The 66707-nt window shown below is 48.9% G+C and overlaps 1 protein-coding gene across 6 annotated transcripts; it reads left to right on the plus strand.

The window, feature by feature from the left end:
• Positions 1 to 242: 242 nt before the first annotated feature.
• PFKFB3 (6-phosphofructo-2-kinase/fructose-2,6-biphosphatase 3) lies at positions 243 to 40421 on the plus strand. 6 transcript variants are annotated; one of them, XM_010407823.4, is made up of 17 exons: positions 243 to 433; positions 25591 to 25716; positions 26010 to 26106; positions 26343 to 26409; positions 26544 to 26618; positions 26926 to 26982; positions 28693 to 28817; positions 29556 to 29763; positions 30035 to 30181; positions 30320 to 30424; positions 31412 to 31541; positions 31720 to 31782; positions 31940 to 32004; positions 33495 to 33665; positions 34665 to 34687; positions 36512 to 36562; positions 37522 to 40421. In XM_010407823.4, exons 1-17 carry the CDS (start codon positions 418 to 420, stop codon positions 37526 to 37528), a joined length of 1533 nt encoding a protein of 510 aa, XP_010406125.1. In that variant the 5' UTR covers positions 243 to 417; the 3' UTR covers positions 37529 to 40421. The 6 variants fall into 6 exon arrangements, with proteins under 6 accessions (XP_010406125.1, XP_010406124.1, XP_019146450.1 ...); XM_010407822.4 differs by lacking the exon at positions 243 to 433 and adding an exon at positions 20669 to 21122; XM_019290905.3 differs by lacking the exon at positions 243 to 433 and adding an exon at positions 21000 to 21122 and having other exon boundaries at positions 36515 to 36562.
• The last annotated feature ends 26286 nt before the right edge of the window (positions 40422 to 66707 follow it).

Genomic DNA, 66707 nt, shown 5'->3' on the forward strand with positions numbered 1-66707 from the left:
CAAATTCCATTTTCACACTCACATCCATTACACTCAGTTCTGTACTGGTCCTACAAAAAAAAACCCCACCACAAATAAACTCAAGAACCCTGTCCCGGTACCTTCCACCCCTTTCTAAGGCCACCAGCTCCTTGTCCTGTTCCTGTCACCTCCCTCCCAGCTCTGCTGTCTCCGGGAAGTGAAGGGTTAAAAGCTCTGAAACTGCAAGAACTTCCTCCCTTCTGCAGTGCCACCCTCGGAATGACGCTGGTTTCTGCCGGGCTTTGCCCAAGTATGTCCGTTTCCTTCTGAAAGAAGAAGGAGGAGGAAGGAAAGAAACAGAGATACAGAAGAAATACATATTTTATATTTATATATCTAAGAGGAAGCGTCCGCGGAACCCAGGAGTCCGAGCGCAGCCCTGCCTCCTCCCGCTCCATGCCGTTCCGCAAAGGTAGGGCTGGATGGGTGGGCAGCATCCCGGGATGCTCCCCCGCAGCGCCGGGACCGACCTGGGGATCCAGGGATGGGTCCGTGGCCCGGGCTGTGCCTGCTGCAGGGATGGGAGATGGGAGCACCGAGCTGTGCCCGGCTCTGCCGCACCGCCGGCTCAGGGGGAGGATGGGGGACACCCCTGAGGTTGTGTGTGGGGTGCGTGTGCGTGTTTCTGTGCAGCCTGGTAAGGGCAACTGTCCCCTCTCCGCCCTCCCTGGGGGGTTCTTCGTCTGTTCCCGGGCGAGGGGAATGAGCTGCTCTGGGCGGTGCAAGGGCTGAGGACGGAAGGCAGCAGGATGTTTCTGGGGAGGGGGTGCTGCTGGGGGCTGGCTGGGGCGATGCAGTCTGAGAACTGGCGACCTGCGAGCATTTGTGTCCTTGGGAGGTGCTCGGCTGAGGGGCTGGGAGCAGAGACTGGGGAGGTAAAGCAGCTTTTGAGGAGGGTACCTCACCTGCGCAAGCCCCTTCCGTGCCGTGGTGCCCTCGGATCTGCGCCCCAAACCATCTCTTTTCCACAGAGCTCCATCCCAGCAGCTGGCAGAAATCCCCACTTGCCACCCCCTGGCTTGGCGGTGTGGGCAAGAAGCACCCAATATGGGACCTAAAGCTCTGATGGGTGCTCCTGTGCTGCTGTGGATGAGTTTTCCATCCTCTCCGAGCCGCTGTGAAGCAGAGACTCTTAAATGTCACCTCCTCCTCTTTCCAGAGGGAAGTGCGGGCACGGTGGGACACAGAGTGGGATGCTTGTGGTGGTCCCTTTTCCCAGCTCTACTGAGTGGGGAAATGGAAGGTAAAAAGTCTTCTCCGTGAGTCAAAAAAGCCAGGGGAGGCAGGGTTAAGTCGGGACGTGCAAGGACACGGGGAGAAGGTGCTGCTCAGCATCGCACACAGGTGCTTTGGCCAGCGGGCAGTCCTGTGCTGGGGCAGGGACCGAGATGTCACCCGCTGGGACTGGCATGGCATCGAAGGGCAGCAGGGAGGGAATGAAATTGGCGCGGAGAGGACTGGAGTTGTTTTTGTCCCCTCTCCCTGCTCTGGGGAGGGTGTTTCGGGGGTGAGGCATCGCCCGCAGTGATGCTCACAGAACCCGTGTCTCCGGCGCCGAGGTTTCTGTTGCCTTTTAAGGCTCAGCGGAGCGTGATGTGGTTCACACCCTCGCATCTTGACAGCGCAGCAGACTGCAGGGCTCGATTTAATTTTAGGTGATAAACGGATTAATCTGGAGAAGAGGGAGAGGTGCTGGGGGTGGGCGGTGGGAGGAAAGCAGAGTATGACGCTTTGAAAGCGCTGAGCCCTTAGTGGGAAGCAGGGAGAGACCGGGGGAATTTCCCCTGTTGGAGGGCAGCTCCCGTGGCCCAGCTGCAGCCCCAGCAGGGGTAGAAATGACGGGCAGGTCTGCAGCACTTGGGGACACATGGTGGATTTGCAGCAGTTGATGCTTTTCCATGCGGCCCTGCCCAGCACACCTAAACTGGGGAGGACCCTTTTGCTGGGACACCGTGCTGTGCTTGTCATCGCTGCCAGACACGTGGGCCACAGCTGACCTGCAAATCCTCGCCAATTCGGTCCTGCAGCCATTGTGCCACCGTCGCAGCTCGTCTGTCTACAAATTTCCTCTAGAGGTCAACCTTGAAGTGCCAGAGCAGCTTTCAGCTGCTCCGTGCATCAGCCTGCAGCTCCAGAGTCCGAGATGGCAGAGGCCAGTGGGGATGGGTTTTGTCCACAGCTTGTGTATTTTAGGAGAAATTTTGTCACCACAACAGTTGTCAAGGACTGCAAAAGTGGTGCCTGGGGAAGTGGTGGAGTGACCATCCCCGGAGGAATTTAAAAGACATGTAAATGTGGCACTTGGGTACATGGTTTAGTGGTGGCTTAGCAGTGCTGTGACCCGGCCGCAAACTTTAACCCCAGCTCAGAGCATCCCGTTGGGCTGGTGGGACCCCACATCACCAGCCCTGCCTGGAGCACTGCTCAGTGGCTGCTGCTGGGCTGCCTGGGCTTCCCAGGAGCACATCCATAAGCCACCAGGCAGGAGGGTTGTGGAGAGCATGGCCTTGTGGCTGCCCTTCAAAAGCTGCCCACAGCAAGCTGTGTACATCCTTAGTTTACAGGAGAGTTAGGCATGAAGATATTTTCCTTCTAGTTCAACTTGGTGCATAAAAAGCCTTGCTTAAGGTGGTGGCTTCAGCTGGGTTGGAATCTGGCTGTGTTCCTGACCCTCCCAGAAGAATATGGAGGCTCCAGGCAGCTCAGCAAGGAGGCTGAGCCTTTACTTTGGAAGCCTTTTGGGAACAGCATCTCACCTCAGGGCTTCCTCACAGCCACCCTGATGCAGGGTGCAAAGAGGAGGCTCTGCCCAAGGGCTGCTGCTCTGCAAACCCCTGGTAGCTTGAGGCACAGGGAGGCTTTGAGATGAGCATTTTGGAGGCTCTCAGCTGTCTTTGCACACCCCTGCATGTGGAAATGGAGCACCCTGTGGAGCAAATGCAAACTCCACCCTGTCTTTGCCGGTTTCTCACTACTTGCAGCTTTGGCATCACTTTCCCGTGTCTCCCTGAGAGGTCTATGTGAAATCCTGGTTGTCTTGGCTCTGTTCTGCCTCCTTTCTCCTTGGGCATCACAGCCAGTGGCATTGCCCCAGGATCTGCACTTCATGTTTGTATAACAGCTGCCATTTAGCAAGGCATTTGGCAGTTTCAGATATTAAAGAAAGGTCTTTCTAGCAGGGATGCTCAAGGACAGCCAGGAGTTATGAGCTTAGGACAGGAATTAATTTCTTCCAGCATTGCTGCATCAGCTGGGAGCACTGGAGAGAGCCCTGCTCCCCAAGCAGTGCCATTACCCTGGCAAGGGCCTGTCTGTGGCTGCAGCTCTGCTGGCAGGAGGTGTTGGGAGCTTTCACCTAAAGTACCCTTCCTGAAAAATATGATTTAATTACTGCAGCTGACGCAAGGAAGCCTGGGAGTGTGCAGGTGATAAGCTGGCAGGACATTGCCAGCGAGCAGGACATTTGTCATCTGTCAAAGGACAAATGAAATCCTGGGGCTGCTGGCTGGGAAGGAGCTGGAGATAAGACTGAAAGCCAGCGAGCAGAGATGGAACACATGATGATAGAAGCACAGAACAATTCAGGTTGGAAAGGATGTAAAAGATCACCTAGTTCCAAACCCTCTGACAGGGCAAGGACACCTTGTACTCGAGGAGGTTACTCAAAATCCACTCTAACCTCACCTTGAACACTTCCAGGGAGGGGGCATCCACCACCTCTCTGGGCAACCTGTGCCAGGGTCTCACCACCCTCACCATAAAAAATTTCTTCCTTATTTCTGATATAAATCAACCCTCCTTCACCTCAAAAGCATCACCCCATGTCCTGTTGCAACAGACCCTGCTAAAAAAACTGTTCCCATATTTCTTATAGGTTCCCTTTAGGCACTGGAAGGGGCTCTCCCAGCCTGTCTCCATGACAGAGGTTGTCCAGGTCTTGGAGCATCTCCGTGGCCTCCGCTGGACTTGCTCCAGCAGCTTCACATCCTTCTTATATTGGAGACCCTGAGCTGGACACGGGGCTCCAGGTGGGGTCTCACGAGAGCGGAGTGGGGCAGAATCCCTCCCTCTCCTGCTGTTCTCACTGCTTTGTACGTTCTGTAAGCAGAAGTTATGACATTTCCTGGTCTCATTTCTGCTTGCTGAGGTCAAGGAGGCTCTTGTTAGCAGGAGCAGAGGTGCCTTTTGCCCGTGAGCATGAAGGGAAAGGGCAAGACTATGCCACATCCCGGCACTGCAATTTCTGCTGCCTGTCCCCTGCTCCACCGAGCACTTCCTTGCTGTCCCAGCTCCTGCAGTGACTCAGATTACAACACCCCCTGATGGGAAACTGCTTTTGCAGAATGGTTACAGCTAAAGGTGGAGAACTGCCTTTCTGCAGCTCTTTTCAGGTTTTGGAAGGGATAATCTTGTCACTTCTGGAGGCTTTCTGGCTTGCTGGCAATTCCATGCAAACCCACATGCTGCTGCCTTTGCCGGTCACGTCACTCGTCGCTCCTCGATGTCGTGTCTTCCTGGCAGCCCTGGAAAAGTTTTTATCCAGCATTTCCTGTCAGAGGTACTGGACAGGATTTTTAAGCACTGATGGGCTGTACACATGATGCAGAGAAGCCATGTGAGGAGTCAGGAGCTGCTTGAGGGGGATCCTGCCTGCTGCAGCTCCCTGTGGGGACTGTCCTGGTGACGGCAACACCGTGGGTGTCTGCTCAAAGGGCAGGGAGGAAATGTGTGGCAGAACTGGCCCTGGCTCTCCTGACTCACTGGCTCATGCCTGAGTCAAACCATTGCCTTGTTTTCACTGAACACCTTTCCTGGAAGGCTGGAAATCCCCTCCTGTCCTGCTTTGCCCCCTGGCCTATGTTGCTCACTGTGGTATTTTCCTTCTGGCTCTCAGTTTCATTTCATCCCCTTTCACCTCACCAGCCTCTTGAGCCAAAGGACCCAAAAGAACAGGTGTCTGTGCCCCCATCACACCCCTCCCAACACCTCCCTGCACTTCCAAGAAAGCCCTCCGTGAGCACGACCTTTCCGCTGCCCCTTGGCCCTTGCACTTTCTTTAGCATTTATGGCCACTCACAGGGAGTTTTTAATGGATTTCAGGGTCACCATGCCCGGTCTTGTTTCCATTGGTGCTCACAGGGCCATGAACAACCGAGCAGCAGAGCCCACCACGTCTCCTGGTGCTGGTGCAGGGGGGCAGATGCCAGGCTGTGGTGGGCAGGTGGGACAACCTTGGCTGCCACCAGCTGCAGGTTGGAACCACCACTCCACTAGAAACATTTGTAGGAGGTTCCTAAGGGCTGTGCAGCTCTGTGAGGTCCAGTGGGATTTTTGGGACCTACTCTGTGTTCTTATCACTCCCCAGAAACCAGCTGGTGGGGAGAGATATGGGTTATCAGCACCTCTCAGACTTCCCGAGTCTGGGAATTAAACCATGTGAAGCTATTGAAGGTATATCCTCATGTCCTAACCTGGGAGCAGGCAGACACACCTATAACCTGCCCTGCCAGGGTCAGCGTCCCACCAAGCAACTCAGGATGCTGGAAAACCCCTCCTTTTGGTGTCCTGCCTCCCTCCTGCAGGGATGGGGAAGGACTCTCCATTGCTGTATTTCCAGCCACCAGCTGAAACCCAGGCTCAGTGGCAGTGTCACACAGGAAAGCAGCTCAGATTGGGCTTGGGCTTCACCCCAGTGCTCAAATCCCACCTCCAACACCCCCCAGACCCCTTTTCCACCTAGCATCCGACCATCCTTGTGCCAGCGGGGGTCTGTGCTGGCAGAACTGCTTTCCCTAACACACCCTCTGTGATGGAGAAATTGATCTCAGCACAAAACGGCTCCAAAGGCTTTAAATCAGATGACCACAGGTGTTTTTCATGGAGGACGTGGGAGGATTTCAAAACCAGCAGCCGGCAAGGTGTGATCCCTGTTTTCCTGGTGTGTGCGTGCAGGCACACACAACTCTGCAGGGCACCTGATCTATTCCCCATCATAACTACATTTTAAGGCTGGGGAAAAAAAAAAAGGGATGGGACACAGGCCCCAGCTGGGACTCAAGATCAAACCCACACAGATTTAGATTTCCTTTGTGTTTTCCCCTGGAGAATTCCTTGTCCTGGCAAGAGGTATTAGGATTCCACTAATACTGGGACAGCATATCTTGTATAAACCTTAAATAATTCCTTGCTGTAAAGAACAGCTATTACCTTCTCCACGCCATCCTTTTCCAGGCCAAAAGCTATTCCACAGTCTTCTCCTTCCTGGAGAACAAAATCACTCTCATTTTGTGCTCTCCCATATACCCCATTCTGAAGACATCTCCTTGGTATTGCCCACCATGTCCCATCCCAGATTAAACTTCTTCCCAAAAGAACAGGGCCTGGAGTGAGATGTGCCCTGCCTTGGTGCTGAGGAACCAGAACCATCCAGTCCAGAAAACCCAACCTCCTGCATTTTGTATGCCACCCTCTTGCTAAAACATCACAGAATTGGGCTTTCTTTTTTATATATTAATAATAATAATGATAATAATTTTCCCAGGGACCTAATGCTGTTCATTCAGAACTGACTGCTGGGACCTCTTTGTTCCCCCTCTCCCCAGTGTCTTACTCCTCATTGGATGATTTCCAGCTTTATCAATTGAGGCAGGGGAAACTGAGGCACAGGAGGGTGCAGAGATGGGCTGGAGGCTGCGCTGACAGTGCCTTTAGCTGCTCTTATCCATGGATCCAGCTCTCTCTGCACCAATCCTGGCTGTGCCGGAGCACCCTGAGGTGTGTTCCCTGTGTAGGTACATTTGGGGAGGGTGTTACCGGTCCAGACCTCATTGTAGTGCAGTGCAGAGCTTCCAAACCAGCCCCTGTGGGCAGGAGCAGGGTGTAAAAACCGCACCTGGAGAGATGTTGATTTGGGTTGGAAATCAAGGAAAGTTTTCTCCTGGAAAAGATTATGTGAGGACAGAGGGGAAAGCTGAGACCGACCAATGTCGCCTTGTGAAATGGTTTGGGGAGAAACGATGCTGCTGGGGAAGGGGTGATGGGGACGGTGATGGTAAATCCACGGGGGAAAAGGAGGTATTGCCGTGTCCTTGTGCAGCCCCGGCCCCGCTTTGGGCTCTCTTTGGGCAGGCACACGGCAGGGCTGCTGTTACACGGCTGAATCCCTTCAGCCAGCCTGATTTACCCCCTCCCTGCCGCCTCTGGAGCTCGTTTATCCGACCTGAGGCGGGGAGAACCTTTCCCAGGGCAGCGGGCTGAACTTGTTTACCCGTTCATTTATTATTTCATTGGCCTGCTGGCATGCGGACAGCGGGGACACCGGAGCACGTGCCAGCCCCGGGAAGCCACACGGGCTGTGCACGCCCCGGCCACATGGACACGGGGAGGAAACGCTGCGGGCTCCGCTGGCCCGACCGCCGGCAGCTGCGCCTCCTCCTCCGGACACACGCGAAAGGAGCGTGCGAGAGCCGGCTGCTGCTGGGCTTTCCAGCTATTTCCAGGATGGCCGGAGAGCAGCTGAGGCTGGTAAACAACAAGGATGACCCGCCAGTATCGGGGGTGTTTTGCTCCCAGTGGTACCGCGAGAAAAATGGGGTGTTTTGCCTCCTGCTCCCAAATCCACGAGCCCCAAGGAGGGATGTGGCTTCCCAGTTTCGGTCTCTCCCGAGCTGAGATGTTCTGGCTGGTTCTGCTGAGGGATAAACAGGAGGATGGGTTGCACTGGGTCCTGATGGGAGGGATGGAATAACTGGTGGAGCTGCTGATTTCTCTGCCTGGGGGACCAAATTTTTCCACCCCTAAAAATGCAGGTGGGCACTGCAAAATATAGGCTCCTCAGTCACCAATGTAAATTTATTTGGCGGAAACTCGTGCCTTCATCCCAGGCATGACCCAGGGAAGTGCCCCACGTTAATGCCAATAGGAGACTCGAACATGGCTGGAGCAGAAATTTGAGGATTTGACTTGTTTTTTTCTCCTTCTTGCCTTCATCCCTGGTATGACCCAGGGAAGCACCCCACCTAAATGCCAATAGGAGACTCTTAACATGGCTGGAGCAGAAATTTGAGGATTTGACTTGTTTTTTTCTCCTTCTCAGTGATTTTCTTAGAAATCCTCCTTATTAGCCAGGGATTTCTCACAGGAACAGTAGGACATAGCTGAGGCTATGACTTGGGCTTTGGCAGCCTGATAAATCCCCTCCACAAAAGGAATGTGGGATGGCTTTATGCCAACACCAGGTGCTCCAGGGATGGATCCATGCTTACAAAATAACATTCCCATTCAGAACAAAATAAAGAAAAATAAATTTCTGGAATAAACAGTATCAATAATAATAATAATAATAATAATAATAATAATAATAATAATAATAGGTTTTTTGCTGGAGGGCTGGATCTCATTCACGGCTGAGGACAAGGCTTTGGGGTGGGAAGAGGGACTCAGCAGTACCTTCACCACCAAAATCTCCATGTTGCTGAACCAGGCTGAGCAGGAGGAGTTGAGACAGAAGAGGCACCTCCCAGCAGTGACTTTTGTGTTTATTTTTTTCTCCAAGGTGGCTTTGCCAAAGGCAGGGAATGGATTTCCACCTCCTGCCAGCTGTGAAGATCGTGTGCATGGAGGAACACAGTCAGCAAAGCCTGTTTCCCTTAAACCTTAAATCACTTCTGGTTTTTTTTCTTGTCTTCATAATTTTTGGGTGCAGCTGAGCTGCTGAGAAACTGATCACGTCCAACACATTTACACCGTAAATAAAAGAACAATGCAATAAACCATTAAATCATGTATGGCTGTTGCAACAGCAGCAATTAGGTGGAAGGCATGAGGGTGGGAAGTGTTCTTTTATGGATGTGACTTTACTAGCCCGAATTCTGGACGACCTGAGGTTACCTTTTCCAGCCTGGCTTGGGATGTGCTGTCACACCGCGCTGGCAGCCATGGGGTTGGGTGGCCTGGTGGTAACGGCCTGGCTGCAGACAAGATGGGACAAGGCAGTGTGGGATGAGGCTGGCGTGTGCCAGGGCTGAGCTTTAGTCACCCCTGTCATCGATGACTGGCTCTGTCTGAATGCAAGAGGACCAGATTTCTGAGTGGCGTCTGAAGGCACTGGCGGCTGCCAGGCACGGGGTGGTTGCGTGTGCTCCTGCACGTGTCCAAGGGAGCTGTGCTTGCTCAGTCTCTGGGTGGGCTTGAGCCTGCATGAGATGGGTTTTTAGGGATATTCAGTTGGTCAGGTCTGGAATGAACACCAGTGATTAGGGCAGGACAGGGAGAGGACACGGCACATCCATGATCAAAGCATGTCCTGCAGATACTACAGCTCCTGTGACCCTCTGGCTACCCCACCTTCATCCCAAACCCATCCTGGTGGGATCCCCCTTAGCCACAGCTGCAGAAAGGCCTGGCTTTTACGTAGCTGGCAGGTTTGGGAACTGCTCTGGGCTCTGCTCCATGGGTACAAACCGTATCTCCCACTGGCTCAGTGACCATCCATGGAACCCCTGAGACATCACAAGCATCTTCACCCAGCAGTGGGTGAAAGGTGCCTGTCAATCAGGTGCCTGGGGCTGTCCCAGCCTGGGTAATAAACACACAACATGAAGCCAAGGAAGGTCATGCCTTCCTTGCCAAGCCCGACTCTCCCTCTTTATAGGGAAGTTGGCAGGAAAGCCTGGCCAGGAGTCAGGTGGCCCTCAGATCTCTTGTTGACTGTCTAGCAGTTGTTTTCATTCAGGCTGGGCTCTGGGTAAACAGCTGGGAAATGTGAAACCCTGGCTGTGGCCGTGCTGTCACTGCAGGCATCAGCCCGGGGACGTGCAGGGAACAGGAACCCACCAGTGCTGTGCAGGGAGCACAGGGAGATGGACATGTAAGGTGAGCCCCTGTCCTGGGGTCATTTGTTTGGTTTACAAGGATTGACAAGTGTCCTGTTTGTGGCACAGAGTTTGTGCTGGCACAGGGTGCCCAGAGAAGCTGTGGCTGCCCCATCTCTGGAAGTGTCCACGTCCAGGTTTGATGGGGTTTGGAGCAACCTGGGCTAGTGTAAGCTGTCCTTGCCTATGGCAGGGAGGTTGGAACTGGATAAGCTATATGGCCCCTTCCAACCCAAACCATTCTGTGATTCCCTAATGAGTGGTGTTGCTGGAAATGCTGAAGCAGACACAATAAAAGTGGTTTTCCCCCATCTCCATCGTTAGTCAGTGAGGACGAGTCACAATCAATGGCCAAGATGTGCTTCCACCTATGCCATCCCCTCCTGGCTCTGTCTCTCAGCTCAAGTAACAGCAGTTGTTTGGGAGAAAACTGAGGCCCTCCCAAGTGCTTTGAAGCACAGCATCTTTCCTTGTGACCCCTGCCAGGCACCCAGACACTGCTTCGCTACTCCCTGTTAAACTCCAGGGCAGAAATCAAAACATTCAGCTCAATTTTCTTTTTTTTTCCTCAAGGAGCTGTTAGCAGCTTGTCATTGCGGGTTGGAAAATATAAATGTATTTGAGAAAATATGTTGGCAGCAAGCTCCCCATATTGTTTCAGCTTGCCCCAAAATTCCAGAGAAATTTTCCATTAATATTTTTCATGTCTGATTGGAAAATATCGGGGACAGAAGAAACAAATTCTGTAGATATTTTTAAACAATTTTAGTTTTTGTTTTTCCTTTCCCAGCCAGGTCTTCATGGCATAGAAAAAAATAAATGAAACGCACAAATGAAAATCATCTGCTAGGACTTAAATGCATTAAAATCATTGTAAGTGGAAGAATTTTAAGAAAACCATGATAAAGAAATTTGGTTATTTAACTTCTGCATTCCAGCAATCTGTGTGATCTGATTCCGGTGATTTGGGTCCAAAACTCGGTTAGGAGTGGTGTTAGGAAACTGGAGGTTCCCTGAGAGAGGTTTTGACTGTAGGGAGCTCCAGCAGAAGATATGAAAACAAAACTGAACCTTACCATTCTAAATTTCAGCTTGTTGACCACACACTTTCCCTCTTACTTGTGTTTCACAGACCTCCTAAAAGCAGTGCCTGCAGGTCTCAGGTTTAAAAGCACATGGCAACACTGTTGAAAAGTGGGGCACTTAGGCCTCACCTCTGGATGCCTTGTGGTTTCCACCAGCTGAATGGAGAGGGGAGCCCTTGGGGAGGCTGATCCAGGGAGCAGCTCAACCCCAGGAGTGGTGCTGGTCCCAAAAGTGGTTCTTCTTGGCCAGAGCTGAGGTGTGTGGGCCACTGTTGGGTAACCATTGTCTGGATCATCCCAGCCCTGTGAGGAAGCAGGGATGAGCAGGTTGTCCACAGGGCAGACGTGCTCACAAAGGTGAGGTGTGGGTGGGAAGATCCTCGGCACGTACACGATTTTGAAATGCAGCTCCTCACCAGAGCTCTTCTCTCCCTCCCTGCATGGGACTCTGGATTGGACAAGGAATTGTGTTTTGGGTCGCCTCGTGCTGGAGAGCACTGAGATGTGCATGGAATGGTTTTGGGCATAGCTCTGAGGTTCTCTCCGTGCTCAGAGGACACAAACTCCTCCAGGACACATCTCAGTTTGCAGTCAGCACCCACAGCATGGCAGCTGAACCATTCTGAGTGCAAGTGGGTACTCATTTCTCTCCACAGGTGGTAGAAGTGGTCAGAGGTGACCAATTCCTTGTAGACACCTCGAAATTACATAAATTCTTCCCAAACTCTACCCACAGCTTTTCTGTGGATGGAGGAAGAACAGCAGGAGCTGAGCTTTGACGCCTCCTCCCTGCTCAGCATCCCTCAGGGGAACCTTTCCATCTGAGCCTCCCAGGCAGTGCAGATCCTTCTGGGATGCTGCTTCAAAAGTCCCTGTACCAGGAGCCAAACAGATTATCAGCGGGGGTTGAGACCTGAGAAAAAAAAATACTCTTTTTCCTAGACTGTGATTAATCTGCTGCCCGCTGCTGCCTACAAGCACGTCCTCCTTGATCATCACAAATACAAACCACCACATTTTCTTCCCCAGAGCTTCATGTTTTAGGTTTTTTGCATTACTTTGAAGAGATTCCCCAGCATCTCTGCGGTATCTGGCTTCAGCACATCATTGCCTACAACTTTTTTAGACGCTTCTGTGTCACCATGACAATGCTGAGGTTGTCACTGGCCCGGGCTTGTTACATAATGAAGGTGAGTCAGCCCCAGAAAGGCCACAGCCTTTGCCATTGTTTGACTTAATAACCTGCAATGATGAGATAACGATCCAGGTTCTTAATGAAAGGTGGGTGGTAATGAGAAGTTAGGAAACAGTTCAGTAGCAAAGTCCATGGGATAATGACAGGCTGCGATTTCCGGAGGGGAATGGAGGCTGATCATCCTCCACCGTAAATGGTCTGAACAGACTCATCGTCCGTCGGGGGGTTTCACATCCAGCACTGGGCGCCTGCAGGCAGGAGACCTGGAGAGACCCACGTGCATCACCGGGCTGGGAATTAAGTTCTTCATGAGCACAGTCAACTTCAGTCGTTGGGAGGTTCAACCTCCATAAAAACAAATCCTATAACAATCTGTGCATGCAGGAGGGCTGGAATTCTGTGTTCTTCCCATCAGATCTCCAAAATGCTGCATCACTTTCCAGCGTTGTGCCTGTTTGGGCTGGGACAGGTTGATTTTCTTCAGAGTAGCTGCTCTGCGGCTGTGTTTTAGACTTGTGACCAAAACAGTGTTGATAATATAGAGATGTTTGTGGTTTTGCTGAGCAGGGCTTACACAGAGGCAATGTTTTTCTGCTCCTCACCCCACCAGTAAGGAGGCTGGGGGGGCACAAGGATTTGGGAGGGGACAGAGCAAGGGCAGCTGACCCCAAACTGACTAAAAATATTCCATAACACATTTTGTCATGCTTAGGAAAGGGGGGACATTCGGGGTGGTGGTGTTTGCCTTCCCAAAGCCACCGCTACATGCGATGGAGCCCTGTTTTCCTGGGGATCACTGGACACCTGTGGGAAGTGGGGAATTAATTCCTTGTTTATCTTTGCTTGTGCACGTGGCTTTTGCTTTACCCATTGAACGGTTTGTGTCTCACCCCCTGAGTTTTCTCACTTTTTCCTGCCAGTTCTCTCCCCCATCCCGCTGTGGGGGGAGTGAGCGAGTGGGGCTGAGCTCCCAGCTGGGGTTAAACCACAACAATCCCAAATTAGGTCTTGTTCAGGTGCGAGAAAAAGGCTGTGATTCTGCTGATTTTCCCCGAGAAGGCACTGTGGTAACACATGCCAAGTTCTGCTGGCAGCAGCAGGACAGGGAATATCTGATCTGGCAGCTGGGACAGAATAGCCCTGTAAACACACTTTTCTCTCAGACCAGCAGGATTTTTGTGCTGCATCAGTGCCTTGTTGCAGGTGGTTGTGGCCTCTTGATTAGGGATGAGGTAACCTAAAGTCAAGTTCAACATCCTGTGGATTTACTCTAAATCAATCCCAGGACTTTCAGTGGGAAATTTCACACCTTAAAATAACAGGGCAAACAGGGAGGTGTTCCTTTCACACAACTAAAAGTACCTGGGAGTAGAAGGCTCAACCCAATGTCAGACTCATGTGAATATTGTCTTTTCAGAAGCTCTAAAAATGCCAAAACCTGAATTGTGTCTCTCTGACTGATCTGCACCCTCTGACCCTTGCTGTTGGGACCAAGCCTGAACTTTTGCAGCCAGGTTTTATTTCAAGGAGAACCAGTAATAAATTCCTGAGACTGGAATATGCCAACTTCTTGCTGTTTAGTTACCCTCTGACCCCGTGTTTCATAGAATCACAGAATGGCCTGGTTTGGGAGTGACATTTAAGATCATCCAGTTCCAACCCCTGCCATGGGCAGGGACACCTTCCACAGAAATAGGTTGCTTCAAGCCCCATCCAACCTTGAACACTTCCAGGGATGGCACAACTTCTTTGAGCAACCTGTGCCAGGGCCTCACCACGCTCACAGTAAAGAATTTCTTTATAATATCTATCCTAAATCTACCCTCTCTGTAACCTATGGAGTCAATTATCTTTATGATTTAGCCCATTTATGGGGTGAGTTTTGTTTTGCACTAGTCTTACAAGGTCGGGAACTTTCACAGGACATTACTCAATCCTCCTGGACCTGTTTCTGAGCAGAGCTGCCAGCTTTGAGAAATATCCCTGCTCCAAAGGATATTTGCAGCTTCAGAACAGTATTTCCAAATTATATTTTTTGAGAAATACAGAATATAATTATTTTTTAAAACTACAAATAAACCTCCTTTCCTGGGATTTTAAATATGAACCTCAGTCTGGGAGGCTCCTTTGGGGTCATCAGTCCTGGCCGATGGACACCCATCTTACATCTCCCTATCTTTGGTCTTAGGATTTACTGGGTCTTCCCAGGGGACCATCCAAGACCTGAGCACAGTTGGAGGCATCCACTCTCTGAGGACAGTGGAGGGAACCTTGAAATAGTTTGCGTTTAATTTGGTGAATTGAGATTGAATCCAGGCTCTCATCCTTTCTTCTTCCCCATATTCATCAAAGCCAGGCATTGCATTTCCAACTCTCCCATTTCCTTTGCTGTAATGCTTTAACTCAGCCAATTATAACCAAACACCTCTAGTTAGGGCACAAGTCGGACCACTCGAACAAGGTTTGAACCCTTGTCCTCCTGCCTGAAGGGTTATAAATTAAAATAAATTTAAAAAACCCCAACAATTTGCAGAGGGTTGACTTCAGGAAGAATTTACTCTTCTTGAAAGAATTCCTGCTTGGCTCCTAGTGTGATGGTGACAACACACGGCGAGCTCAGAGCAGAGGGCTGGGCAAAAGCAGGGAGCTCCCTAAGCTGCAATCAGCTGATTAAGGCTGAATTCTGCATTTCTGCAACCTCTTCCTGACTTTTCCTGTCCCTTGGCTGCCAGGAAAGGTCAGCCCTGGGTGCGATGTTTGACTGGGGCTGATACTGTGGGGTGAGCAATGCCCTGGGCCTCTGTGGGGATTTCCCCCTCCGGGGCTCAGCCCTGGTTTCTCAATGTCAGAAGCTGAACCCCGTTGAATTTCCCCCCTTTCTCTGCTTGTGGCTGTCTTTAAGCCAGGCTGCACCCACAGGCAGGCGTGTGGCAGCCCGGGTCTTGCTCCAGTGGTGTCGCAGTGCCCAGCTGCTGTCAGCAATGAGCTGAATTTCTTACACCCGGCCAAGGAAGGAGTCTCATGAGCACGTCAGGTGCAATCAGAGGGTGCAATAAGCTGAAAAACTGCACGGCTTGTCCTCAGCCAGGAGAACGTGTGTCTGCTCTGGTGGGTGGAAGGAAGGAGAGCTCTGGGGCATGCGATTTTCCCTGCCCTGCCTGCATCCTGCACCCCGGGCAGGGCCCAGCACTCCCAGCTGCAGAGGGACCAGGAGCTCTCCCCTGATTTCAGGGTAGGGGTCTGTAAATCCCAATGCTGAGAAACATCCCGTAATCCCTGCGGGGAACCCTGTCTGCAAATTATACCGTGAAGAAATGATTTTGCCTGATTTCAGTTCCTTTTTGCCCGATGTGGCTGAAGGAGGAAAAGGAGTGTTAGACTGCAAGAACAAGGGGGTGAGAGGCAAGGAATGAGGAAGGAAACACAACTTGTTTAGAGGAGAGGAAAGAAAAAGCTGCTTTCCACGGCAGAAGCACCCCGATCCATTACAGGGACAGATGCAGGAGCTCTTCGTGTTCCCCCCCGGGCATCAGGACCTGGGCGGGATGAGGGAGAGGGAGCGGTGATATCCTGGTGATACAGGTACAGTTCACACTTTGCTCCTTGTTTATTTATTCCTGTAACTGAAATACCTGCGAGGGGCGAGGGAGGCGATTGAAACCTGCAGGCACAAAGGACCGTGAACTCCAGCTGCCTCTCCAAATCCAAACATTTTTATCAGCCTGATAAAAATCAGACATTTATCACCCTCCCCACTATGAGCCTGACCCTTAGCAGCTTTTTTTCAAGTCCTTCCAAAGAAAGCGCCATCAGCAGTGAAAACTACTCAGCATCCAGCTGGCAAGAGGAGGGGCAACCACTTGGTTTCCTTCCTGACCTTTCTGAAAGCATCTAATTCCCCGAAAATATTGCAGACAATTTTCTTGGTTTCTTCAGTATCCCACTATTTAAAAAAATTTTTTTTGCAAGTGCAAAATTTAGCATTTTGCTTTGGGGTTTTTATTTGTTTGTTTTGGTTTCTTTTGTTTGGTTTTTGTTTGTTTGTTTGTTTTGTGTTTTTTGAAAACCACATAAATATGCCTTGGTCAGCCCAGAGGAATAAATTTCTCTGCTGCAAGAAAATGTCGTTAATGCACTAACAAGAATCTGGACAGCTGCTGCCTGACTTTTGCAGCTCCCGGGGTAGGGAGCACTTTGGAATGGCATTAAACTGGATGAGAGTAGATTTAGATGGGATATTAGGAAGAAATTCTTCCCTGTGGGGGTGGTGAGGCCCTGGCACAGGTTGCCCAGAGAAGCTGTGGCTGCCCCATCCCTGGAAGTGTCCAAGGCCAGGCTGGATGAGGTTTGGAGCAACCTGGGACAGTGGAAGGTGTCCCTGCCCATGGCAGGGGGTGGAGCTGGATGACCTTGAAAATCCCTTTAAACCCAAACCATTCTGTGGTTGTGAACTTTGTGCCCACATTCCAGGCCGAGAAACCAAGGCCATACTGGAAACTGCTGTAGATGAAGCTGCCCTGACATGAACAGAGCACACGAGTGGCTGCATCTATACAGTGATGCACACACAGCTCCCAGCCACCCCCTCCAAATTCTAACCCTGCAAAGAATTCCTGGATGTGTGACCAGGATCCCACCAGGCATCTCTCCCCCTCTGCACCCCATGCCACATCCAAAGGAGACGATGCGTGTGGCACTGGACGTAGGCAAGAACGTGACAGGTCCTTCCCTTCCAAGTTTCCTTTAGAGGAAATCAAATAAATACAGAAAATAAAGACATGAAAAGAGGAGGATGAATCATGGCTTAGTCAGAGTTGGGGCTCGCCAGAGCAGTCACTGCTGGTGCTGGCATTTTGATGCCAGGGGGAAGATGTCAGGGAAGGCTGGCTGGTAACCAGTAGGTTCTTCCAAAGGGGATGGAGAATTAAGTCTGGAGTTGTTCTTTTGGGATGTGTCCAGAGCCTAATGCCACTGTTCAGGATGGGTTGCTAGGTGCGTTTGACGTTGGAGCAGCAGTGGAACAAAGGAGGGAATTGAGAGGGTTTAGTTTTGGTGTTTTGGAGAAGTTTGAAGGCTGTAAACACCATAATAGGTGGGTGTCCCATTCCCACAGAAATGGGATTTTCCCCTTTTTCTCCCAGACTTTCCCTCTTTGCACTGCCCTTCCCTCTCCCACCTCTCTGGACCTGCTGCATTCATCCCTTGGATGCTCAAGGTCAATTTTTTCCCTATCTACCACCAGGACTTTCAGATTTTGAGCCCTGGCATTACATTTATACATTTATACATTTATACATTTATACATTTATACATTTATACATTTATACCCTGTCCCTTCTCATTTTTTAAATATCTGCCACTTTCTGGTTGGGGTATGTATGGCAGCACCTCCAGCCTACACTGACTGGTTGATTCCTCGCTCCACACTCTGCCACACAGAGAATGAGGCTGTGGGACAGCATCACTGGCTGTCCCATGTCACACTGTGCCTGTGGTGGCTCCCAAGGAGCTGGCACCTCTTCCTGACAACATTCAGGCCGCACCAGTGACTTAATTTCCTGAAAAATCGCTGAGCTAAGCACCCCCTTGGGCTCCTTTCACAGCAGCTGTGAGCAACAGCTTATTTACCAGTCCAGGTGCTATTTTTAGAGAGCTGGGATTTGGCATAGCACGATTTAAGAGGGCGAAAAATAATCCTCTGAGTGCACCTAGCGCTGTCCTGCTCCCCACCCTCCACCCGGCATGAAAGTGCCTTATAAATAGTAATGGTGCTTCTTCCAGCTGACCTCCCTCGGAGCAGCTGGGTGCTCGTGCCTTTGAAATCCAGGTCACTTATTTAGGAGTTGAAGCTTTCCGCTCCAGTTATTTAGGAGTTTCTAAGCCAAGAGTTACTAGGTGGATCTAATTTGAAGCGACTGTGATTTTAATTCAGGCAGGGTTTCGCTTTCAGGCTCCTTTTCATGTCGTGGGGGTGGTGATTTGTGAAGTGGAAAAGAGCCATGGAGAGGGGAGAGAGCTGCTGGAGGAAGGGGGATGATGCCCAAATTCCTTGTCCTGTAATATCATATGAATTTTTGTCCTCCTTCTGACTCATGCTCTAGCTGGGAGCCGACTTTCTGTTGCCCTACATGTGAAAAGGATTTGGGGATTTTGTGCAGAGGGGTCCAGGGAGTGCTGTTGTGCCTGACTCCCATCCCATCCTTGCCAAATGGAGAACTCACAGCTCTCTCTCATCTCCCTTCCCACATCCCAAATCTCTGGTTCTTTTCCAGCTCACTCATAGTAGCTTTTTTAAAATTTATTTTTAGGTTTTTTTTTTTTTTTTTGCCTGTGAATATTTTTTCCCTGTGTAGGAGAGGGAAAGATTGTGCACTTTTTACTCCATCTTGGTTCCATGTAAGGAATTAGCCAGAAATATCTTCTTTCTAGATGCGTTATAAAAATACAAGCCTTTGCTTCCAGAGGAGTAAAATACCCTCTGTAACAAAAAAAGGTTATTGAACATTTTAGGTATCCAAAATGCTCCTTATCAGGCTTTGAATTCTGAAGCAAAATTTGCTTTATGAAACACCATCAAAGCAGATAGTCCCACCTCTACAGCTCTTCCCACCTATGACATATTCCCACATTTCCCTGCTGTGGCACATTCCCACCCAGCATCCTTCCCAAGAGATGAGAGCTTGAGCACCTGTGTATGAGGGATTTGGGCGTCATCACAGGAATTTTCAGGGTGGTCCCAACCCCTCTGTGCTGCAAACAGGGGCTGTTCGGGGCTGTCACCATTGCTGGGATGCTGTTTGCAGCCTAATTTGTGGTGAAAACGTAACTTGTAGGAACCTGGCGAGTGCACTAAGAAGTTTAATAAACTAATAAAATGATGAAAATAAAAATAATTATTACGAATAACAGTTGTTATTATAATAAAATTATTAATATTAATATTAATATTAATATTAATGTTAATGTTAATGTTAATGTTAATATAATTAATAATAGCAACAACATATTTATTGTACGTGAATATAATGTGATAACTAGGAAAATATTGAACTAAGAGTAAAATAGTAAAATAATAAAATAATAGTAGGAAACGATTAAATAATAAATAATTAAGAGATGAATAAATTAATATTAAATTTTAAAACTATTGATTAAAAATTAGCATTATGCGCCCGTTTGAGAGCAAAGGCTCCCCGCGGAGCATCCCCAGCGCCGCGGCCGCTCCAGCCGCCCCCGATCCGCTGTTCGCGGAGGGACGCGGGGGGGCCCCGCCGCCTCCCGGCCCCGCCCGGGCGCGGAGCGGGGCGGAGCAGCCGCGGTGGCCGCGGGCGGAGGCGGAGCCGCCACATCCTGGGCATCCCCTCCGGGGGAGGCGGCCCGGCACCGCATGTGCGACGTGAGCGACGTGCAGGAGCGCAGGGCCGGCATCCCCTGGTCCCCCGGGACCCCCCGGCATCCCCCGGCCCCCGCGGGACCCCCGGCCCGAACCCGCTGAGCGCGGAGTGGGGGGCGCAAGGGGCGCGCCGGAGGAGCCCCCCCACATCCCACCGCTGTGTACTTTGGGTTCCTTTTTTTTCTTTTTTTATTTTTCTTTGTTTTTATAATTTTAATTTTAATTTTTTGTCTCTCTTTTTTTTCAATTTTATTTTTCACTTTATTCCACTTTATTTCCAATTTTTTAGTTCATTTCCTTTTTTCCCTCCTTATTTTCCCCTCTATTCCTTATTTATTTTCTTAATTAATTTTTGATTCATTTTATTGTTTTTCTCTTCATATCTTTCACTCCTTTTCAATTATTTTAACAGTTTAAAAAAGTTATTTATTATTGGATTTTAATTTCCCCCTTTTTTTTTTCCTTATATTCACTTTACATCATTTTACATCATTATCCCTCGTTGATTAAAAAGACGTAAGACATTAAATAGCACATTTATTTAACTATTTTAGTTTGGGGGTCCCCTGCGCACCCCAAATTCCCCGCTTTGGGGGGGGGGGGGGGTCGGTGCCGCGTCCCCCCCTCGGAACAAAGCGGGTCCTTTGTCCGCGCTGCAGTGCGGGGGGCGGGCGGCAGGGGGCAGCAGGGACCGCTATCCCCCTCCCACCCCTTCATCCTCCTCCTCCTGCCCATCCTCCTCCTCCTCCTCCTCCTTCTCCTCCTCCTTCTCCTCCTCCTTCTCCTCCTCCGCGGCGCCGCAGCGCCCGCCCGGCCCCGGCCCCGGCCCCGGCCCCGGCCCCGGCCCCGGCCCCGGCCCCGGCCCCGCCCCGGAGGCGGTCCCGGCCTGTCGGGATAGAAGTAGGAGGCCCGGCGGCTGCCGGCACATCGTGAGCGGAGCCGGCCCGAGCAGCAGTGCGGACTGCAGCACCGCTCCTTCCCCGGCCGCCTCGCGTGGAGATTCTGCTGCCTTTCTTCTCTTATTATTGTTTGTTTTTGTTTTATTTTTCTTTCCCAATTAAAAAGGGAAGATCATTTTTTAAAAATTTTAAATATATATATATATATATTTTTTTTTTTTTTTTTTTTTCCCCCCATCGCGGTTCGCGGCGGGGCTCGCCCTCGCTCCCTCCCAGCGCGCAGCGGCTGCGCTGGGGCCGCTCCTGCCGGCTTTGTGCCCTGCAGCCCCGGCCCTCCTCTTCCTCCTCCTCCTCCCCCTCCTGCCGTAAAACCTTCACGAGGCTCGGAGCAGCATCTGAAAGCGCCGCAGCCGCTCGTCCAAACCACTGACTGCAAAAAAAACCCCTTTTTATTTATTTTTTATTATATATTTCCGCCACCTCCTTCCCCCCCTCCCATTTTTTTTTTTTTTCCTCCTCCTCCCTCCCGCAAAGGCATCAAGGTGGACGCGGAGCGCAAAAAGACCTTTGTTTTAAAAATGCCCATGGAGCTGACGCAAAGCCGCATCCAGAAGATTTGGCTTCCCAATGACAACCGCCCGGCTCTGCCCCGCCGCTGTGAGTACGGGCACCGCAGCATCCCGGAGGGATGGGATTTGGCTGGAGGGATGGGATGGGTGGGAAGCACTCCCCTTTCTCCGCGCACCCCGGCGGGGCTCTTTGCAGCGCCCTCTCAGCATCCCTGCAGCATCCCTCCTCCCTTCTCTCCGTGCCCCAGCATCCTCCCCGTGCCCGCATCCCACTCGCTGCCATCCCGTGACTCACTCCCAGCCCTTGGCAGCGGGAGGAAGGTGCAGCCGTCACATGGCCCCGCCGAGCGCAGGATGCGGGGAGGTGCTGGGACACGCGTGGCCCAGTTTCCACTCTCCGCTCCCAGCCTTGGGATTAAAAGGAGAGGGAGCAGGTTGTTCACCTCGCACCCGGGCGCCAGCTCAGCTGGGATTTTCACGGTGTCAAGCAGCTCGCTTGGGGATTTGTTAATGACCGAATCATGAATGGTTCGGGTTGGAAGGGACCGTAAAGATAATCTCGTTCCACACCCCTCCTGCCATGTGACAGGACACCTTACACGAGACCAGCTTGCTTCAAACCCCGTACAATTAGTGTGCTAAATTTTTCTTTTTTTTTTTTTTTTTTTTTTTGACGTGGAGGGAGGATTAGGGCAATGGATTTAGGAAAAAAAAAAAAGCCAAACCCAACCGAACGCCAGCCGTTTGCACTTTACCACTTAACCCTGTGGGGACGAGATAGGAGGCAGGTGGAGGGGGAGGCAGAAATTAATGCTGTAACTTCTGCAGTGGTTTCCCCTTGTCTCTGAAGCTCAGAAAGATCCTTGAGTGGTTGAAACCGTGGTTTTACATATATATATAAATCGAATGCTTGGGTCATCCCGGTGTTACTATAAACCAAATCTTGATTCATGATCCAATCCGAAGGCTCAGGAGGCAGGTCCTTTAACTCGCCCACCAGCTACACTGACAGCCTGCCAGTTGTGCAACTCTTAGCTCTAAATGAGCGTCGCAGGAATGTGCGGAGCCGGGATGGAGGGGGTGGCACTCGCAGCTTGGCGAGGGATGGAAGTGGCTTGGGTGAATCAGTCTTTCCGACGCTTGTCTTCATCAGGCGTTTAAAGTCGCTTCTGATGTTTATTTACCTTCGCTGGAAAGTTTCCCCTCCTAAACAATAATAATAATTTTTTTTAAAAAATAGATATCCTATGAATTTGCCAGATGCTATTGCCCGTGGCTGTGGGTCAGGCACCCTGGAGCAGATGTTGGGATATGCAGCCTGTGCCTGGCAAGGGCAGCTCTGTAGCGGGAGCTGCCGAGGAAATGGATTTCAGCAACAGGCTGCACATCTGGGTTGCCAAAGGGCTTTGCTTAGAGTGGGACAAAACGTCTCCGGGCTTAATGCTTTGCACGTGTGTCTGTGTGGTTTGATTTTTCTCAAGGACTGGCACCTCTGAAAGAAATCCCTTGTGCACGCAGTGGTTTTTTGCCACTTCATTCACCTGGTTTTTCAGAGACACCTCCCTCTTGGCCGAGGAGAAAACTAATATATTTCATATATTAAGGCAGCGAGGGGCTTATTAATAACATAATGTGGCTTCTAATTATTTTTTCTTGGGGCGGAAACGAGCCATGCTGGGCAGCGTTTGCTGTGCAACGTGGAAAGCGGGTATTTAGACCTTTTTTTAGCTTATTCTTTTTTAACTCAAGGTATTTTAAACGCGAGGTGCTATTAATTCCTCAGCAGCAACAAAGAGCAAGGGCTGCAAAGCTGGGTGGGAACGGAGGAATAACGGAGACCACGTCCAGCGCGATGCCTGGAGGGAGCGGGAGCATCCTCTGGAAGGACGCTCCCTGGGTGTGAAATAATTAGTGCGATTGTCTGATTGCTCGTCCAGGGGAGGCTGGGGCGGCTGCAGTGATTCCTTCAGCTGGCCTTTTGACGGCGATCCATTAAATTGCTGTCACGCTGCACGTCTCTCACGTAGGGGCTGGGAAAGTCAAGCCGTCGAAGGCGCTGGCTGGGCAGAGCCGGGCGAGGGGAGGGGGATGCTCCAGGAGGGAAGGGGCTGCCGCTGCCGTTCTCCTTCTTTTCCATCCTTTTTCCCGTCCCTCCGGCTCGGTGGGTGTGGAAACACCCGCCGGGGATGGGCGCGTTAATGCCCGGCGCGCAGGGTTTGGGGCGGTAGCGGTTCCACGTGTGCGTGCGGTGCAGAGTGCAGGGGCAGGCATCCCTGAAGGTGTTGGAATTGCAGCGGGAAGAAGCTGGGAAAAGGGCAATCGGACTAACGGAACATGCGGTTTGGGTTCGTAGGGGGCTCTTGGGGAATACTTATGAGGAGACTGTAAAAATGCCTGAAGTGGGGAGGTGGCTGTTTTATCCGACTTTTTACAGAAGCAAATTTCCTTCCTTTGTGCTGGTTTTTTTTTTTTTTGGTTGTTCTTTTTTTTTTTTTTTTTTCCTTCTTCTTCTCTTCCTTTTACTGGCTGGTGAAGCTGACTTTCTGGCAAATAGCAAAAGCGATGAGCTCCTTCTAAATATCCTCTGATTGAGCCTGAAAGTCATCCCTGTCCTTGCCTTACCTGGCTAGATGTCGATAAGGCATAATGAATATGTATTGAAATCCCTGATAGCTTCCCAGCAGTGCTGAAAAGGAAATGATGAATGAGGCCTTTGTGAAACTCTGGGAGCAAAACACTGGGTTCTGTTTCATCCCTGATGCAAAGTTCCTGGAGACTTCTGGTTTGGGCTCAGATTCCTGATGAAAAGTTGCTCACTGATGCCATGGTGTTTTGGGAAGTGCTTCCCAGGTGCTTTTCCACTGTCCAAGGGGAACCTGGATCTTTTCTCTGGCAGCAAAAACTGGGGGAAGATTCCTGAATTAGGGATGCTTAACTCTTGCAGCACCCTTTGGAGGTGACATGTGCATGCTCACACAGTGCCAGCTCTGGGACTGACACAGCTGTCTGGAGCCACAGGGACATGAACAGTACCCAGCATTGTCCCTTTACTCGTGAAGTGCTATTTAATGGCCCCAAATCCTCTTGGCTCTGCTCTTTGAGATCCTTTGTCCACTGGCAGGTAGAGAGAGGTTCCTTATTCAGATATTGTTCCTTCCTTCTTCCCCCTTTATCTAATAAGTGTGTGGCTTTTGTGTAAAAACAGGCTTGCACCCATAGCTTGGATGAGGATGTGAGACTTGGGGGGTGGGGGGAAGTATTTTTCTGGGTATGTTGCACAGCTCCCTTCTACCTCAGCACAGAAAATTGGCGCTTGTGCCAAAACTATTGGGAGCTGCCCTGGGATTTTTAAATGCAGCACTGGGGAGGGTGAGTTGCACAAAGGGCATGAGCGTGAGGGCAGCTCCAGCTTGAGGAATGTGAAATCTATGAAAGGGGGGGAAAAAAAAGAGAAAATATATTTTAGGTAGTTTTTAATCTCTTGCCTGCTGAGTTTGCTTTGGTCAGATACTTGTGAAGATGATGGGTGGCTCTTCTCTGACATCTGGGTACCAAGTACCATAACTCTTCCTTGAAGCCTTAATTTGGTTTCTTCAGCTGTTGGATTTATTTCTCTTCTTTGAAGGGGAAGGTAATCCCACGTACTTGGGCATGTTCTGTGGATACCTCTCAGTTTGTTTGCTTTTTCCAGATCCACACTGAGAAAAATCTACCCCAGCCCTGTCACCATCCTCGGTAGCCCCTGGCATCCCCTGGTCCCACCTTCAGGCAGCTGTGACAGGCAGGCAGAGCTCTCCACCCAGGCCATAATTAAGCTGGGTTTTATGGCTCTGCCACCAGCCACTCACTCCCTGCATTCCTTTCCTATGAGGTCTCTGGGCTCCTGGGTAGATGGAGGGGTGGGTGAGAAATCCCCTGCAGGGTCCCATCTGTCCTGCAAATGCTGCCTCTGGATTTTCTTTCCAGCTGTTTGACATGGACCCTCTTTACCACAACAAAAAAAAACCAACCCAACAACCCAGCTTGGGTTTATGAGGAAAAAAGGGATAAATCACTTGGATATCTGCTTTTGAATGTTGGTAGTTCTGTTGCTCTCTTGCCTTGTTTGTCATCAGAAAATCCGGTTAGTTGGTTGTGTGTCAGCTGAAAATCTAGTCAAAGGTTTTTGGAAGATGCTCTCTGTGGATGAAGATCTTGGAGCAGACCTGGTATTTCAGCAGCACTGCTGCAGGACTGGGTCCAAAGTCCTTGGCTATCCTTTCATAGAATTGGCCAAGCCATGGGAATGCAAAGCTGTGCTTGCCTGGATTTTTAAATAATTTTTTAAAATTATTTTTTATTTTGGTTGCAAACCAAGGCACAGAGGCTGTCCAGGGGAGCCTGGGCCAGCTGCTGGCCCCTTGCCTACTTTCAGGATGTTCTTGCCATGGCTTTCAGGTGTCCTCCAGATGCTGAAGGACTTGGAAGGAGTCTGGATAAAAACAGGTGCCTTGTAGGGTTGATGCTGGATGATGAGCTGGAGAATTAAGAGCTGCTCCTGTTCTTTTTCCTTGCAGCTTGTGGGCCTCAGCTTGCCAATTCCCCCACTGTGATAGTCATGGTTGGCCTGCCAGCCCGTGGCAAGACCTACATCTCCAAGAAGCTGACTCGCTACCTCAACTGGATCGGTGTCCCCACAAAAGGTAAGGCTTTCACTGGATTCCAGGGAAAAGCAGGAGGTGTGGTCCTCAGGAATTCCTCTGGGAGGTCAGTGCTTTGGGAGATGGGGGATGGTGGGGGATACAGGCCAAATATCTGTATTTTCACATCCTGAGCAGCCCAGGTTCTCCTTCACTTTGAAGACCAAGGGATGCCATGAGCCTTTTGCTCTAAGGATGTAATTTCTTGGCCCCTAGCTTTCTTTAACTGCAGAAGCTGAACAGCTGAGTCAAGCTCCTCATTTTGATTTTTTTTTTTTTCCTCCTTTCCCACCCAGTTTTCAACGTTGGGGAGTATCGCCGTGAGGCTGTGAAGCATTACAGCTCCTATGACTTCTTCCGTCCTGACAATGAGGAAGCCATGAAAGTCAGGAGGTGAGTGTGGGCACCACCTCCCTGATCCCACAGGGGTGCTGAAGCCTGTGGCTGGGATCACAGTTACCCACTTTGGGGGTGATGAACAGAGAAGCTGGGCTCTGGTTTGAATTTCCCCTTCCTACCCAAGGAGGGTTTTGAGAGCTCAAAGCTGAACCTCTATGGGATTGGTAACTTCAGGGTGACCAATGCACCCAGAGGGCATCAGGGCCACGTGTCTGTCCCCTCTTTTGCAGGCAATGTGCCATGGCTGCCCTGAGGGATGTGAAGCTGTACCTGACGGAGGAGGCAGGACAGATTGCGGTGAGCTCTGAGATGTGCTCTGGGGTTTGGCAGCTGTGCTGGCCCCAAAGGTCTTCTGCAGTCCCTTCTCTGAGGAGGGGCTCACTGGGAAACCAGGCCTTTGTGGTGCTAATTGAGATATTTTGCTTTTAAAGGTTTTTGATGCCACTAATACCACACGGGAGAGGAGAGGGATGATCCTAAACTTTGCCAAAGAGAACGGATTCAAGGTTGGTGCATGGGGCTGATGCCTGCATTGTGAAGTCCAGTGTAGTGTAGAGTTGGTGTATGTTCTTTCACTCTTGTGTTATCCTCGTGCTGCTCCTGTGTGAGGGAGATTTCACTGCTGGGTTTGATTAAAAATATGAAACTCTTCCCTCATTTTCTGTACTTAGCCCTGGAGAAGGAATTGGTGGGAGTGGGGCTGAGGGAGAGCTCCCTTGGTCAAGCAGGGAGGAGGTTGTGTTGTGCAAGGAGCTGGTTGAATGTTACAAACCTTGTTGGTGGCTTCCAGCTGAGCTTTGCTTTGCTTCCCAGGTGTTCTTCATTGAATCTGTCTGCAATGATCCCAATGTAGTTGCCACCAACGTTATGGTAAGTGTGGAACTTGTGGAAGTGTCCTGCTTTTGCTTTCCCTCCATAGAGAGATATGAATGGCATCACCTTCACAAGCCCTGGTCCTCCTTGTGGACTTCAACCACCCTGGTATCTGCTGGAGGGACAGCACAGCGTGGCACAGGCAGTCCAGGAGGTTCCTGGAATGTGTTGATGATGACTGCCTTCTCCAAGTGATAGCTCCTCTCCTTGTTTGCTCTCCTGTGTTGCACCTTGTTGTCACCAACAAGGAGGGGCTGGTGAGGACTGTGAAGCTCCAGGGCAGCCTGGCCTTCAGTGGCTGTGAAGTGAGATGTCAGGAGAGCAGATTTTGGCATGGAGTACTATGGGATAAAAAGCCCAGGAGGGAAGAGGGGCCTGAGAAAACTGGTTAGTGTTCATGGATCATCTTCTCCAAGTTCAGCTGTGATGCATTCCGAACAAAGGAGCAGGCATCAAAAATGCCAGGAGGGCTGCGTGGATGAGCAAACTCAAACACAAAAAGGAAACCTACAGAGAGAGGATGGAAGCGAGGACAGGCAGCCCAGGAGGAATACAGAGATCACCTGAGCAGCCAGGGAGTGGGTTAGGAAAGAAAAAGCCCTGACAGAACTGGGGAACTACAGGCTCAGCCTCACCTCAGTTTGGGAAGATCATGGAGGAGATCATCCTGGAAACTCAGCTAAGGCACATGGAAAATAAGGAGGTGATTGGTGACAGCCAACATGGCTTCACTGGAGGCAAATCCTCTAGCCAGGGCCTGGGGCTGAAGAGTGTCTTTTGCTCCTGTTGAAAGCTGTTGTCCCATGTTGTTCCAGTGACCAACTTTCTGGGAGGTTGCACACAGCCTTTTCCACAACCAAATGTTCAGTTTGCTTTTTTTTTTCCCCCCCTAAGCTGGATTTTTTGGAGGATTTTAATCCCTTTATTTGGAAACTAATGCTTGAAGGGCGAGAAAATGAGCTCCTAGCTGAGCGTGGGATTTTGCTCCACGGGGAACTGCAGATGAATGGTGCTCTTAGTGCTGGGATCAGTGTGGAAAATACAGCCCAGGCCTGGGATGCTGCCACAGGCGTTGATCCATTGTGTTATCCTGTTGGTTTCAGGATTGCTTGTGAAGTTACCAATGTGTAATGCTGCTGTTCAAACCCAAATCTTCAGGAAAAAGCAGCTTGTTAGATTAGTTCAGGCAGGACTTAGTCCATGAGGCTTGCAGATATTCACATTGCCCATTTCTAGTGTTTTTCAACCCAGTAGCTTGCAGGAAATAATGCATGGAAAGGGGTTGAATGTTGCCATCCTACCAGCCTGCTGCTGAGCTGAGATAAGCATCTTATCTAAGTTCATGCACTTTCCATTCTCAGCTTGACTTTGAACCTGATGGGGTTTTTTTAGCCATAAGGAAGGTCAGTTTTCCTGCTCTGCTGGGTGGTGAGGTGCTACCCCAACTCCTGGGAGAATGGGAGTGGACTGATGAGCATCTGTACTAATCATGCAAATGGTTTATACCAAGTTCTCCCACTTCATGCTTGGTTTTGGGCCTAGTCTGCTTCTCTTCTGCCCTATGATGAGTGATGACTGTAAAGAAGTCATCACTTAGTTTCAGCTAATCACCGGTTCTTGGGAGGACTTTGAAATTCCAGATTAGCACTGTCTGGCTTGGAAAGCCTCCTAACCTCTCCTTGTGGCATGGTGTCTTTCCTGTTGCAGGAAGTCAAATTGTCCAGCCCAGATTACCGGGACTGTAATTCCACCGATGCCATGGAGGATTTCATGAAGAGGATCAATTGTTACCAAGCCAGCTACCAGCCCCTTGACCCTGATGACTATGACAGGTGAGAGACCTTGACTTCTGAGCTGCCTTGAACACCTGCCTTCTCCCAGGAGAGGAGCAGTGAGGGGTGGTGCTGTATTTCACTTTGTCTTCAAACACCTGGCTGCTCTAGAATGATCTATGGCCAGGCCTCACCTTGAATTCAGGCTTTTTTCTTGCAAATCTTGGTTACCCCTTGTCCTGTGCCAGGGAAATGGGCACTGATGCCTTCCCAGGCTCTTCTGGGCTTGGATGAGTTGTTTTAAACCTTGATCTGTGGGCCTAAATACAAAGGCTTTGGGAAAGCACTTGAATTTGCGTGGTTGAGGTGCTTTTGCCATTGTCCCAGTTAAAGGAAGGGACTGCTTGGCTCAAAGCTCAGGATTGAGCAAGCCCTGTGGTTTCTGCCTGGTTGTTGTGTGCCTTGGAAGAGCTTTGCTGTCCTCCCTGACTCTGCAGGCACCTCCCAGCCTTTCCACTGCTCACAAACACGTTTGTGTGCCCTGCACAGATTATCCCAGTCCTCCTGATCCCTGTCCTGGGGAGGAGTATGTTCCCTGTCAGTCCTGTCTAATCCTCTTTACTGCTGCAAGAGGAGGGGTGCCGGTTACACTGGTGCTATTCAGCTCTCCATGAATCCCCGTTACCTGTTGGCTCCCTGCTGAAAATAGCCTGCAGGAAATCCTTTGAGCTGGGTGATCATGTGGACAGAGAACTCACAGGGCTGCCTTTTGAGAATGATGTCTCTGTCTGTCCCTAGGGAACTTTCTCTCATCAAAGTCATCGACGTTGGCCGGCGGTTCCTGGTCAACAGGGTTCAGGATCACATCCAGAGCAGGATTGTTTATTACCTGATGAACATCCACGTCCAGCCCCGCACCATTTACCTCTGTCGGCACGGGGAGAGCGAGTTCAACCTCAAGGGCAGGATTGGAGGGGACTCTGGCCTCTCCAACAGGGGCAAGAAGGTGAGGGAGAACCACAATGCTCCCCTGTGGCTTCCAGGAGTGATTTGGCTGTAGTAGATGCTGTACCTTGGGTTAAGTGCATGTTTGATGACAGCTGGGCTGCTGAGGATCCATCTGCAGCTCTTGGGGATCAATGAGTATGTGGCTGCCCTTCCCCTTAGAAGACTGGTCTGCCTGCCTATGGAAGACAGCACTTACTGGGAAGCAGGGAAGAAGGCCCATTAGGAAGCTATGGACCAGGAATCAACCTCTCTTTTTTTATGTCCCGCAGTTTGCAGTTGCACTGAACAAATTTGTGGAAGAGCAGAACCTGAAGGACCTCAAAGTTTGGACCAGCCAGCTAAAGAGGACAATCCAAACAGCAGAAGCTCTTCAGCTGCCCTACGAGCAGTGGAAGGCACTCAATGAAATTGATGCTGTGAGTATCTGTGCAGCCACAACAGCTGGATGGAGCTGGTTGTTGCTTGGCAAGAAAGCATTGCTTTGCATGGTGTCTGTACTGATGCTTTTTGACTTGAGCATGTCCAGTAACCTCATGGATGTCCTGTCCTGGCAGGGTGTGTGTGAAGAAATGACCTATGAAGAAATCAGGGAGCAACATCCAGAGGAATTTGCTCTGCGTGATCAGGATAAATATTACTACCGTTATCCTTCTGGGGAGGTAGGTCTGCAGGGAGGCCCTCAGAGATGTCACTTTTGTTTTAAATGTGTCCTTTCTGTCTTCATTCTGTCCTCTACTCTTGAGCAGGGGAGCAGTGAGGGCTCCAAGAAACTAGATTTAAAAGGGATCAGGGCTCATATTTACCTCTACCTTGAGCTCTTGTGAAGCCTTGGTATATGAAGATCTCACTAAGAAATATGTCACTTAACAAAGAGTCCCACTGACTTTTTAGCAAATTAGGAGGAAAAGGTCCCTGGAGGTTTATAGTCCAACCTCCATCATTATATCCACTCGAGGTGTTGTGCTGCCCCAATTTTCTTTCATTTCCAAAAAAAGTAATTTTCACCTTGTTCTCAGCATCATTCCCTAAGGGTTGATGGTAATATCTCTGTTCCTGGTAGTCTGCTTTCAGGGTGTGACACAATGAGTTGGGAATTGGCATCAGTTCTGGATGATACTTTGGGCTGTGAATTGAGCTAATTATCCCCCAAATGAAAGTCATGCCCATAAATATTTCAAAAAAAATTTTGGGGGACATCCTCATGACTGCGTTTCTAACAGAAGAATGTGTAGGGATATCAGCCACCAACTCTGGGTGTCTGGGGCTCCTTCTGGCTGCCTTTCATGGTTTTTTATGAGGCCCTTCAAAACCCTGGGGTTTCTTAGCTTGCTCCAGGCTTCTCAGAACTTAGAAATCCTGTATAAAATCAAATTTCAAGATGATAGGTGCTGTCTTCAAAGCTATTGTTGCTTACCTTAATAAACTCTCCAGGACTGAGCTGTGATTCGCTGAGATGTGAATGGCTCCTTCTCTGACAGAAGAAGTTCTAGAGTAGCCTGAAGATGAGGATTTATTTTTTTTTTTTAGCATTTGTTGGTTTACTCAGAGGTGTGAAATCAGCAGGGGTACCAAGACAAGGACTGTTGTTTCTTTGGGGTGCTCGTTGCTGTGATTCCATGCCTCATCTCTCTTCCCTTCTGTCCCAGTCCTACCAAGACCTGGTGCAGCGCCTGGAGCCGGTCATCATGGAGCTGGAGAGGCAAGAGAACGTCCTTGTCATCTGCCACCAGGCTGTCATGCGCTGTCTCCTGGCGTACTTCCTGGACAAGAGTGCAGGTGAGATCCCTGGCTCTGGGAAGAGGATTGGCCCTGCTGGAGGGGGGATGATGGATACAGCTCTGGGGAGATTGTGTTCACATCCTGGAGCCTGCATCTCTTTCGTGTGGGATGAAGGTGTGTGAGCCTGCCTTTGGAGAGGAGGTGGGATAACTCTCCTGCTTTGCTGTCTCTGCAGATGAAATGCCCTACCTGAAATGTCCCCTCCACACGGTGTTGAAGCTGACCCCGGTAGCCTATGGTGAGTGAGACCTTCCTCAACATGCATGGGGTTTGACTTACACCTCCTCCTGAATCCAGCCTGCCTCTGGAAGAAAAGCAGGGATCTATGATGGGGCACTTGGTAAGATCCTGTGCCTGCTGGGTTTGTTCATCTGTCTTTGTGCTCCTTTCTGCAGGCTGCCGGGTGGAATCCATCTCACTGAACATTGAAGCAGTCAACACCCACAGAGATCGGCCAGAGGTGAGTGTTGCTTTTCCCTGGAGCTGCCCTTTGGTGTCCCCCTCCTGTCCCCTGAGGTCAGCTGGCAGTGGGAATGCCTGGGGTGGGCATGGGGAGATTGCTTAGTTGGGTGCTTGGAAGTGCTGCTGGAAGACTGGGAGCATCAGATGGGTTTTTGCTCTGCAAAGTCGTGGCCAGTTGAGGGTTTTCCAAGGGAAAAGGGCTGTTGCTTGTTCCTACTTCCCAGTGTGTTTGCCGAGGGAAAACTCCTCCCTGGTCTTTGACTTCCACCTGCACGGTCATCCACTTGCCTGAGCAGGGAATGGCACCGTGGATGGAGAAGGTGCCTTCTCCCAGGTCTCTCAGTTGGCTGGCAGAGCCTGGGCTCAATGCTTGCCCTACATCTGCCTCTGAGGGTCTTTTTCCTGGTATGCCCATGGCTGTCATTCTGCAGGGTGGGAGGTGGCAGTGCTGCACTGGGGATGCTTTGTGGAGGAGACCCCTCGTGTGGAGAAAAGTTCTTGTAAGGTTGTGTCTGTCTGCCAAGAGCTCCACTGGAGGTCAGAGGCCAGAACAGGAGGATGCCAACTTGGTGTCAGGGCTGGGCACCCACCCAGAGTGGGCCACAGGGACCCTGGTAGCACCCATGTCCCAAGATGCTGGGACACTTCCAGCTTGTGCATAGCGGTGGTGGAGCCCAAAGTGATGCTGAGCAGTTGGAGCTCTCCCCTTTTGGCTCACATCTCCTTTCCTTTGCTTCCTGGCCTTGTCAGGTGGCAGCACCTGAGCAGCCTGTCCCTTCCCACAGCTGTAGAGGGGAAGCCAGTCCTTCTCCCTGCATTGGGCCATTGACACCCTGCTTTGCCACCCTCTCTGGGGATGGCAGGAAGGCCTTGGGTAGGATGGGGTGAGACACGTGCCATGTGCTTGGGTGCCCCTGCTCGGCTTTGTCTCCATCCCTCCTTGCTTGAGTTGCAGCTTGGCACGGTGCCGACCCTCGCTGGCTGCTCTGCTCCTACTTCCCAAATCTTCCTGATCAGTCTGGGCTGGCTCATCTTCCCTCTTCTTGCTTTCACTCCTCTCTCTGGGTGGGGCGACCAGCTTTGAGGAGGAGACTGATGGGCACCTCTGTGTTGTGAAGAGTCATGCCTTGATTGCTGCTGGGTGTATTTAGCTACCTGTAGTTACTTTTTTTGTCAGCTGAGACTCAGATGAGGAGGAAATCTGTCTCGTGTCTGAGTGCAGAGCCTTTTTTTTTCTCCCCTCCCCTTCTGCGCTCTTGAACATTTTGCATCGGGGTTTTTTTTTTTTTTGTGTCCAAAGCCTTTCAATGCATCCTTTGCTCATTGACAGATTGTGGGGAAAAGCAGAGGCCGCTTTAAAAAAAAAAGAAAACCAAAGCAACCTGCTTCTTTTTTTTTTCCTTTATAACTGTCGCCTTCTTCCTTTTTTTTTATTTTGCTTTATTTTTTTATATTTACTTTTATTTTCTTTGTCTCACTTTAATTTAGGAAGCAAAGAAGGGACCTAACCCGCTCATGAGACGTAATAGCGTTACCCCTCTAGCAAGCCCAGAGCCCACCAAAAAACCTCGCATCAACAGCTTTGAGGAGCATGTGGCTGTTTCTTCTGCCCTGCCAGGCTGTGTTCCTCAGGAAGTGCCCACGCAGATGCCGGGACAAGTTAGTTGAACTCTTCTTTTCTTTTTTTTTTTCCTTTTTTTTTTTTTTTCTTTTTTTGTTGTTGTTCTCGTTTTATTGTTTGTTGTCCTCCTGTCACTCCTGAAGCTGAGGAGCCTGCTTGCACTTGTCATGACCTGTGCCGCTGTCTGAGATGCGTCTTCCTCCCACGGCTGCTGTTTCTCCCTGCCTTGGGTCACTGTTGATCCTCTTTGGGTTTTGAGAACCTGAGCTCTAGGCTGCATTAATTTAGTGCCTTCACCATTCAGCATCAACCTTCTGAGGGGTCTCCTCCCTGGCGTGAGCAGGAACAAAGGGCTCGTGCCTTCCCTCTGGGTGTGCTTGGCTCTGGTGTAGACCTGGGCATGGCAATAAATCAAATGTTCTTGTGCTCCTCTTAAGGAGGAGCTGCCAAGACTCACCTTTGGCTGGAGGGGTCTCCTTCATCCTGGAGCCATAGGCAAAATTGAGTAGAAGGCTCTCGGTGTGGTGAACATGGGTGAAACTGTGTGGGTAGCTGCCATGGTGCTCATGTGTCCTCTCCTCTTTCACCCACCCATGAAGGGACATAGGAAGAGAGGCCTTGCTTGCTGCTCACTTCTCCAGGCACAAACTCCCTCCTAAGCTCACTAAGGAGTCCTGTATAATCTATAGGAGCCTTTGCCATGCTGCCCTTCCCACCAGCTGCCTGTTGGATCTCTCTGTATTGCCCAGCCCCTCTCCCTGTTGTCTGTGTTGTGTGATGTCCTTTCTCCCCTCCTCACCCAGATCCCGAGCAGGTTAGGAATGGCTCCGTGCTCCCCCATTGCTCTGCTTGGTTGCTTTGCATGAGCCTCCCAGGACTGCTGAGTCTGTCTCAGCTCCCAGGGCTCTGCTTGGGCTGGTTGAGCCTCACAACAAACCTTCTGCCAGCTCTGGCTGCCCCTCGCTGCTGTCCACTGTCCTCTGCCCTGCGCGGCGCGGGGTTACTGACACCTCTCTCTGTTCTCTGTCTCTCTGCAGCCTTTACTAGGGAAGGCATGCCTGTAAGTACCTTCTTGCGTCTTATTCGCCCTTCCAACCCTTTTTTCCATGCCTCTTGCCATCCTGCTGGGGTGTTTTGTTGTTGCAAAATCTGGATGGGGTGGGGACAACTTGGAGTTGATGTTTTGCTGGTTTTGGGGAGGATTTGTTTTAGGGAAAGTAGAGAGGAGACTGTGGGTGCTGTTTGTATCCTAGCTTGATGAAATATCCCAAATTTGTTGTGAAATTAAGCAAATTCTTGCTTGTGCTCTGATGGTGTTGCCTATGGGTGATGCTGCTGGGTTTTCCTGGAGTTGTCTCCTCTGAGATAGCACACTGTACTGTAGGTGAGAGACCTGGGTGCTCTGTCCTTCCTGAGGTCTCTGAGTTGTGTCTGAGTGATGGCACCAGAGTGATATCTGAGAAGCTTCTGACCTTCTCAGGAATGTGTTTTGTGGAGCTGGATGATCCTGGGATCAGCCATCTGCAGTTCTGCAAAACCTAGATTTTGGAAACAGTCAGCCTAGATGTCGTGGGCAGAGTAATTGCAAATTGTCCTCCTCTACCTAGAGCATGCAAGACATCTTGAGCATTTAATGCACTAATTATGAGTAGTCAAGGCTCTGGCAGTTTGGCTTAGTGCTGTTAGATCCCTGAGTAACAGGAACAGGACAGCTCTGGGATAAATTTGAAGCCTTTGGACTAATTCGTGCTACATCATTGAGTTGAGAGCAGCAGTTGTTGAGCAGTGCTCAGATGTCTTCTCAAAGACTTGGAAGACTTTGGGGCTGAGCTGATACTGGGGTAGTGCCCAGGGATCCTCTTGCCCTCTGAGGGCCAGTTCAAATTGGCCTGTGAGCATCCCTTGTCTGGGGTTGTTTTGTGGGCTGAAGACAGGGGGATCTGCTCTAACATGGCCAGGCCAGACCTCAGCCCTGCCTGTCTGTAGCAGCTGTTGAACCTCATATTTCTTCGCCTTTTAGAGTAAGCCTTTTAGAGAAAAGGGAAGTTAGGAGTGTTGCACTTGGCTTTGCTGGTGGACAGGTTGGTTGAGATCACTGTGCTCCTGCATGAGTGTAGAGGTTGAGTTGCCCAGCATGGCCTGCATGCCTGTGCACCTTCACTTGCTGTTCATGGCCACTGAAGCCTCTGATGAAATGCCTGATCCTCTTGGGTTGCTCTGAAAGCATTTTAGTTTTTGTCCATCCATCTCTCCACTTTTTTCCCATCTGTATTGTAATAAAAGGCACTGCATGCCTCAGTGCTGGCTGGGACACTGAAAACACACTCTGGTGTTGAGTTTGGGAGATGGATGTGTCAGATTGTGCTGGAGCAGTCAGTGATGGTTACCCATGCCAGGTGTAGGCTGGCAGCAGCTGGGAACCTGTCTCTACCTCCTAGAGGAGGCTGCCTTTGTGGGACCCATGAGGACATGCCAAACTCAAGGCTTGGTGACATTCACACTGCTTTTAACTCTGGGAGGCTGCTGCCTTGCACACTTGTTTGGTCCCTCACTGTCCCCACCTGAATGGGGGTTGGGGAGGTGGAAGGTGCCTCCTTCACAACTTGCACCGTAGGCCTGGGTTGGTAGTGGGAGCTTCACTGCATCAGCTCTCACTGTTGGGGTCTTGACACCCACCCAGGAGGACCAGGGGACACCTGGAGAGGCTCAGGACATTGCTGAGTGCGTCAGAGTCCTCCTGTGGGATTGAGCTGACTGGGGGTCATGGGACTACTTGGCGCGATGATTTCTTTTCCTTTTGCTTGGTTTGTGATCCAAAGTGCACTTTTGAACAGTCACCTGATCCCCTCCCTTCTTTTCCCCTTCACTTTTCATGCTTAAAAAGAAGACCCGTTTGTCACTTTCTCAAAGTTTTCTCTTTGCTAATATTTCCAAGGTAAATGGCTGTGGTGCATGTGGCTTTTCCTGACCCTCCTCCTGTCTCCTTAGATAAGAGAGAACAGCTCAGCCTGCTCTGCCTCATAGTTGGCTGGGATTCCTGGTGCTTGTAAGGGGCAGCTTAGGTAGTAAAAGCATTAAAAAAAAAAAAAAAAAAAAAAAAAAAGAATCCTTCCTAGCTGTTTCCTAGTCCTTTTTTTCCCTACCTTGTTTTGTGTAGTTCTGTGAGTTGGGAAATGTCCTTGTGGTCCCCTGGGCTTCTCCTGGAGCAGATGCTCTCCTCTGGATTAGTCCTGCTTGTGTTTAGCTGGTTGTCTCTGGTTTTGTGGTCCTCACCACATGCTGGTGGGTACCTGTTGTTGTCACCCTGCACCAGGACTGTGTCTAGAGCGTCTCTTGGGCCCGTGGTACCTCATGGGGTGTCATCAGGGGAGTTGTGCTGCTGCTCAACCACTGGTGGTGGCTGATCCTTGGCATGGCCAGTCGGAGCTGCCTGTTCTTGGCATTGCCAAGGATGGACAAACAATGACCTTGTCCTTGGCAGGTGGGGAGGACACTGCCCACCCTCAAGGGGAGCAAGAGAGAGATGTTTAATTGGGCTGCGTGAATGAGCACTGTGGTCCCCTGTCACCTTGCCTTGACCAAAGAGCAGCTTCACAAGTGCAGACAGGGTGGGGTGGGAGGGTTGCCTTGGGTTCAGCTCAGTTTTTAGAGGTATCTAAATTTTAACCCTGTAATTAAAGCCAGGCAATGCTTGAGGGGGTGAGTGGTGAGTCAGTCACCTGCCTCTCTGCTCAGGTGGGCAGTGTCCTCCCCTCTGTGGTGGGTGCATTTTAGTGACCTGTGTGTGGTTTGTTCCTCCTTGTCCCCTTGTTCATGTGTTCCTAGAAGGTGCTGCTGGGCTGGGGCCTGACTCCAGCACAGCCCCCAACGCCTCTCCTTCCCCTCTCGTTCCAGAACATGAACAACTCCCAGAAGCCGTCGTGACTCTGTGGGCACCGTCGCGAGGCCACCGGCGCTGCCGCCGGCGCCGCCAGCTTCTCATCCCATCGCCATTCCCGAAGCTTGCTTACAAACTGGTCCCCTCTGGCTGCGGCGAGGCCGACCCTCGGCTGGCTCCACTCACGCTGCCCGTTCATCCGCAAAGTCCCGCGCTGCTGAGGGGGGAGGGATGCAGGAGAGCGGAGGAGGAGCCCGGCTCCCCCTGGGGTCACCACCAGCTCTTCAGGCTGCAGCGTTTGCTCTCCTCTCCAGCATCCTGTTAGGTTGTAGCGAGCTGTAAAGTGCTTCTGTAGCGCACAGGAGTTTTAATTTTCCTCTCTTTCAGTGGTTTTGATCTTCTGTATAGATGATTGGTACCCATCTGTCTCTGGGTGGGGTGTGTATATATGTGGATGGTGCGGGGTTAGCAGAGAAATAGGGGGAAGGGAGGGGTGGGTAAAGGGGTTTTGCATTTTTTTAATTATTATTATTGTTAATTAATTTTGAACAAGCCCCTAACATGCTGTGCTGCAGTCCCTCACCCACGCTACAGCCTGTCGCACACGCCAGCCTGGCTCACGCAGATCTGTGAGCACCAGGAAAGCAGCTCTGTGAGCTCCTTCACTGCAAGAACTTCTGGGTTTAATAAAAGAAACAAACCCATTCTTTCACTTTTTTAAAATCAACATACCTTAAAGGGGTTTGCAGAGAATGTAGATCTGCTGCTAAAACTGGTTGAAAGCTGCCTGCAGTGCATGAGGAACCACGCCAGCAGGGGCTTGGCTGATCCTTTCATCTTGGGGAGCACCCAGGGATGATCTGAGTTCAGGCATGGGTTGAATTTTGGGGAGGCTGAGCACTGTTTGAGGTGCTGTGCTGGTACTTCATCTTCCCTTTCCTCTTTTTTAGATGGAAGTGGAGACATTGGGAAGGGTTTGGATCCCCAGGCTGAGTTAGATGCATTTTGTAGCCACAGAGGTTCTCATGGAGGTGGCCATAGGTCTCGCCAGGTTGCAGGAGTCCCTGTCTGACTGCAAAAAGCCACAAGAAGGGACAGTTTTGTCTGTATTTTTTAAATTTTATATATACACACACGTGTGTGTGTATGTGTATATGTAGAAACTGCTTAGTTTTTGCACTTTATTTGTGGCAGAAGCATAACTACTTTAGTTTTTCCAAGTTGTGCCCCTTCACAGGGGAAGCCTGAATACAGGCAGCTTTTTCTGTTTGTTTTTAATTGTATTTTGCGTGCTGAAAAGCTGGGACTACAAAAAAAATAGTAGTTACAGTGTTTGAGGTGGGGGGAACAGGGTGAGGTCCTGACTGACTCCATCAGCCAACCTGCCCGTGTTTGATCCATAAGATCCATTTCGGCAGCCTGTCCTGGGCTAGGAGACAGCAGTTAAAAATGGCAATTAACCACTATTGCTTTGTGCAAAAGTCTGTGGATTTTGAATAATTTTTTTTTAATTTTTTTTTTTTTTTTTGTGTTGGATTTTGAGTTTTTTTCCCCACCTACGTGCAGCATCTTCTCCATACCCATCTCATATTCTTTTGGCTGGAGGCAGGAGCTGAAGGCAGCCACCCCTCCTTGCAGCCAGCACTGGGTTGGGGGACTGGAGGTGGATTCATCCTTCCCATGGCTTTCCCCAGTGTTCCGTGTAGGGAACACCATCCCCAGAGATGGGAGCGGAGAGGTTTGGGGGAGAAATGATGACTATTTTTTTTGTGAGTGTGTGGATGTTTGGGGGGTGGGTTTGGTCTGTTTTTCCTTTGGGAAAAGGCGAACCACAGTGCCTCGCGCTTCGGCCTCGTGCTCGGAGCGGCACCGACGGCGGGAGGGCGCCGGGGCCACGCTCAGCCCGTGTCCCACGGGGGTGGCAGTCCTGGCAGTGCCCTGCCTGTGTGAGCTTGTGCATATGTGTATCATATTCCTGTACAGATAAAACAAAGAACACTTCCCCCTGCCCCGGCTTTGTTTCTTTTTTAATAGCCTCATTAAAAGCAGACTTCTCCCTGTGCTTTTGGTTTCTCTGCCTTTCAGATGAATGAATGTTTTGGGGAGGCCACTCACTTGGCTCTTTTCAGCCTCCTTCAGGGGGAGTTTTATCTCTCTCATCCTCCTGCTGCAAAAAGATAAGCCAGCAAATACAAACATGACGTCTGTCTGCCCCAAGATCAATCCTGTACACATGTAATTGCGTGGATGTTTTGGTGTGTATTTGTGTGTGTGTATATAAATAAATACATATGTATAAAACAGAAAAAAAACCCCATACTGGCCCTAAACTTTCTTCCTTTATTAGTAATAGAGGTCTCAGTAGGTCTACACAAACCTGAAATTTGAACATGGTGTTTTTACCAGTAATGGGAAAACTGGTCTCTTGCGTTCCTCTCGTGCTGGAGGGGTGGTGGGATGGTGTCAGCCCTGTGCCATCACACTGCCCCAAAAACTTGCTGTCCATTGTTTCTGGTTAACAGAGCCAAAGACTGGGCAGGGATGCTACAGCCAAGGCAGGGTGGGAGAGAGGACACGTCAAACCACACCAATGATTTATTTTCCCCCCTCTTTTTTTTTTTTTCCCCTCCCAGTTTGTTTTCCTTTGTGATACTTGAATTTATTTTTTTAATTTTTTGTTTTTATAGCAAAGCGCTCTTTATTTATTTAATGTACACTGCAAAGCTTGGAGAGAAGGGTGTAGTTACTTGGGATTACTTTTTCTTTGTTTCTGATTTGTGGGATGTTAACTGTTCTGTATATACATCTGGAATAACTGCCTGATGTAAAGCTGTGCCAGCTTAAAAACAGGGTATGCCTTTCAGAAATTTGTATATTTTGCAGTTGCTGGACCAATAAACTATCTTGTTGAAATACAGCTGTGACCTGGTTCTTCCTTGTGTTAGAAGTTATGCTCTCAGGCCCTAAGGGTCACCATGTGCCAGCCCGTGCTGCCTCACACACATTCCTGTGCCTGATAAATGAAAAATCTCATAAAAGAGAAAGTGTGGATGCTCCATCCCTGGAAGTGTTCAAGGCTAAGTTGGAGGGTGCTTGGAGCAACCTGGACTCTAGTGGAAGGTGTTTTTCAATCCATTCTCTGAATTCTACAAGTGTTAACACCTACTTAGGACAAGAAAATGCCCCCCAAGCTCAACATCAACTCAAGAGTGCTACATCACTCTTGAATAGAAAGGTGACTTGTCCTGCCTAGATCTAAATCTAGGCTGCAACTGAGGCAGGACTAGGCCTTTATTCAAACCTGGTCTAGTTCTTGAAATCAAATACCTGCTAAAATGATTTGGTGCTGAGTGAAGGGCTGGACAAGAGCTGTCCCCTGAGATCAGGGCTGGCTTTGCCCTGAAGGCAGGGAAACAGCAGCTGCCACCTGCAAGTAAAGTTCCCTGTAAAGTTGGGGGGGTAATTAATTAATTTAATATTAATTTACTGTTCCTGAGAAAAAGTGGGAGAAGGCAGGGAAAGGTGTAATTTGATGTGATTTTCTGGAGCGCACCTTGTGTGGACGCTTTCAGTGGGATTGGAGGCCTGTCCTGCTCCAGCAGTTGTATCTCTAAAAACTTGTGAGGAGCAAAAGGGGCTAAAAGGTGGTGAGTGCTGTGTATCCCAGCTCAGCTCCGTGCTTTGGCTCCTGCTGGCTGATGTGCAGCCCTTGCTCTGATTTCCCCATGGCTGGCAGAGCTTGTCAGCCTTGCTTTGGGCTGGAGTTTGTTGGGGGTGCACAGGGATCATCTCCCTTCTCCTGACTGCTCTGTGCTCCAGGCCCTCTCACCAGGGAGGACATTCTCTCATTTTAAGTGTGATTGAGGTATCTACAGTAATATTTTCTAGGTGGACATGCAGAGGTGTGAGATTTTGGCGATGCTCATCCCTCCGTGCATCCTGACGGCACGGAGGACCTGTGCTCTCTGGGAAATCCAGCAGCCACAGGATTTTAATTTTTTTTAGCTATTCTTTTTATCTCTAGCAACTTGGCCATCTCCTTGACCCAGGCAGAGACAAAACACTTGTTTTAGGGCAAAGAGAGTAGCCTTGCACCCACCTCACAGGGAGTCCTGCAGGGGTGCAGGGGCTCTGATAACACCTCCAGCCGGGGTGGGCTGAGGTCACACGAAGCCACAACATCAGTGCAGCTCCCCTGCCCTCCCCGGGGCTGCCAGGGGCTGTTTGGAAGCCGTGATAAAACCTTGTCCTTGCGGGAGGAGCACGGAGGGAAAGTTTTGCCTCCCTGAGCACGCCTTCGGGCAGCACTTCCAAGGCTGCTCTGCAGGAAAATCCCATCCTCCAAAAAGTCTGTTCTCCTCTTCCCATGTGCACGATGGGGCTTGTGTCACGCCATCCCCAAGTAAGGGAAGGGGAATCGATGCCAATGCCATCCCAGGCAGCATCCTTTGTTTTTCTTCCATGTGATGCATTTTGTAGCAGCATCCCAGAGAGAAGTTCCTCGAGGCAGTGCAACTTTAAAGGTTATACTTGACAGCAGGAACATTTCCCTGTTCCCAGTCAAGTCCCATTTCTATTAAAATTAAAAAAAAAAAAAAAAAAAGAAAGAAAAAAAAAAAGGAATAAACCCCCAGCTCACTGCTGGCAAACAAGGCGAGAGAACTTGTGATGGCTAAAAAAAATAAAAAGGGCAGACCAGTCACGCTGGCTGAGTCAGCTCTGATTGATGGCTCAGGAATGTGTCTGGGATTAACTAAACCACGGGCAAACCTTTACAATGCAACACGTTGGATGAAGCACAACCGGCACCGGCTCACCTGCCTCCGGCTGGGGAGTGACTGCCCTCACGTCATGGGATTGGAGAGGATTTTTCTTCTTTTTTATCCATCTGTGAGAAAAAAAAAAAAAGAAAAAGAAAATGCTATTTTTGGAAATTGCTTTGCAAAGGGCTCTAGTAGGAATTATTTGTGATATTTCCAGGTGTCTATATACCTTTTTTGCAGTTTTGCTGCCACCAAGACGTTCTGGGAAGAAATATATATGTGCCAAAATAGGGAAAATTTATTTTGTAGCTCTGTGTAGATCACAGTCTCACTGCTCCATGCCTGACTCTGCCAAGTGTCAGGGTCCCTTCCCCATCCCCAGGGGAGCCTGTGTTGCATTCATGGTTAAGGGAAAGCTGTAAAGGTGTGAATATTTGTCCCTCACATTTCCCTTGTTCGTGTGTCCAGCTGTATCCTCTTTGAGGCTGAGTGCTGTTGTGGATAGAAAAAGTGCATCGAAACTGAATTTATTTGTCAGCAATGCTGGAAGACACTACATCATGTGGATGGACGAGTAGTGGTGAGAGTCAATACCAAAAGGGTTGACACAACCCCAAAATACCTGATCTAGCTGAGGATGTCCCTGCTCATTGCAGGGGAGTTGGACTAGATGACCTTTAAAGGTCCCTTCCAACCCAAACTATCCTATGATTCTGTTCTAGGAAATTAATTTACAGTGCCCACATCAAGGTTAGCTTCATCTCTGGTGTTCCACCTGGATGAGCCCTGCCCTGTGGTCCACCAGCACCTGTGTCTGCTCTGGGGAGGCCATGGGTGGACCCAGCAGCTCCAGCTCAGCTGATGGGAGGCTAAATGCCTTGAGAGGTCTTCTCTGGATGTTATCTCCCACAATCCCAAGGAAAATCTAATTTGCAACATGGTAAGACTGTGACAGTGTTACTGAGTCTGGTGAGCTTCAGGGCAAGCCAGATAAAACCCAGCTGATGCATCTGTCCACCCAGCTTGTTGCACAGTGACAAAAGTGTTTCTTGCTGATCTAAGACTCAGATCTAACATGGTCTGAAGGGATGGTGACAAGACAACATTCAGGATACCCCAGACTTTGTGAATTGCTTCTCCCTCTAGCAGAAGGTGCAGACTCTGATATTGCACCCACTCCTGGCCAGGCACCAGCAAACACTGTCTTTATTTTAAGAGGTGTCTGAGTCCTCTTTATACTGAAGTTGATGTTGGTGGCTCAGAGAAAAAGTTAGAGAAGTGGATGGCAGCAGAGGTTGTGACCAAAAAATGCAGCTGAATTAGAGCTACAAGGAGAAACAGTAATTAAGACCTAACGAATAATTACCATGGGGGAGGGCAGCTCAAGAATGAGCACAGCCCCAAATCCTGATATTTCTAGCTGCAGCTCAAACCCCACAATTAAGCTGTGATTTTGGTCATTATGAAGAGGTATTTCCAGAGCTGAGTCTTGCCATTTGCTGCCTTCATCCACACAAATGACTGCCTGAGCATCACCAGAAAGAAAACCCAGCATTTCGATAAATGTCATCCAAACCAGACTGGAGAGCCTGTGTTGGATGCCTCCATCAAATCTGGGTGCCAACCTGTGGGCAGAGCTGGAGACAAAGAGAGGAGAAGGCTTTCTGGCTAGCAGGGGATATGTTGGTTTAGAGGTTGGTGGCACCTAAAAATACCAATGTTGTCCAAGCACCAGCATGGAGAAGAAAATGTCACCTTGCATTTCTCTGGCTCTTGGTCCCTCTCTACCCACTCATCACCCCAGGGCACTGATCCATCAGTGACAGAGGGGGAAGGAGGCTGAGGCTCTCACACAGGTACCTGGTCAGCCCATCCACTCCTTGGTGCAGGCACGCTGTTCTTGGGAGCGTCTACAGGCAACTCACGGCATCACCTGCATGTCAGGGTGATGGCACCAGTGCTCATGGCTGATTTCCTTCCTGACCATCCCCCTGGTGGTGCTGCAAGGACTGTGACTTACCCTGGCAGTCCAGAGCTGCTCTTTTCCCTTTCAGACAGTATTAATGTCACCTGCTCCAATTGGTGACACCACAGTGGTGCCCTGACTCACTCACTCCTCCTCCTGCCAGCCTCGATTCACCTGTGACAAGTTCAGATGTGCTCTCCTGGCACACATCCACCTTACTGTCTGTGCCTGCCTCATCCTTCAGCATCGTTTTAGTATTTCCTCCCAGTCTTTCCTATCATCCTTTTGGGCACATTCTCAGTGACATTTTTACACCATCACATTGGTGTGGATGAGCCCACCTTTTTGAAGTCACTTGGGACAGGGAGCTTATTATCTGGCCATAAATTACCCAGCAAGGACTGGCTGCTGTATAAGCAAGGCATAAGAAAATAATAAAGCATTGATACTCACCATAATTAATTAGTAATAATGACTGGGATGCCATTCCAGACTCGCTAACTGGTTTATAGTGAATATTTCTGAGCATGGCCACTGCACAGAGATAATTTAAGCCTCTTCTTTTAGCACAATTTTGCCTGTGATGGGGTCTGTTGCAGAGGGGAAGGAAAACCACCTGCATCCCTTAAATAAAACCACTTGCAGGAGTCAGCAAACCCTAGAGAGAGACGGGACTAGGAAGAAAGTAAATTAAGCCAGAAGAGTTGTAATAAAGGGTTTTCAAGACTCATGGTTACAGCTGGCTGAAAACCAAGGATCTCGGTTCACCAGAGATCTTCTTTTTTAAACATAAATAAAAATACCTTCCTGTCCAAATGGGATGGAAACTGATATTTTTCAAAATTTCTGAAGCTCCTTTTGACCTCATGAATTGACGTATTATTTTCCCTGTTTTTCTGAAGATGTTTTTAAAGAAGTCCTTTTTTGACAAAACATTCCTTTGTTGGAAAACATTGCACAGGATTAATGCTGGTGGAAGAAGAGCCAATGATGGGAGAATGGGGGTGACCCTTTATCACTCAGTAAAGATAAAATGGGCTTTTCATTGCCCTTATCTTGCACAGGGCTGGACATCCACCTTGTCTGCACACCAGGTCACTCCCAGGCACCTCCTGGGAGACCCAGCAGAGAGGAGCAACCTCAGGAATGCAGATGTGACTCAGCGTGGTGTCTCTGGCACCTCACTATTATCCCTGGAAACGCTTCTGGCAGCTCTGTCAGCAGTGCCCCAGACAGGCAGAGAAGCTGGGAGGGGTAGGCTCAAGCACAAAGCCCACCCGTCTGCCCTTGGTGGTTTTATCACAGCTATTAATTACCTTCCTATCTGCTAAGCTGATCTGAGCCTGTCTGCACCTTCCTCCCGAAGCCTCTCCTAGCAAAGCTCTGCTGTCCCTGTGCCTGCACGGGCCAGGAAGGACGGGCTGGGGGGTGAATAAGGGCTGTGAGGGTGTCAGCCAGTCCGGGTTGGCTTTTTGCCTCAGCTGTGAATCTGATTTTCCTGCAGAAAGGCTGGCTCTGCAGAGCTGGGAAGGTTAAGCTAAGCCAGGCAATCGCAGGGCTGCCACGGGGTGAGCCCGTGCACGTGTTGGGTTTGATTGATGGGCTGCCATTGCCATGGCTAGGTGGTGTGTCTGAGACCATAATTTGGTTTTGCAGCTTCTTTAGGAGCCTCTTCTTTTTTTTTTTTTTTTTCACAAATGCAACCGAGGAATATGAAACCTACTTCCTGATGGCAGTGCAATGCATTGCAAAGTATTTCTCTTTCTGGGTGCCCTGGAGGGTTTTTGTGCTAGCCTGGGGGAGAGGATTTGGCTTCATGGCTTGTCTTTGGCACAGCCAGGATTTTTGGAAAGCATGATGTTTGCCAAGAGCTTGCAGGAACCCACACAATCCCAATGTCCAGCCCATCCACTGGCTGTGGATGGAGTTCTCATGTCTGTACTCCTCTTGCAGGTTATGGATCAAAGCTGTGGAAGTGTAGAACATCTCAGACTGGAAGGCACCCACATGAATCATTACATCCAACTCCTTGCTCCTCACAGAACCTCCTAAAACTAAACCATCAATGCTAAAAGAAACACAAACAACAACTAATAAACATGAACTGTCCAGAAAATCAGTGTTGAAGTGCTAACGAGCACAAGCAAACTGCTCCTGCTCCAAAAGGGGATGTGCTTGCCCCTGTGCAAAGGGAAAGTGAAGTATCAAGCAGCTGCCGAATTCCTGCATTGTTTTGCAGAGTTGATTTGAGATAAACATCTGCAGAACCCATCTCTGGAAGAGGTCTGGGTGTCCAGTTTTGAAGGGTACAGTTCAAGGCCAGGCTGCATGGGAGTTCCACTCTCACTCACCATCACCTCACACTTCAGTAGGCAAATGCCAGAGATCAATATATCTCTGGATGAGTAAACATTTACTAGGAGGGCTTAGGAATAAATCCACCCAAGGAAATGGATCTAATGGCTGTATCAGAATCAGGCTTGGTGTCCTCATGTGAACTGGACATGTTTCAGACAGATCCCATTAGCTGCAACCCTCTCTGGGTTATCGTCACCTCTGCTGAGACACAGCACGACGCTGAAGCCATCAAAAAACTGATGTATTCCAGGGTGGAAATCCAGTAGCATCCTCTCCTAGGTAATTAACCAAAGGACCAAAGCAACTATGTGCAAAGAGCAAGTTAAATCACTGTGTACTGGTCATGCCTGCAGTAAATAAATCTGCCATGGAGGTCATTCCTGATGCTGGCTGGAATTATTTATAGCCACTGTCTGTAGGAGCTCATTCGAGCAGGCAGGGATCATAGCAGGGCTGTGGCTGCTGGGAGAAATCATCTGTGTTTAAGTCAGGCTGGGAATGCAGGCAGAGCCACGCAGGATTCCTCTGGGTGAGCTTTTTTTCCTAGCTGAAAATATTGGTTTGTCAAAAATTGAAGCTCTCTGCATCAACATGCCAGGCTGTATTTTTACTGGCAAACCAACAGGGTCAGGGCAGGGGTCATCAGTGGTGTTTTGTTATATCACTGGTGTGTGGCCTGGACTAACCAGGAGCAGTGCAGGGGAGGCCACAGATCAGGGATGCAGCCACACCGTACCCATCACCCAGCCTGGGTACATGCATCTGCTGTGGGGGTCTATTGTCCAAAGATACACTCCCAGAATAAATCAGAGTGCTCAAATCAGCTCCTTACTTGAAGCACACTGAGAAGGATCTTGACCACAGGTGCAGCCTGTGGACCACAGGATTGTGTGGATTGTAATTACAGGATCTGTGAACACAGCTGAGGGCAGCAGGACAATAACCATGATGGATGAACTGGGTAGGACTGGGAGCAGCTGGGGCCACATGAGCACGATGCACACCATGGCCACACCATGCACAGCCCCAGGAAAGTCCCAACACTCAGAGGGAAACTCCATCCCCACAGCTCTGTCCCCACCGCTTGCACCTGGAAGGGGAGAGCTGTGGGAAAACACCTGGTTCTACACAGTTTTGGGGCAGATGCATGAAATATTTTCCCTCTCAGCTGCCAGCTCTGGTTGCTGAACCACTGAAAGCTGCCTGCTGTGCTGGTGTCTGAGCATGTGTGTGTGTAAATCACCCCAAGGCATGTCTGGCCTTGATGGGCAGAAAAGTTGTATTTTTGTTATTACTGGTATCATTGTTGTCTTTGTTACTATCACTGTTATTATGTCTGGGAGTGCCATGAGCTCATCTGTGCATCTTGGGAGCCAGGAGGTCAGAGAAGGATCCAGAGAGTGGATTCAGGATAGATCTGTTGGAGCTCAAACCCCGTGTTTGGTTTATTTGTCCAGGAAGGGTCTGACAGAAGAGATGAATTGCCTCATTTCTCACCCTCTGTGATCCCCAGGGATACTTCACTGGTTCCTGGAGGGATAAATTTCTGTTACAGCCTCTAGGAAGAGTCACACACCCACCTCGATCTCCACCAGTTTGCATGATTAATGAACTTGTATGGGAAGAGATCAAAGCCAGGGCTCAGATGTGGAGGCCATTCTGCTTTCAGACATAGCCAGGGCATCTCTCAAAAGAGAGACAAGGTGGAAACAACAAGGAGCCAACATCCCCCTCCTCCCCATGGTCCCAGTTATGGATTTTCTGCAATCCTGAGACCTGCAATCCCAAGCAAGCAGTATTCCCACAGGGCATGTCAACCTCGTGCTCTCACCTCACTCTGGTCACTGCCTTCTAGTTTAGGATCTGTTGGGTTTGGGGGATTGCAGCAGAAGGGATGTTGTCTGATGGGGCAGATGCTGACAGCATCACAGGGTGGTTTGGGCTGGAAGGGACCTTAAAGATCATCTGGTTCCAAACCCCTGCCATGGACGGGGACACCTTCCACTAACCCAGATTACTCGTTCAACCTGGCCTTGGACACTTCCAGGGATGGGGCAGTCCCAGTTTCTCCAGGCATCATATTCCAGTACCTTACTACTCTTTGAGTAAAGAATTTCTTTATAACCTCTAATCCAAATCTCTCCTCTTTTGGTTTAAAACCATTCCTCCTTGTCCTACCACTATCTGCTGATGGACCAGTGGAGTCACAAAGCACAGGAGAACCTCCAACTGATGTCCAAACTGGATATTTACCCTTTCTTTAGCTTCTTGGCATTGCGTTTATTAGTGCTGATGCTTTGATTTACAACCTGTGCCTTGCCTGGCAGGTGCTGCCACTGGCAAAATTTGCAGCTCCTTTTACAGCTGACAACCAGGCTTTAATTGTTGTATTCCTAACTCTCCACCAGGCTGGAAAAGCTTAACAGCAACCAGCCTAAGCCATAAAACTGCTGGACTTCAGGTGCATTCTGTCCACCCATTTCTCCAAAGCCTTCAGAAGGCAGGCAGGTTTGGGTCCTCCGTGGAAGGAGGAATCCTGCAGGCAGCCAGGGGCTGTGAGTGCAGCGGTATTTCAGGCTGTGGGTAGTTATTCCTCCGGCAAACGCAGCCCTGTCACACGTGGTGAGTGGAGGAAGTGACTGAGATTTGCATCTTTGCCTGGCGCTGGCTCAGCCACTCAAAACCGGCGTCACGGCTGCATTCACATGGGGAGAGAGGGGAAGTGAGGGGGAGGAAGTCACCACATGTCACAGTCAGCCTTTTCCAGTAATTGGTGTGTGCTTAGGCAAAGCTCATGTTTAATTTACCACCAGGCAGATGGTGGAGAGCTCTCCCTCTGCTTGGTCACAGGGCTTGAAGTCTCCTTTTTCTTCTCTGCTGTTGCCACAACAGAGACAACCAGCAGCACCGATCTCGTGATCCGTCCCTACATGTGCCCTCCTGGTGAGAGGGTTTCTTCCAGTTAATTCACTGGAGTTGTGATTGAAAGGCATCCTGAGCTACATCACAAGAAGCGTGGACAGCAGGTCAAGGGAGGGGATTCTCCCTCTCTGCTCTGCTCAGGTGAGACCCCACCTGCAGAGCTGCCTCCAGATCTGGGGTCCCCAACACCAGAAGGATGTGGAGCTGCTGGAGTGAGTCCAGAGGAGACCATGGACCTGCTCGGAGGGCTGGAGCCCCTCTGCTCTGGAGCCAGGCTGGGAGAGCTGGGGATGATCACCTGGAGAAAAGAAGGATCCAGGGAGACCTTAAAACACCTCCCAGTACCTGAAGGGGGCTTATAAAAAGGAGGGTGATTTTTCACACAGGCAGATGGTGATAGGACAAGGCAGAGGGTTTTAAACTAAAAGAGGGGAGATTTAAGTTAGATAAAATGAAGAAATTCTTGACTCTGAAGGTGGTGAAGACCTGGCACAGGCTGGCCAGAAAAGTTGTGGCTGCCCCATCCCTGGAAGTGATGGCCCTACCACTGCCCCTCATCTAAATTGCACGAGATGGGGTCAGGTGCTTTGGGTTACCTGGAGGGGGGCTCCTGGCTCAGCTCCTCCTGATTTTGCTCAGCAGGTGGATGTCAGAGGTCCCGAACAGGCTCCCTGACTCCAAGGACACTGGTGCCTTTGGAAACTCAGGTCCTCAAGTCAGTAAATTCCAGGACAATTAGGTCACGAGGGCAATACCCAGAGGCTGACCAAGATTCCACCCTTGGTGCACGGGAACTTCCGTGGGTGTGGAGCTGCAGAGAGGCCTTTGCCATGCTGAATTACCAATCCACATGGTTTTTGTGCAGAGCCCAGGGGCTGCACTGGAAAGGCAGTTGTGGGTGGGTGGGAGGGAAAGAGATGAGGAAACAAACCATACCTATTGTTTAGGTGCATAAATCTAGCAAATTCCTTGCCAGCCAGTGTTTGCTTTACAGAACAAGCTGGGAACAGAGTTTGTTAGGTATGCAAAGCCGCTTGATTATGAAAGTAAAATCTCAGACAAGCCAAGCTTACCTGTCATGAAGTCCATAACAACGAAAACAATAACAACAGCAAAAAAAAAAAAAAGAGTTTTAGAGAGAAGCAAAACCAGCTCTCTGCTGGGAGAAATTGCCTGGTTGCTAGATCCAGGACTGTGCATCAAGTCCAATCTCATCTTCCAGACAATGCAACGGCTCCTCGTCTCCTCCTCCTCTTGCCCACGGGATGTTTTGACTCCGGCACTGAGCAAAGAGAAAGGCATATGTGACCTAAATCAGGTTTTACTTCTGCTCACATCCCTGCAGCCCGAGTAAACAGCAGAGGATGTGACTGAGAGCACATACGGTGCCTTGTCAACGCCTCCTCTGCTCCAGGTCTTCTTTCCCCTTCGCCAGAGGTGAGTTTGACTCACTCTGTATTTAGGGAGATGCTTCTCCTTTCCCCACACTGCTCATTAAAGCTCCCCCGATGAGCCAGTCCCCAGCCCACCTCTGCAGGTTTTCTTGTTACACAGAGCAGCGTTGTCCGACCCTGCCTACCAAATCCCACCGGAGGGCTGGGAAAGGACGGGCAACCCCCCCGGAGACCGACAAAACAAACACAAAAGGGACTCATTTAATCAGCCTGAGTGCCAGCCCCACCCTGGGGTGTGGAATAAACACTGGCAGGTATTTATTTATTGCCAGTCAGCATCCAAGTATTTGTTTCTCTGTGTCACAAGGGCACGCACTCATTCATGGATGATGGATGCCTTTGATCCCAGCAAACCTGGGCACACTTTCATCTGCTAAGGCAGGGGAGGAAAGGAGCCTGCAAGATTTGTTATAAATATGCTGGGATTTCTAGCAATTTGACATCTAGATGCGCAAGCAGATTTCTTTTTGAATATTTGATCTTCTCTTCTGCACCACACATTTTTCTATCCATTTCTAATCTTGCACTCAGACATTTTTACATATTCATGTGTGTATGCCGAAGTATTTAACACACACGCATATCTATCCACCCACCTTCACCTACGTATGATACACAGTGCTGGAAATTATAATCTGGGTGCCTTGGCATTAATAATGCATAAATCAGATGTTTGCAGGAGGGAGTGCATGACAGATGATGCCATTTCAGTCTTGGCACACACACATGTGCATCTTTCTCCATCTGTCTAGTTATGAACGTTTAGGTGTGCTTAACACCAGCATGGGCTTTTATGAGGATGTTTCTGGGATGAATTAAGTTAGCACACAGCACCAGTTATCCCAGCCAGAGTAAACCTTAGCAGGAACAATTAATTGAAAGTCACAGAATAGTTTGGGCTGGAAGGGACCTTAAATTCCACCTCATTCCAACCCCCTGCCATGGGCAGGGACACCTTCCACTATTCCAGGTTGCTCCACACCCTGTCCAGCCTGGTCTTGGACACTTCCAGGGATTCAGGGGCACCCAGGGCCTCACCATGCTCACAGGGAAGAATTTTTTCATAATACATTATCTAAACCTACTCTCAGCTCAAAGCCATTCCCCCTTGTCCTGTCACCACGTGCCCTTGTTCCTGCTCATAAAAAAAATTCATACTCCTGTTGTACTTGACAGAATCAATATGAATCCAGTGCGGGCATCAATGTCCTGATCATCTCAAGGTAACTGCCATGAGGAGAATGAAATGTCCTTATGTGACTAAAGAGGGTAAGTTCCTGGCTTGACCCCATGACCACTGAAGAGCTCCAGCCAAGGTCTGATTTAATGAGGCTGCAGGTGAAACGTGGAGGTGTTGCAGCTGTGAGCAAAGCTTCCCCTCACTGTGAGCACACGCAACCACGTGTGCTGTCTTTTGATCTGTCCCAGCTTTATTGATGTTAAGGGAAATGTCTTTAGGGCAAGCAAGGTGGAAATATTGACCATGGAGATTAGATAAGGGGTGTTTATTGAGAAACTTAATTTCCTGTCTAAAATGGTCACAATGACCCGCGATGTGATGGGTAACCGTGGGCTGCTGGAGGTCAGGGAACTGGCCCCAGGGGAAGGTTTTTTCCAATGTCTACAAGGGTGTGAAAGGGAGGGGATTTCTCAGCTATCCTGAGTACTTTATGGAGCTGGGGTTTATCCTGATATGATCCTCGGGGTATTTCTCCACTGCCCTGGTGAGACGCCTGAATTTGATCAGGTGACTCGAAGAAGCATTACGGGCAAGGTGGAGATTCTTGTCTGGCCCAAGCATGGCTGCTCCTGTCCTCACAGGCAATTTAGGACATATTTTATCCTTATCCATTTTTACAGCCTTTATGACACCAGTTTGCCAGGAACACACAGTACTTAACTGAGGCGCCCCAGCACCTGCAGTGCCCACATTGCAGTTTAACTTCAAGGGAAAGGTGGGTGATGCCCAGCTCCCAGAGAAAGCAGTGAGTGGGATGCCCATTTTAGGTGACAAAATGCCCGTGTGCCTTTGACTCAGTTGATTGGACAGGGAGCCAGGATCAGGCAGATCTGGGCATCTCCTCAGCTCTCTCTGAAGTACAGAAGGCACAACTCATCTGAGTCAAGCCGGAAAGTGCTTCAATATGACACATGCTCCACCTGAAGTCATCCTTCCACTGCTCCTTGCTTTGGGGCACCTGGAAATGTGCATTTCTTCCACCCAGCAGTGGAATAGACAGTAACTTGCATTTTTTCAAACCTTTGTGGTCCCAGACCTGAGTAACCATAAGGTACAGCCTCCTCCAGCCACACCACCACGTGTATATCACCTACAGAGCAGGCAGAAGGAGTATCTTCCTCTGCTTTTTCCTTGAAACCATCAGAAGGATAGGCAGGGAAGACTGGAAGGTCACAACAGTCTTTTTTTCAGCCAGATGTGTCACATTCCACCTAAGGTACAGTGTGTTCTATCAGATAAGAGGAAGTAGGATGGCTTCTGACCTGGGAGCTCTCACAACCCCCAGAGGTCTCATGGTGACAGTGGCAGACAGAGCCTTGGAGCTGCCTTGCAGCACTACTATAATTGGAGACACTTCTGAAGCTATAAATGTAAATTGCCTCTGGAGAGATTACTGAGATCAGAGCAAGGAGCCATCAGCTTCTTTGTGGCCATGTGGAACCCTCCAAATAGACTGGTAGTGGAAAAGGCATTACACAGAGCTGCTGTCCAAAACCAGGGATCTTCTGTGGTTCCTGGCTTGTTGCCATTTTCATACTCCCAGTTAGACCCTCTAACCATCATCCACAGCATGTGGTCCCAAAATGTCTCAGGTTTCAGCGACAATGTCTCCCTGTGTTCTGCTGTAAGAGGGGAACAGAGCGGGGGAAGGTTTTTTGGGAAGCCCTACAAGGTGGGAGTGGGTTAGCAGGGCTTCTTGATGGGCTCCAAGGTCTTCAGCGCCATCTACTGCCACGCCACGTCTTGGCTCCCTTATGATCCCTCCAGGAGTGGATTTATAGGATACTTTCAGGATCATCGGATTGAACAATTAGTAGCTAGACCCTGTTTTTATGGGCTGACTGCAAATTAAAAACAAAACAAAAACCAGTGTCTGGAGATAAAAACCTGGTGCGATTTTCCTTACAAATTCATAGAAAAGGAGAAAGAAAATACCCAAGGACTGCTATCTGAGAGGCAGCAAGCTCCAGGCAAAAGATAATGACTGGGAGCTACAGTGCAGTTCTTTCTGATCTGTGTCTGCCTATAGGATGTTCTCCACTGTCAGCATAAAGTTGTGAAGTGAAGATTGAGCTGATCATTCAGTGAAGGTCAGAGGGAAACAAAGAGATGTTTCCCAGAGAAGCTGTGGCTGCCCCTGGATCCCTGGCAGTGTCCAAGGCCAGGCTGGACGGGGCTTGGAGTAACCTGGAATAGTGGAAGGTGTCCCTGCCCATGGCAGTGGGTTGGGACTGGATCATCTTAAAAGTCCCTTCCAACCCAAACCCTTCTGTGATTCTGCAATAGGGAGGTTATCAAATATGGGTTCATTGAATTACCTGTGAGCAGATACAAAACATCCCTCCCATTAAACAGTGAAGAAATATTAGAGGGACACGTGATAGGATAGGTGTGGCTGAAGCAATGGGTCTGTCTCTATGTCATGTTCCAATCCCAACCAACTTGAAGCAAATCAGTTGAACTCAGTGAGGATATATTGAATTTCCAGCCCTTGTATTAAGCACAGAACTTGATTGTTTGTGCTCTTCCCACGAGAAAAAACCTAGAGGTTCAAAACTGTTCCTGGGAAAGACCAAATTTCTGATGTGTCCCAGGATTTCCTCCTTGTGAGCAGAGCCTTGATGGCTAGCCCCAAAATCCATCTCTTCAGCCATTTAGGAGCTGGAGTTGTTCTAAGGCATTGTGTGGGCGTGTCCCTGCCCTTCACTCTCAGGTGCAGCAGGGGTTCAAAATACACACATTCCTCTCCACCTGCTCAAGAATGTGGTTATTAATTTTATAAAATGAGGTCTCAAAATTTATTCTGTTCAACTCTTCTCCTGTAGATGAAACCAAAAGCCATGCAGAAGGTTTGGCATCTCCCACTCCTCAGCAGTCCACACTCGAGGCAAAGGGGAAGATGAACCACAAATTGTGAGTGTTTTACATCATCTATAACATCATCAGAGAGTATTAAAAGTATATAAAAGTATAAAATTCAACATAATGGAAATGAGCAGCACTCAGGTCTCCTCTGGTGTGAGCAAAGATGTTTGGGGCTCCAGAAAAAACATCAATCATTTTTAGTTGAACTTGCCCTTATTTACAGAGTACAAAGCCTTCCAGATGCATAAATGACTGATCCCAGCTCAGTAACATTTTATGCTCTTGTGTTTGCCAGTAGCCAAGATCAAAGAATCCTAGGATGGTTTAGGTTGGAAGGTAAAGATCCTTCCTTATATACCTTAAATACCTATAATATAAATATAAATATAAAATCCTATAATACCTTAAAGACCAGGTATTTCCAAATCACTGCCATGGGCAGGGAACTTTCCTCTAGACCAGGTAGCTCAAAGTCCCACTTTGATTCTTAATCACTTAATTCTTAATTCTTCTGGTTAGTGAAACCATTATTAGGAACTTTGATTGGTTTGACCAAATGAGAGGGGCTGTGGGATGGCTCCAAGTCACAATTTTGACAAAATGTGCACATTCAACTTTATATTCCTCTCCTGTGACCCATGAGCAGGGCAGGGAATCCTGCAGGTGACCTGGAGATCATCTAACATCTTGGTTGAGAGAGTTGGGAACTGATCTCAACATGCTCTCATACCACACAAACAAACAAACAAACAAACACAAACACTTTGCTTTCCCCAGGGTCTTACATGCTGTCAGATTCTCTGAGTCCTGGAAAACTGACAGAAGCAGCTTTAGAGGAGCTCGTAGCCCAAAAGGAGGGTAGATTTTGGAGGATGAACTGAAAATTGGAGATTGAGATTATTAAAACCAGTTTGCTTAGTAACACCAACAATCATCTAGGAGTGCTTGTGGACTGGGGGTTAAATACCATGTCAGGACCTCTTCCTTGCTCTTCTGGTGAGGATGTGATCAATCAGGACATCAGTAGATATTAGAAACAGTTGGGAAGCTCCCATTAATGAAGTTCAGAACATAGCCTGGCATAATTGCAACCTAAAATCTTCTGCTGAGCTCCAGCTGGTGTTGATTCACCACCAGCCTTCTGCTGCAGATGGTTGGGTAAATTAGGAAGGCTGTGCATAGCAACCTGTAGGCTTTTTCCAAGGAAAACAAACAAAAAACCTCAGTGTGGTTTCTGCAGGGATGAAACTCCAGCTGTAACATTAGCTTTGTCCCTCTTCTGAAGACCAGTCCTGGAGACCAAGGCTAAAAGAGGATGAGAAATGCAGACTCCTCTCAACCATGCATAACCTCCTGAAAAAACGTGGTTTTTACCAAATCCTGATTAGCATCTCTTTTAACTAACATGCTTGTGCTGCTCCTCCTGGCATGCTAAACGTCTGGATAAAGGTGCACTTATGCAAACACACCCAAATTCCTCATGGGCATTGCCCAGGTCTCCAGCTGGGAAATTTGACATGCAAAATGTGACCTCGATCACATGCTGAATGCTCCAGGGATGAGGTGTTGCAAGCAGCCTTTCTGGGATGGCTCGTAGGCATGTGATAAGATTAACTTGTGTTCTCACCCACCTTTGGTGTCCCGGTGTACATCCCCCTTTGGCATTCCAGCACCTTGGCATGAGGAGAGCTGGGTTTCAGGAGTTCACAGCAACCTCTCTGATCCCAGCCATGCCTGTGACTGAAAAGGACAGGCTTGGGGTTGAGTGATTTGACTTTCCAGTGCTTCCATTGATGTAGATGTGACTTACAAGGAATCCTTTGAGATCTCTGCAGACTGCATCACGCCTTGCTTATGTAGGAGTTAATTCTTCTAATTATTATATTCTTTTTACTACCAGTGATTCAGCACAAAGGAATCTACCTGAGGTGATGGGATGAGGAGCTTTTGTCAGTGCTCCATCAGCAGGTTTTAGGGAGGAGACATCTGAGCTCTGTTTCTGAATCTGTGGCTGAGACTCCTCCAAGACCTTGGCCAGGAGGTTGAAACATCTCTGTGGCTCCGGTTACCTGTGTGTAAAACAGGAGGAACACTGAGAACTCCACAGGAGGGACGAATTCCTCGCTGTCTGCAGCATGACTGGAAAAGCCTTGGGTGCCAGGGAATGCAAAGATCCTTATCATTTTCAGTTTGTGGCTTCAATTTGTGACCTCAGCATACATGCCATGCTCTGGAGCGGTCTGTGATCACAAGTTTGGATTTGTTTTATGACAACCAACAGGAACAAAGGGATCCACACTTTTGATAGAAAATGCTCCAAAATCAGGGGGAAAAAGTAAAAGCTTGGACTTCTCTGCCCTATTCAAGGCCAGGCTGGATGGGGCTTTCCACCTGGTCTAGTGGAAGGTGTCCCTGCCCATGGCAGGAGGGTTGGACTAGGTAACCATTCTAAGGTCCCTTCCAACCCAAACCATTTTGTGATTTTGTTCCAAACACGCAATGACAGAGATTTTTAAAGATTTTTATATTAATAGTCTCTAACTTGATGAACAAGTGACTCTTCCTCAGTACCCACAGCAATCAAATTCTGCTGATGTAGTGTCTGGTCTGAGCTAAGGCTGCCTATTGTGCTCACTCTACCCGTGGGTGGTTTCTACAGTGTATTTCTCCACTGAGAAGTTGCTTCTCTTTTACTCCAGCACAGCTTAAATTAGTCTGATGATAACTTCGGGCCACCTTCCCAGAGATGTGGCTATTTCCAGACTTATGGAGATAAACATTTCCAAGCAAAGAGTTAAAAGCAGCTCAGATTTCCTCTGTGGAAGAAAAGGGACATGTTTGATCTGTTCTTATCCACCAGAGGATCATCTCTTACACCTGCTCTTCATCCTTTGCTCTCCGTAGTGCTTTAGCAATTTTTTTTATTTCCTTTTCATTTTGTTTTTCCACGTTCTTGTCTATTCTGAGTTATCTGTGGAAGAACTGTAAGAGTAACAAAAGATCCTGAAGGACACAGTTTGCCACATCTTTCACCTCTCTTCAAGGATGACTTGGGGCAGAATTGTGTTTTCAGTGCCATTTTACACATGGATCAAATGAAATAGTGGTAACTTGCAGTGGGAAATCCCACCAAAATCATAGGGAATAAAGATGAGTCACACGTGTGGAACAGTTATCCAACCCAAAGAGTTTCCATTATTCTCACCACTCCCTCATGTTTAGAGCCTGCTAACATGGTGATGCTTGAAACAATAGTGAACAAAAACAATTCAGGGAGAGGAGTGATGTTGAAGTTGGCCAGGGCTTCCCAGGAGTTCAAAAGCACCTGAAGATTCTTGGAAGAGAATTGTAAGGGCAAGAATTTCATTATTATCAGTTTAAATTCTGCTTTCCAGGCACATGAAGTAGCAAAATCCCAAGGTCAGGGCAAAAGAGAGCTGCACACCACATGCAGCAGTGGAACTTGATCCTTGCTGCAGGCTGAGCTGCTATTTGGACTTTGTACCACCTCAGACAACATTTCCAGTCACAGGTTGCTTGCAAGAGTTGAAAATGGAGTTTTAAAGCAAGTAAATAATTTGTCAGCCCAGGACAAAACCCCTGAGATTTAATTCCGAGATGTTCTCAAAGGCACGAGGCAGAATAGCACTGTTCTTAGCAAATTAATCTATTGGTGTGGGAGCTGACCTGGACTTAGCTCCTGGAATATGGGAAAATTTTGTCTCACCTTGCAGGCATTATTAGCAAAATAATGGATTTTGTGTGTGGTCGTGTTTGTTTGTTGCTTTTGCTTTTCCTTCCACATCAGAAATTTGAAGAAATAAAACCAAAAAGTGAAACTGTATTTGGCAAATGAGGAGCTACATGTACCCACTCCTGGTCATGGAGCAAGGAAGGGCTTGATATGGGCTGCATTGTGGAGCTCATTGCTGAGGAGTGCTGGAGGAATGATTTAGGGATGCCCTTGGCCATGAAGTGCTCCAGGCACTGCAATTGCCTCTGGCTCCAAACTTAACTAACAAAATAATAATAATAATAAAAAAAGCCGTATTTTGACTCATTGACCAGAAATGCTTTATCTTCAGCAGGAATGGTGATGTCAAATGGAATGGCTTTTGTCACCAGCTCTTCCTCTTGAGCACTGCACAAGACCCTACAGGTGAAAATCAGGTTATTTGGTCCCAGGCACCACTGTGGTGAATGCACTGACAACCTGAGCTGAGAAGTGATAGTTTGCAAAGCCCAAAGTTCCTTTCTCCTCTGTGTTGTCCCCCCTCGGATCTCTGGAGCTGGCCCAACTCCCCAGGCTCTGTGAGACCTCCTTGGCCTAAGTTCAGGATGGGGGGGAAGAGTCAGCTCCTCCCCTGGAGATAACCAACACGTGAAAGGGTGACACCTCTGCCTGGACCATGTGCCTGCTAAAAGGAGTCTTCTAAGAACTCCCGAGGTAAAACCCAGGTGTGACTGTACAGCAACAGCTGGGTGATCTTCCCATGGACCTGCCATTTCCTTGGGCCCAGCAGAGCTGAGGAGGGAGACTTTTCCTTCCCAAAATCTCCCATTGTCTTGGTGAGAACAGCACTGGGAATAGAGCTGGTCTTTCCCTGGTGAAACCTTTCAATCCCCCTCCTCAAGACCTCCAGAGGAACCCCTCCAGGTGAACATGTGGCTGGATGAAGCCCATGTTCCTCCTGAGGAGGAGCAAACCTGTCACCAAGAGAAATTCAGTGGGAGATCTCTTCAAGGATCAACCATGATGGGTCTTAGGACTTACAGCCCTGCAGAACAAGGGGAAGGCTGGAGAAAGAAAGAGAGACATGGATCCAAAGTGGATCCTGCAGCCTGGTAGTCTTGAGTTATTGCTACACAGGTGCTTTAGTTTGTGCAGGGGCTGAAAATTATTTTGCATAAGAAAATGAGACAACATGAATGAGAATTAGTCCCCAAGCTTTTGCTTTTGGGTTAGTGTCACCCAAAAAGTAAGGCTGGATTCTGCTTGGCTGACCCTGAAGGCTGGAGAGGGACTTTTTGCAAGGACATGTAGTCATAGAACAAGGAGGGATGGCTTTAAAGTGATAGAATGGGTTTGAATTGGATATTAGGAATAAATTGTTCACTTTGAGGGCACAGGTTGCCCAAAGAAGTTGTGCATGACCCATCCCTGGAAGTTTCCAAGGCCAGGCTGGATGGGGCTTGGAGCAACCTGGGATAGTGGAAGGCGTCCCTGCCCATGGCAGGGGGTTGGACTGAGATGAGCTGTAAGGTCCCTTTCCAACAAAACCATTCTGTGGTTCTGTAATGACATTTCTGTCATTATAAGTGACATATAAATGTAAATTCTTTTGGGGCCATGTTGCACTACAGCAGCTGACAAGGACAACATGGTGCAAGACAAGTGACAAGACTCATTTTCTCATGTACTTGTGGGATATTTCCACCCCAAAGGAGAGGGACACAATAACATCACCTGCTGCAGTCCAAGCCTTTGTGAGGCCTGGGAGGAGGTGTTGATAATTAGGCTCGTGACTCATGCCTTGGGTGCGAATTTCTGCTCTAATGCTCTGCTAATTAGCGCACACTTCCTGATCAATGGCGGGGTAATTACGGGATTAGGGTTAATGGGTCAGACTCATTGAAAGCTTCCTCCTCTATGTCAGATTAGTCCTGCTGTCATTAGCTTTACCTTTCCAGGTTGCTGGATACAGACAGAGGGAAGCACCCACAGGGACAGAGATGAGGCTCCGGGGACCAAGTCGCTGTCAAGGGAGTTTTGCTTCCATGACTGTGCCAAAAATCAAACTTTAAACATACTGAAGTCTTCCAAGTGATGTTTTTCATATACCCACAGAATCTTTTGCTTCTCTGCTGCATGGCAGGCAAAAGTGGTTCCTCTGCAGGATTATTCCAGTGAAGTGGTGTGAGGGGACCTATTTTGCTACAACAGGCTCTGTTCAAGTAGCAGCTTGTCTGAGAAACAGATATTCATCACACAGGTTGGCAGAGTTCATATTTCCCTTGCAACAGGATCTGAACCAAATCTTGACATTGCCCTGACAGTTTCAGTCATTTAAAGTATTTTTTCCTGTAATTTTTAAGGTTTAAGGGTTATTTGATCCTGTGATATCATAGAACCATAGTTAAGGTCAGAAAAGACCTCCAACGTTAAGTCCAACCTTCAAACAAATACCACCATGACCACTAAAACATATTGAGAAGTGCCACATCTACAAAGTTTTTTGAACATTGACAGGGATGGTGACTCTACCACTTCCCTGGGGAGCCTGTTCCAGATTCCTTTTTACACTTCCTCAAGATTTTTTCCCACACCGTTTAAATTCCAAAATTATTCCATTGCCTTTAAAGTCTCAGATTTTTTTTTTTTGTTGTTTCCAGGAGTCACAGCCACGTTGTAGCCTCTCTTCTGGGATACTTGCAGCCAAACACTAGAACAACCAACATACCTGGCAGCAAAATCTCAGGATTTGGGGATGCACAGAGTTTCTTATCCAGCACACCAAACACCTGGATTCACCTGCTGCTGCCCATGCAGCAGGACTGTTCTTCACAGAGTTATTCCAGTAACACAGCTCAGGCAAAATCCTATTTATTTGATAGTAGTGGTCCCATTAGACATCCCCAAATAACCCAAATCTGACCATAGAAAAGGAACAGTGTTAACATCTGAGGCTTTTCTGTGCTGTGTGCTGCTCTTGTCTTTCTCTGGGACCTTCACCCCAATCCTGGTGCTGCTCTTGGAGCTGCAGCACCTTCACCTGTCTTTTTAAAGCACAGGGGATGAAAAAGCAAAGCTCTGTGTATCCACAGATGTTCTTCATTGCCAGGGACATATTTTCCATCACCAAATATGCCACGGACACAGTCCTGCTGCTTTCAGGGTTTTGAAAGTTATTTGCACAAATTCACTGGGACAGCATTCAGGAAAAATGTGACCATATGTTTATCTTGTCATATTTTCCCTTAGGTCACTGCTGTCAACCAAAATACTGGGCTAGATGGCCCTTGAGTAGTCATTTTTACGTTGTTTTCTACAAATAAGTACAACACTTGTGTTTGTACTCTGGTTCCAGCCCACAGTGCACAGGATGAGTACAAGAGTGGGGTGAGAGAGGATCAGTCCAATGTCGTCCCTGAAATGAAAGGAAACAAACTTGTAAGAACAGGACGAGCATGAAAGCAGCTGTACAGGATCACACTGATGGTCCATGTGAACCACTGCCAGCAGTGACTGAGCAGAATATGGGAGCCTTCTCTTAGGAGAGCCTTCCAGTAATCTGTGGCAGTGAGTCACAGAATACTCATGGGAGGGGCTGAGGTTGGAGGGAAAGTCTTGGTCTGAGCTGCTTGGAAAGTGAGGTTCATCAGCTGTGGACGTAGTTGCTGGCTGTTCTTAATCCTGTTTCTTCTACACTGGGTCTCAGCTGTTCAGTGTAAAGCACTGACCTTAAAAATCCACAAGGAAACTGTGCAGAAATTCATGGGGACCTGTGGGACCATGAGCAACTGGTGTCGGGGTGGTTGTGTCTGGATTAGACACTGGAGAGGATAAACTGGGAGAGCTGAGAGGGCTCAGGGCAGAGGACAGGTTCACCTCTGCAAGCACTGAAGAGGTGTTTTGTCACCTTCAAGCCCAGTCCCAGAAATGTGGGAAGCATCTGGGAGAGATGCTTCAACCTGCATCCATGACAGAGGGGCAGAGGTGCTGCTGACCCATTTTTTGCCATACCTGGCCAATGAACCACCAACCCTAGAGGAAAAGCCAGCCCAAAATCCCTGCCCTGAAAGTTTAATATCAGCCAAAATCTCCCATTCAAACACTAGGCAACATTTCCTCACCTGTACATGTCTGCTCTGATCCCTCAACCCCAAATTCCCCAAATAGTTTAGACATTGAAAAAGTGCCTGTTTGCATTTGCTTAGAACATTATTTCTACCTTTTATGAGCAGGGTGGCAGTTTTCACAGAGAAATAATTCCAGACAGAGTTATTAAAAGATTAAAAAACACACCCAAAAAGGAAGAGAAAAAAAAAAAGAAGAAATCCAGGCTGAAAAAACAAATATCTCTACCAGAACTCCGGGCGTTTCTCATAACATCTTGCTTATGTTATGAAGTCTGATTTTTTTTTTACTTTGCTTTTTTTTTTTTAGTGGGGTGAGGTAGATCCAATTACTTTGCTGAAATTCATACGACCTGCTGATAAATGAGATTAAAAGTCACCTGTTGCAGCCTTGAAGTGCTGCAAGAACCTCCTCAGCTCTGTAATCTTGTTGGTTCCTGTGCTGACAGGAGATGCCTGGCTCGCATTTCCAAGAGGTTCATGCCTCATTCTCGTGACAGCTCAGAACTCACCCCCTGTGTGAACACGTGTTACCTGTGGCCTGGCAGGTCCCTGGGGCTCGTGACTCCTGGCAGAGCTGAGTCACAGCCCCAGGTAGTGCTTGCAGGTGTGTCACCTTGTCCTGGAAAGAAAAGGTGATGTGGTTGCAAGTGGCTCTATTTGCACTCTGGCTGAAGAATTGAAATATCAGGGTTTTTTTACCTGAAAAACCTGCAAAGAAAAAAAAAAAATTAAAAAATACAGAAAAGTTGTGATTTCAAGTAAATATCAGTGGAAACTGAGAATCTGCAAAATGATGAAGGATTTTAGGTGACTTGTGCTTAAGCTGGTGCAAAATTTGCTGTACTGAAACCCACTATGAACAGTGTCAACACTGCAACTTTCCATGGAATTGTTCAAGGCCAGGAGGGATAGGGCCCTCCGCAAGCTGATCTGGTGTGTGATATCCGTGGCAGGGGCTTGCAACTGGATGATCTTTAGAGTCCCTTCCAACCCAAACCTTTCTATGATTCTCTGACATTCACATGCTGCCCCAGCACTGCTTCACCTCGCCCGTGTGGGATGAGATATTCGCTCCTTTTAAAAGTAAAAAGTGAATGTACAACATCAAGCAGGGAAAGCAGATGTATTTATAGAGTTACTAATGTTTGCTTGAGCCGGCAGATGCTGGGCATGTCTGAAATATCTTTACTGTTTTGTTTTTTTTTTTTTTAAGTTGCAGAGTCTCCTGAGCTGAAGTCACTCTCAGGGTGACTTCAGGACACGGAAATCACCTCGAAGCTCCATTGGACTTTTGCCTTATGTCTATACCAGGTGTTCTGCAGCACAGTTTGCTTTACACATACTTCTGTCTCTTGAGAACCAAAAACAAAGCCCAAAACAAAGCCCTGTGGTCCCCTTTCTCTCTCTTGGTCATTAAAATCACAATGATTCCTTACAGCAGGCATGCTGCAGCTCAGGTCTAAATATGGTTTTAGAGGAAACTCAACATCCTCACTCAAAAGAAAAGCCAAACAACCTCCCCCCTTCCTCCCCCGTAATTACAGTTTGACATAACAAGTGGTGTTTATTAACTTCAGCTCTCAGAGCTGATGTCACAGCCGAGTTGGGGTCCGGGAAGTCTCTGAGTCATGTGGAAGGTGCAGAGCCAGGAAATGTCAGCAGAAGGAAAAGGAGTAAATATTAAGATGAAAGAGGTTAGAAGCTGGTGGCAGCTTCCTGTAGGAAGCTGTGGGATGCTGGTCAGTGCTCGGAGCAAATCGTGGCCTTGGGTTAAATGTCAATATTCAGCTTGGTTGACAAATTAAGGTGGAATATTTCCCTGTGATGATTCCCTAAGGATGTAAAGGAAAAGGGAGGCAACATGCTCGAATGTAACCTGAGGTCCTGGACTGCAAACTGTCCTTTCTCTTCAGCACTTCAGATAACTGAGAAAGCAATCAGTGCCTCCGTGAGGTGATGGGGAACCCATTTCCTTCTCTCTTCATTTTTCTACCAGACCCAGCCTTGCAATATGTGGGTAAGGACTGGATGATGCTGAAGGCATTGGTCTCCCAGTGACTTTAAAGGCTCAGGACTTGGGCTGAGAGGGTGGTCTTGGCATGAAGCAGAGCTTCAGATGGGCAGAAGCTCACTGTGGATTCTGCATGAATTCAGCAAATGATCACAGATGTAGAAGAATTTGGAAACATAACCTTCTTAAAAGCTGGGGTGCAGACATCTTTTAATAGTCACTGCCTGCTAAAATCCATGCAGTTTTAATTTTTCTTCCTCATTCTTACCCACTGTATTGGTGGGAGGTGTTTTGTCACTAGATATGTAGAAGAGAAACCAATGACCCATGAGACCCTGATGCTCTGCACTAAGTATAAATTCAGACTGAGCTGCCCCTGTTCCAGGTGGCTTGATGGGGTGTCTGAAACCACACGGGACTAAGGCAGACTGTGGCTTCTGAGAAGGTTGAAGAAAACCCACAGAACCAAACCATGAACAAAACCCCAAGGCTATTTTTTTTTTTAAACTTTTCTCTTATTTTAAATTCCAGTTTTCCCTCATGAGGTCTTCTTAGTTACAGGGGTGCAGGGCTTTGTACAGACAAGCACAGGACTGGGGAAGCAGAGAAGATTTGTCCTCTCCTGCATCAGTGAAGAGAAAATGTCTGTCTGGTGATTTCGGGTCAAGCTGGTGTGTTTCTGCTTGATCTGGTGAAGAAATTCGAGTTTCACTTCACTGTGGGAACTTTGCCTGTGGTCTGAGTTTGCCGTCACTTGCGGCATCACGTAGTTTTTGATACAAAGCTTTCGTTCACCTGTGCTGAAGCACGGCAGAGTTTAATTTGATTTCACCTCTGCAACTGCAGCCCAGACTGGGGAAATGGAGTGTGAGCACAGGGAGAGCCCAGGACTTTGGTTCCAACACTGGATGTGCCTGGTCACAGAGCAGAAAGGACATGTTCACACTTCCCTCTCAGCCCCTCTTATGTGGCAGCACACTGCAAGCCTGCGACAAGGAGGAAGCTGCTGGTTTATGTTTCCTTTCAGATCTGTCCTTTTACAGCATGACTCATTTTGTGTCCATCTTTGCCATGTAATTTCTAACACCTTTTTTGTCTAAAATAAAAAACTCTTTAGCCACAAAGAGCACCTCTTGCCTCTGAGGGATGTGTGTGTGCAATATAGAGGTGATGGAGTGGTGTGTGAACAAATTTAAGAGGGATATCTCAATGAGATGGGCCTGCACCAGAAATCATGAACCTTTTCTCCAGTTTCTCAAAGTTATTGAGAGAAGCTTTTTATAATCTCCAGCCTCTCAGAAATCCCAAAGTTGATGCTGTGTCTTGGTTGCATCTCTTTTAAATGGAACTCTCTGGATGTAAGTGGGTTGAGGCAGATGGGAATTGCAGGGGCTGCTATCAGACCGTGCTTCCCCCGCTCTCCTGCTGCCCTCCCTCCATCACATGTGGCTCCATCCCTCACTGAGTCCTGCAGCTGCACAGTCTAGACAACCTGCCCTTCCACAAGGTTCAGAGTGAGCGGATACAGCTGCACTTCATGTGCCTTTCTGCTCAGTCTCATGCATTTGCATTTTTTTATCACGGATCCTTCTTGCTTTTTGTCCTCGTTCTGCTCTTTCGAACTCCTGCTGACCTCCTGTGAGGCTTATCTCTGCCTCATGCCAACTTGTGATATGCTCTGGGAAGCTGGAACAGCTGACTCTGGATAAAGCAGTGAAGGTTGGCATAATCTCTCGTAAGTATGTCTGGAAATAAAAAGTTTGA

Source organism: Corvus cornix, chromosome 1A (genome assembly GCF_000738735.6).
Source record: "Corvus cornix cornix isolate S_Up_H32 chromosome 1A, ASM73873v5, whole genome shotgun sequence".
In the NCBI taxonomy this organism is placed as follows: Eukaryota; Metazoa; Chordata; class Aves; order Passeriformes; family Corvidae; genus Corvus; species Corvus cornix.

Bases quoted from the DNA above. Each gene is read 5' to 3' on its own strand.
- PFKFB3 (XM_010407822.4), top strand. From the start codon at position 21,044: ATGCCCATGGAGCTGACGCAAAGCCGCATCCAGAAGATTTGGCTTCCC. The intron at 21,123-25,590 runs GTGAGTACGGGC...TTTTCCTTGCAG, and splicing joins CCCGGCTCTGCCCCGCCGCT to CTTGTGGGCCTCAGCTTGCC. The intron at 34,688-36,511 runs GTAAGTACCTTC...ATGCTTAAAAAG, and splicing joins TTACTAGGGAAGGCATGCCT to AAGACCCGTTTGTCACTTTC.